The 72089-nt window shown below is 41.0% G+C and overlaps 1 protein-coding gene across 1 annotated transcript; it reads right to left on the reverse strand.

Annotated features, from left to right (window-relative positions):
* Positions 1 to 29011: 29011 nt before the first annotated feature.
* OLFM4 (olfactomedin 4) lies at positions 29012 to 53725 on the reverse strand. Its single transcript, XM_030469345.1, has 6 exons — positions 53607 to 53725; positions 51339 to 51416; positions 47020 to 47172; positions 40731 to 40943; positions 39626 to 39779; positions 29012 to 30858 (listed from the first exon to the last, which is right to left on the reverse strand). Exons 1-6 carry the CDS (start codon positions 53685 to 53687, stop codon positions 30038 to 30040), a joined length of 1500 nt encoding a protein of 499 aa, XP_030325205.1. The 5' UTR covers positions 53688 to 53725; the 3' UTR covers positions 29012 to 30037.
* Positions 53726 to 72089: the final 18364 nt, after the last annotated feature.

Here is a 72089-nt window from a genome sequence, read left to right on the forward strand (position 1 = left end):
TTAGTGAGTTGTCTCCTCACAAAACTGCCTTCAGAAGTGACACCCTTCTCAGCAGCCTCCGTGGAAGCAAAGGATTGAACCCATTCAGAGACTGAGCAGCCCATAAAACCCATTCCCTAAAGGACACAATAACAAGAAAATAATATAAAGGAGAATGAAGGCGTGAGGACAGGATGACATAGAAGAACCTGCGCTGATGCTAAATGGGCCATAATTGTCATAAGGGTGTTTTTTCGACCTCTAATCTACCAACCTGATCATTTTCTCTCAGACTAAATATACTTAGAGCTAGTTTTGGCAACAAACAATTCTCACGCCAACATCTGCAGCTTTTAGATATGAAAAAAAAAAAGAAAATAGCCTCCCTTTAAAACTTTGATTTATTCTCTACAATAAAATAAAATTATGGTGTAGCTGAAAATAACAGCAACCCACAGTTCTCAAATACCCAGTAGAAACAATCTTGCTGGCTGACCCCTCGCCTGTGTTTCCTGATTCTAGTGTCACCAAAATCTAGTTATAATGATATTTTCTTTATTAAATTATGTGCTTCTGGCAGGTATGCTCTCTTTTGTAAAGGACAAAGACTATAATGCATGATCTCAATGCAGTTAAACATCTAAGTTGTCCTTAACACACACTTTGTGAAGAAAAGAAACAATACAAAAATGAAACATGTGCATGCATCAAATCAACTAAGCTTATGTTGTTTTTTTCATTTTCTTTTTTTATTATGTTATGCTGTGTGTGGTGTTACTCCAGGCATCATCAAGGACTTCTCAAAAAATTCTGCATTTATGGAATCACTATTTTGTAACCTCCAGCTGAGAAAATGCTTGTTAGTTTCATTTAAATGTGATCATTATTTTCCTTCCCACTCTGCTTACATACTTCCCAATAAAAAGTCCCTCGCCAGAAGTAGACAGATAAGTAATTGCAATGGTGGTTTTTTTTGAAAACTTATGGCACATAATTCAAAGTTTAATTCAATCAAAAGGCAAAGCTGACCAATTTCCATTCTTCATCCTAGACATCAAATTTGTCTTCCATATGTGATCTCTATCATAGAAGCATCAAACTGAATACAAGGCAGGACTTTTTCTACAAATGTCCTGTATTCCATAACATGTCTGTGTTAGATATACAAATATAGATTTGTACATACTCACAGACAGATCCATACGTACTACAAATCCTTGGAGTGCCATTATTTTCAGCAGTTATTGGGGGTTACATCAGCTAAGATCTTGACCTATACTTCTGTGTAATGCAAATGCAATACTCTGAAATTGCAGTGATGTAGGCACTTCTAATAGGAAATAATTATGTTGGCAAGCCTGCTCTGAATGGTAATGTAATAATAGTCTCATTCTCAGCTCTGTAAGAACAGTCCTCAAGGAAAGATCAAGGATTCACAACAGCATAGGCAAAATCAAATTTCACTGTCCCAGGAACGAGGACAAAATTTTGCTGGATAAGGAAATGCAGTTTTGCAGTAGCTTTTGACACTCCATGCCTGCTACAGCTGTTTACTGAGGATGTCTCCCAGCAGCAAAGGGACCTGATGCACTGGAGGGTTGATAATAGGGATGGCCATGCAGGCAGTGCTATCATCATATCTACCTACTGGGGAGGACACAGCAATACCCCAGTTATGGCATCCTTATAGCAGGACAGATTGCTCCTATAGGTATGCCCCAGGTGAGCCAGAACACCTGCCATTCAGAAGGGCAGGAGCCACTCTGACACCAAGAATATCCTTCTCATGTTGTCCCTTGCTTTCCTGGTACGAGTTTTCTGCTGTCATCCCATTCCTGGACATGGCTGGTCATGCTGAAAAGTGCCCCAGAGCATATCTGTAGGACAGCTCTCTAGCAAACTGAAGTATCTTGATCAAGAGTAGAGTAAGCTCCATTTCACATGAGAGCAAAATGTGTATGAGGCTTTACCAGCCAAGTGAGACAACCAGACAATGTCATCTGACAGAAGTGGCCAAAACCAAAGTACACACCAACCCTACAGGGATTTATTTCTGCACTGAATCATCTCACTTTCTTATCTCCAACAATGACACAAACCAGAGCCATGAAAACAACCCTTCTCAGGCCTTCTGAAATGTTTGAATTTCAGGGTTTCAGCTCACTCTGACCTTTAGTGAAATCCTGACATCTGCAAATACAGGCCTTTCACATGCAAATAAAGGGGAGTAAATAGGGAGCACAAGCATTTTGGAAATGCTTTGACATAGTGGGCACTTAGACCAACTTGTTCTTTGGTCACTTATTTCTCTGCATTTAAGAAATGTTAAGACATATGCCATGCCACCTTGTCAGGACTTCTTCCCCTCACTACTTATGTGCCTAACAATTTAGATGAAAACATGCTTAAAAGGGTTATTCACCAATCCCCCTGCAGGCTTGAATACTTTCAACTCAGTGTCAAAGGATGCTAGAATGAGAGTGATCCTCTGCCCGGTCCTTTTCACTATACAAAACATTCAAGTAGAGGGTGTGTGAGAAAACATGGATATGACTGGTGTTATTGTAAGGCATGCAGTGTTAGCAGCCTGTGGTGGGAAAGGGTTCTGCTTAAATTCTCCCATGGTGATAAGATTTTCCTGTACAGGCAGCACATTTCCAGACCCCATGCAACTTCCCACCTTCACCACGTAACACACATTTCCCCTGCACAAAATCCTCTGGCACAGCAATCACACCTTCCTCTCTCCTCAGATGACAACCTGAGTGTCAGCGTTATCTCAGGCTCTTCATATGATGCTTTGGTCTTTACCATTTTAAAACAGAAGTTTCCAAATAGCAGGTTCCAGACAATTTTTAAGCATTGCTAAAATCTCAGGAGCAATTATGATTAGCCTAGATAACCTAGGTCACATTTAAGCAGCTTCTCCTTGGGATACTGGATGCATTACTGTTCCTCTCCCTTCCAGCTGGCTTCCTTGGTTAAATCACGGATCTTGTTCTTCAGTAACTCTTGCCATCTAGTTCATTGAATATTATTGAAATGTTGGTTTTAGCCCAGAAAACACCATGGACTCTGATTTTTTAGCTAGATTTTAATTTTCTCTTTTATGCAATTCACAGCAAGCATAATTTCAAGAGCTGAAGATCCTTAAGCAATTCAGTTTATTTTTGTGCTTTTGATACTAACAGATTCATAGTCAGGTCACTAAGGACTGAAATGACTACAAGGTCTTCTCCAGGGAAAGTCTATCAGTAAGAAATATTCTTGGAAGAGTTTTAACCTTTCCTAACCACAAAAACATTGTAAAATTCCATCTTAGGGCAATATGTGACTGACAGCTTTTTCCATTTTATTGCAATAATCTTGCAGTCCTGCTTTACTATACATCTTAATCTTCCACTTTCTTCTGCATTATTGGATTGAGATCACCACCATCAATAAAGAAGCAGAAACAGCATCTACTTATATTTATCAGAAGGAAAGAATTTTTGTTGACAGTGATGAAGAAAGATTAAATTCTTGTTCACTTTCAGCCTGGTTCCTGGGGATTTTTCTGATGTACTTTAATCTGGTGGATTTTCCAGGACCTATAAACAAACTAAACTAAAAATAAAAAATAAAAAATATATTTAAAAAAAACACCCAAAACCCTGCTCAACAATTTTTTTCATTCACTTTGCTGTGTAAATCTTCCCTATATGCTCTCTCATTTCCAGATTAGAAATCAGTGCCTACATACCAGAAACAAATGTTTCTGGACAACACCATAAAATATGAAGATGGCCAGGCCACTTATTACATGGATGTCATGATAAGTGACTGAGTCTATTATTGCTGTTTGAGTTGGCAGAGAAAGCTATAACACATCCATGTAAAGGGAATTATTTCAGGTTTGATTTAGCAGGGGAAGGAAGGAAAGAAAGAAAGGAGGAAGGGAGGAATTTGCAAAAATGCCTGTGTGTCCCAAAAGGGTTTAAATCTGGCTTATTCTTGCCATACAAACAGGTCATAAATCTGAAGAGGAACTGAGCAACATTATCTGCAGGTCCTTATGGACAAAGTTTATATTGGATGTAGTGATCATGAGTACATTTAGGGGACATATACTTCTGTTACAGCTCGGCATGTCCTGACCCTCTCTTCATCTTGCCAAGTCTACTGTGAATTTGTGTAGCTGGTGAAAACATAGACAGATTTCAGTAACACCCAAGTTCAAAAGATATCATGAAGATTTCTTAAAAACATTTTGTTTGATTGTTTTACTTCTTTCCTTCTCCATTTTACCACCTTTCGGATTTCTGTAGAAAGTTTTCCTTTTCCCTCTTGATGTACTAAGGAAAGTCTGTCAAACTCTGGATGTATTCCCAGAGGATGCTCTTTCCCTAGTGCACACAATCCCAAAAGGATTGACTGCCCAAATAATTTCATGTTCTTATGTTACAGAGTTCTTACCATTGAGCTTGAGATGGCAAAGTACATGGGAAACTTAGTTTTACCTTTTCAGTTATGGAAAAGGGGAACTTAGGCCAATATTAAAAGGCATCTTAGAATATCATACTCTTGAAATATCCTGGAAATACATGCAATACCTGGCTTCCCAGTTAAGCTCTAACAGAGACAAATACTTCTGTTGGTTTTACTGGTGCAACCCAACCGAATTCAGGAGTTAACAAAGTCAGGAAGAACTCAGTCTGGAGACTCAGTGAAAAATGGGAGCTTTTTTCACCATGATTGAGTACCTCATATAAGCACTTTCATTTCTAAAGGACACTCTGTCAATAGGAACATATGACAGTGAAATATTCTGAGCTGGAAACTTTTTGTACCCACATTATGTAAATGCCAGCCAGAGGAGAATGTGGTTCCCTTATGGCCAAATTTTTGTTTGGGATCAGAGGATCTCTCCAGCTGCCTGTGCAAGCAGTTTGGAGCAATAGAAGTGGATCTACAGACCTCAGGAGTTAGTGCAGAGACTCTAATCTCTCAATAAAAATATTTCTGAGTATTTCACTTCGTAATAATTCCCATCTGACCCTGTGGACCAAAAACATATCTGCAGCTTGTGTGCAGTAGGTGATCTCAGCCATCGCTTCCACTTCAGTTTCAACCCAAAAGATTCTGCTTCATGAATGCTGACACCATTTCATGATACAAATCAAACCAAAGCAAATGGGTAAGAGTCTGATCTTAAGGTAAGGAGGCTTGTTGAAGGTTTATAAGCAGCAGAAACACATCCAGCTTACTAATTAAAATATTTCATTTTAAGTATGCAATGCCTATCACAACAATGGCTCCTTTGGTGGTAATGTTTGTGGTTTACTGCAAGGTGTGAGATGAAGATGATGATAGAGGGCTGGACTACATCTCCTGTGAAAACAGTCTGTGAAATTTGGAGTTGGTCATCCTGGAGAAGGCTCTGGGGCCTTCCAATACCTGAAGGGGACCGACAGAAAAGCTGGAGATGGACTTTTTAGAAGGGCATGTAGTGATAGGATAAGGGGAAAAGTATAAATAACTGGAAAATTTAAACTGGAAAAGGATAGATTTAAATCAGATATTAGGAAGGAATTCTTTGCTGTGAGAGTGGTGAACTGGCACAGGTTGCCTAGGAAGGTTGTGGCTGCTCCCTCTCTGGAAGTGTTCAAGGCCAGGTTGGATGGGGCTTGGAATAACCTGGTCTGGTGGGAGGTGTCCCTGTCCACAGCAGAGGGCAGGAACTAGATGATCTTTAAGGTGCCTTCCAATCCAAATAATTCTATAATTCTATAATTACTATGCATGCATTTAATAGGTCAGTTCCTCCAAATCTGTCTGTGCTTTGCTTGATTCAACACCCAAGGATGGCTCAATTTTCCTTGCACTTTCTGGCCCCAGTATTTATAATTCAAGCCCTTGGCATAATTAGATTCCCTGTTGGAAAATACTTCATCAGAGATTGCTCAGAGCAGCAGAGATCCACCAGTGCTGCTTCCTCTAGGAAAACTTACTTTGGGGTAAGCTTGGTTCTGCACCAGCCAGAGGTTAGTCCCATCTTGAGTAACCTCACTGTAGCATGAGAATAACAGGGTCTGTTCCATAGCATATATCCAGGTTATCATACTAATATGTCATTTGCTGTTGTTCTGATTTTGTTAGTCTCTATACATCAGCATTAGTCAATAGGCTTGTGTTCATCATCCCAGATGAAATCTGATAACACTCAAAGTTCTAGCTTTCACTTTTTTCCTACAAGCTGATAAATGTCACAACTCTATGTGAGAAGCTCCCCTCCTATATTTATCTATTTGTTTGTTTGTTCATTTATTTGATATTGCACTATTCTATATGTAGGACGATTTCTATAAGACTATAAAGATTCATCTTAAAATGAAAAATTGCTTAGGAAGTTCAGAGCATCTGAAATCAGAAGATGAGAAAAGAAACCATTCTGCAGGCTTAATTAAGGCTTTTGCTAGCAGCAAAAACTATAATGCAACACGACAGTTATTTGAATGATTTTTCTTAAGATGACTATTTCTTTTCATTATCTAATTTGACATTAAGGTTGGTGCTGTGTGTCTAGCCTGCAAAACAAAAATAAAAGTTAATAAAACACATGCTAGAAATAGAATACAAGTTCAGAGGGAATGCTCTGGGGGCTAGGCCTTTCTCACGCTGTGGGGAGAAATACACTACCATACCCTTGTCCTAATTTTTTCACTGTAGTTTAGAAAAGGCCTTATGGCTAATATGTCACATCTAATATAATTTTCTATTTCTGCCTTGCATTTTATTGAACCTTACTTTTTCATATTATAACCACTCTGCTAGAAGGGTTATAGATAAAGTTGTGTCAGCATTTCATTATTAACGCTGGGTTTTCAGTGTTTTTCAAGTCAGACATTAAAATAATTCTCATCCCTGGCTTAAGACTGGTAGATATTTTCAACTTAGGTGTGAATCACTTGGAAAAGTTCTTAAAGAAACAGTCTGGCCCAATTTTTGCTTGAAAATTCTTTTTTGCTTCTGAACAGGGAAGCATAGCAGGATTTCTACTGAGTGAGGGAGCTTAAACTGCAGCCCAGGCAAACTCTGCTGGTGCTGTAACCTTCTTCTCACAGAATCTCTTATTCTGAGTCCTCCTCCAAATGATGCCAGAAGACTTATGAATAAAAGAGTCCTGCCTTTGCAGGTGCTGAGTGCTTCTACCATACACAAAATGAGAAGATAGTGGACCACTCAAAGAGAAGAGTGTGCCTTCCTTGAAGAGGCAGCTGGCTCTACAAAATTAACAGATCCGCATAACTATCAGTACAGCCCAATAAATTCAGACTTGAAATCAGAGGCCAATGGCAATGATGTCTTTGCGACAGTGCTTTTAAACAAAACTGCACTGACTCCTGAGGTCTTGACAGGGGAGGAAAAAAAAAAAAAAAAAAAAAAAAAAGAAGCAAAACAAAACAAACAAAAGGCAAATTGTTTAACTCAAGCTCTCCTGGGAGCTTCACTTACAACACAGGAATAAATAAATAAATAAATAAATAAACACCCTAATTCTCCCTTGAATTATTGAACAATAGGATTGGTTAATGCCAGCTACACAAAGAAAATAAATAAGGAAGAATATGTAATGAAAATACTCCTGTCCCAACGATGTGCCCTTCTCCTGAGCGATGCAGATGCTGAACTGGAATATTGATTGACAGGTAATTAAGAAAACATATCTAATTTATCTGATGATTAAAGATCTAAGTATCTCTTTCAAGTGGATTAAAGGAATTCAAATATAAGTATTTCGTTTGTGAAACTGTATTGCTTAAGTAATTCTGTATTAATTAATTGCAAATTAGGTATTTTTGTTTCATATGTCTTAAACCTCAACAAATACCCTTAATGAATTAACTGATAATGAGTGTCTTTTTAAAGCAGATCAGATACTAATTTGAAGAAGCTTAATAAGTTCTTACAGCTGATATTGTCATTACCTATTGCAAGCATCAACAAAATAAAATGTTTTCCTTTTTTGTGTTCCAAATAAAATGTCTTCCTTTTACTCCTTTCTGCCAATTAAAAATTTTATAGAGATGATTCATTTAGTCCACGCCTCCAGTATAAAATTTTACAGGACAATGGCAGAAAGTCTTTGTGCACTCAATAACAATTAAAAGAAATTATGCCTTTTTTTTTTTTAGATGTACAAACTGAAGAAAAATACCGTGTTTCTGCCACTGAAGTTTGGAAAAGAGGCACAGAATCACAGAATCTTGGAAGGGACCTTGAAATACTATCTAGTCTAGTCCCTAAATGACAGAGCAGCTGAGGTCAGAAGGTATCTCTGGAGTCATCTCACCTGATATTCTGCTAAAAGCAAAGTCAAGCTCAAGTTGTTCAAGGCTTTATCTAGTCAGAATCTAGGTATATCCAAAGAGAGACCTCAAGTTCACATGGAGAATTGAAAAAATTCCATCTTCTCTGTGTTTCTCCAAGCGTTCTCTCTGTCTTCCTTAGGTGGCTTTCACTACACATTCTCCAACTTCGGAAGCAGATTCAGACCTCTTGTATTCAGTGTCCATATTCTTCACATGTTCTTTTCACCAATGCTTATGTTTATCTCTTCTCTGTCATCACAGTCCCTTGTGTTACTCCCCCTAAAAATTTCACTCTTGGTCTCTTAGTTTCTATATCACTAATAAGCAGATACAAGCTACAATTTCCTTAACTAAAGTAATGGCTTTCTGATGCCTTTCCATACCATTTCATACCATCAAGGTCAGAATACTTGTACATCAAATTTCTAATTTCTCCAATTGTTGAAATTTTTCATTAGAGTTCTCTTGTGGTATTCTTTCTCATATTTATATAAATCTTTCTTGTCCTCAAAGTTACATTACAATTTACAATTAAATTTTGACATTAAATGACTGCAGTGATGTGGGGAAAACAAAAAAAACAAAACAAAACAAAACAAAACACCACAACCTTCTAGCCAAAAAGCTAACATCTGAATGTTAACCAAAAAAACCCAAATAAATATTTTGATGAAACATAGAGAGGTTGGCAAAAGGAAATTAAATATCAAATGTCTCATCTCCACAGTTCATGACCATAATCTACTTTCCATTAACTAAATGGCTACTCTAAGGAAGACATTTAGTCAGCTGTGATAATAGAAAGGTATAATTGCCTCAGAGATTCAGCCATCTCACCATAATGCCTGCCCAAAATAAGATGAACTACCTACTGCATATGCTTCTCTCTCCCTGCCTCCAAACCTGGGAATCTCCATCCTCTCTGAAACCCTACTGTCTGTGTTTTGAGTTTTATAGCCATTGACTTAAAAAGACCTTGAAAGGGTATTTCTGACAGGAAATATCTTGTATCATCAAGTCTCTAGGACCATGCTGTTGGCTATTGTTCCTAGACACAGCAAATGCAATCTGTGAAACAGGCTTGGCAGAGCAAATATGTGTGAATGAAACTGAAAAATCTTTATGCACAATCAGTGAAACACAGAAGAGACAGAAGCAAGGCCAAGACAGACGGGAAGGGAAGGAGGAATTTGCTGAAGGTCAATGCAGAGAACAAGCATGGGCTGAGCAAAGAAGGATGTGCATTCAGAGCAGACTTCTCCTGAGTGCAGTCAGTCAGGTAAGACACACAGTTTGGAGGTAAAAATATGATCACCTGCCCAAGGCCAATATTATCCAATTCATATCATTGTCCAATACGATGTGCATCCACTGCCTTTCCACAGAAAAGTGAATATAAACCTGCTGACAACAGACTGCTTCTCTTACACATCTTTCATAAATTCCTTTAAATGCAGGATACAGACTTGCAGGGATCTGTGACTCAAAGCTGCTGATTAGAAAGAACAGCACTGTTAGGTGGCCCACAGGCACCCCATGGAGAGCAGCCTCTCACTGCATGCTGCAAGAGAAAGAGAACAAGACAGACGACTGATATAACTTTCAGAGTCTCTCTTTTCCCACAGATTCACTCCAGTGGGATCAATGAGAACACCTCCCCACAGCCATGGGGTTCATGCTCTGAAGGACAGGGCTGCTCCCTGAATCCTGATACAACTCACCAAATCTACACTGAAAAAAGAAGGTGAAAGAAAGAGACTAATCCGTTTCTCCCGTATTTAATAAAAGTAATTTAATGTACATGCTCTCTCCATTAAGTGTTTACTATCTGAGACCTTCCCCCAGAGGAGAAGATTCATTTCCAAAAGCCTGTCAAGCTAAAAATGTGATACTTTTAAAGGGGAGATTTTAGCTGCACTTCTGATAATAATATATATAAGATCCCATTTTAGGTTATCTTACTATGTTTTCATGGATGCTTTGAGTGTTTTATTTTAAATGTTAGACATTCCTTAGACCGAAGTATGAGGCTTGGCTTTTAGCAAGCCAATGAAGATTTTATGCTTTTAATCACCATCTGTTGTTCAATAAATGTCAAATTGTTCCTAATGCTATTCTCTAGCATATGGGTTTTTTAATATGATTTTGTATTCTTTGTTCATTAGTGGCAATTGAAGGCTTGTCATATAAGATTTTCATTTCTTATACTGTCTTGATTGCAGTTGGAAATAAATACACATATTCACTCAGACACACACACACTATAGAGGAATACCAAAAGCACATGAAATTGTTTGGTTGATTGTTTTTTTCAGTGGCCACAGTGACTGTAGTACTCACAAAGAATATAAAAGGAACAAGATAATAGATCTCAGAAAAACTGTTGAGAAACATCAGGATTGTCAGCCTGCACCTTCCGATCAGAAAGATGGAAAGATGTTTTAACGGGAAATACTCTATGGTACAGTGAGGCTCAGGGTTTGAAGAGGACTTTGAGCCACTGAAAGAAAATAAATCAGCTGTTGACTCAGAAGGTGGTTTGGATGTCACAGGAAAGAGTCAATACACCCTGAAACACCATGTAAATCCAGACTGATTGTACTGAGATATCCGATATGAGAAGATTTTCTTCTAATCTCAGCAGAGAAAGCAGATGTGAAAATGAACTACCTTTGATGAGCTACTGCAAATGTCAGCAAGGAAGAAGAAATTCTATCCTGCTCTGTGATCCAGGATAACAGGTCATCTGCTAGCAATTAGTTAAATAGCATACTGCTTTCCTAAAGAGTTTTCCAAATACTTCAGGACTCCTTTTTCTGAAGAATTTTCTTTGCAGTCATCAAGGAGAGATGAAATACCTTTCAACTGTCAATGTGCTGTTAACAATCTGAGCTCCATGTGGCACATCTGATTGTTTGGGTCAAGTCTGAAATATTCTCCAAAGCCTTGGGAAACCATATGAGAAGCTAATTGGGAAAGATTAAAGTTTCAGTGCTAGAAATACAGAAATGCAAGGTATGTCACTACAAAAAAGCATCTTAACTAGTCAGGCTGCTACTGTTTAGACCCTCAAGAAGTATAAACTATGAAAAAAACAAAGCAAGATGCCTCATGAACATAGATAACAAGACAGTATATGGCCATAAGCAAAATTCAGGAGTGTAGCTGGAATACAAAGCCTCATTCCAGAACTTAAAGTCACAGCTGTGAGTCAGAGTAGGAAAAACTTATTTTTGAGCTAGAAAACAGGAAATAGATTCTCAAACAGGACCTGAACAAGCCCTCTGGTATCACAAGAGACTGTTCAGACTAGTCCCATCAACACAGCACCATCAGCCAAGTTTTATCATTCCTTACAGATATTTGTCCAGCTTTAAAAAACTTCAAAACATGTTAACCTCCCCACTCTCTTCCAGGCTTGACTGTTCTTCCAGTTAGAAAACCTTTCAAAATCTCAGCCATACTGGTCTCTTGCTTTAACTCAAGCTTGTCACTACTTGTTTTATGGCCTGTGGACATGCAAAAGAGTTCATTTTTTTCCCAGCTGACTCAGCCCTTTGTCTATTTACTTCTACCCTCAGTCTTTTCAGCACCATCCATCATCAGAAAAGAAAAAAAAATGGAAGAACTTAAGTTTTTTAACCCACTTTCACACCCAGGACATGTTGAAATTGGCCACGTGGGCCAGGGGAAGTAACATTTCACATGGTGAAATGGAAAGAAGCGTCCAACAAAGAGGTAAGAAAATGCTAGCAGAGAAGCTTCTCAAAGACTCAAACACCCCAGCTATTTGTTACTTCCTAAATGCCCAACAGGTCATCAGATCCAAAGAAAAGGCAGGTGACATGCCCCAAACCACAGCCAGGTGGCCATATCCACTGCACATGGCAAAAGCATCAACAAGGTGATGGGTATATTGCACACACAAAGCACCCCCGAAACAGACAGCACCCCCAATTTTTCCTGCCTTTTTAGCTAGGCCATAGCCACAAACAGATGAAGCTACATTTGGACTGCTGCAAGAGCCTGCCTCAAGGACCTTTTTGGTACATTTAAGGTATAGTGATGTCCATCTCACCTCTCTTCTCAACATCCTCAGTCTCCTGGTAGTTCCCATTAAGCTCAGTTGGTGAGGAGAAGCCACATCCCACATTTCAGTGATGCTGCCATTGGACATGTACAACAGCAAATTTGAACCATGGATAAGGTTTTGTTGAAAATTAGGACAAATTAAGCACCTATTGTACACTAAATTTTCAGAAATATTCCTGAGGTGGCTAAACACAGTGATAATTTATGAAGTGAGAGGTGATAAGGGCCTAGATGGGAAATAACTGGAAAGGAGGGGAAGAGGAAAGGACCACTGTTATTGATACTGTGTAGGAAGAAACAGAAAGTCTTTAATATGATCTGTGTATTGGGATTTGGAAATAGGATTCAGGTGAGGAAAAAAAGGTTTTGCAATGCCCCGTGGCAGAGGAAAGGAAGAGGGCTCCCAGGGGAGGTGGGGGGGAAAGGAGTACTAAGAGCTTCTTTTTGTCTGCTTTAAGCTTCTGCTGATGGTTTCAGAAGCATAATTGCTTCTAAAATAGTCAAATTAGGCATTATGAATATATTATCTCATGCATTTAGGCCTCTTTTTCTGCTGACAAATTCATAAAACAATTGTGATTCCTGCAAATATATCCACTTGAAGCTCAGAAATTGGTCTAAAACCCAATCTTTACAGCACTGAGAGAAACACCTCTGCAAGTTCAGCTACATTAGTAGGTCACACAGATCTTCCATCAGACATTTGTCCTCTCTCAGACACATGCACACACTCAGTGAGCACATACTATCCAGTGCCTATATTATGGCAGCCTCACAAACGTTTCTCAGCTTGCAAGACCAATTGCCATGGAAATGTTGTGACAGTCCCCTCGAGGCAAATGAGTGGTCTACACAACAGCATTTCTGAGCTCAAGAGGTCCCTTTTCAAGGCTATATTGAATTGAGTAAGTCACACCATTACTGTGGCAGTCTCAAGACTGGCAGTGCAAAACTATACAGTGATTTGCCAGTCTTAATCGCTTTTCAGCTCTATGCAGCAGCCCTCTGGAAGTCCTGAGACATGCTTTTCCAACACTTGTGCAGTATAACTGAAGCATCCATTGTTAAGGGGTTGTTTTCAATTTTTCTTAGCAGTCCCCTTTGTAGCAGGGTCAGCTTTTTAAGGAGGGCTAACACTCCAGTGTCAAAAGGACCCTGGTTTTTGAGAAAAAGATCCCACAAAGTAAAAAGAATTAAAAAGATTATTTAAATCAAGTAATATGGTACTATCACAGCTCAGATTATTTCTGTCCTCATTCTTCAACACAGATAACCTCTCCTATTTAATACGGCTTTCAGTTTTTTCATGTCTCTTTTAGGGCTTTCAGATTCATCCCAGTTCATAAACACCATCCTATATGGATGTATTTTATATAGGAGCTGAAAAATTAAGCTTTCAGTTACTGCTTTTAACCACCACTCCTATCAGGCCAAAGTTCAGGAGCATTTGAACCAAGGAAGGGGATCTTGATGGATCCAGCTGTATGGATATCCAACTTAGAGCAAAGTTTTTGTTTGTCCACAGTCCTACCCACCTGCCAGAATGGAGGATATTCCACATCTAAGGTCTGGTTCAATGCCATCTCTCTCTGTAAGGAGATTAACTGCTTATTAGAAGTGTGAGAATGACAATCTGGGATTTTAGGAGACTTGCTCAGGGACAGAAATGACATAGCATAAGTAGGAATATGACAAGGACTTCATTTCATGGTACATGTCAGTGCTGAGTTTGAGGGAACATGCCCATAGGAATGATGAACATTTATTCTGCCCTGACATGTTTGCTGATGCGACCAACAGCGCAGAGCACTGTGGTGACAACACTGATGTGGGGATAACAAATCCCTAAGAACAAGGCTGAAAAAGAATTCATTTCCCTTAGCCTGCCAAATGGCCATTTCCACAGTCACAGCCCATGACATCCACATGGAGACCTTCGAATTCAAAATGCACCTGCAAACAAACACCCTGCTCATCCCTGTTAGGAGATTATATAGGCTCTTCTTCTTTTAAATCAAAGAATAACACTGACAGCAAATGAGAATAACTTTCCCTAAGGGAACTCATTCTCATAATTCACTCACAGAACCTGCCTCCTACGTTGTCACCAGACAAGTCCTTCTTCACCAAGTGGCAATGATTTCCAATGCCAAGGCCCAAGCAAGCTTTGCCTCCCTCTTCCCACTCAACAGAGCTATTCCCAGACCTTCAGTCTACAAAGCCCATGCTTTGCCACCCTGAGATGAACAAACCTGAAACAGTCATAGAATTGACTGGGTTGGAAGGGACCTCAGAGATCATCAAGTCCAACCCTTGAACCACTACCGCTGCAGTTACCAGACCATGGCACTGAGTGCCACATCCAGTCTCTTTTTAAATATCTCCAGGGACGGAGAATCCACTACTTCCCAGGGCAAAGCTCTTGTCATGACAAGCTCCATGATTTTGCCCTCCACCCTCAATCACAGAGGTTGTATCAGCTTAGCACCTCCACCCTGTGCTTAGCCAGCACCAAACTCCATCCTGTTTCCTATTGTTCCAAACTTTCCTGTGCCTATTCCCAGTGTAGGCAGATTCATGAGAGAGAGGAGGAGAAGAGAGAGAGAGGAGAGGAGAGGAGAGGAGAGGAGAGGAGAGGAGAGGAGAGGAGAGGAGAGGAGAGGAGAGGAGGAGGGGAGAGGAGGAGAGGAGAGGAGAGGAGAGGAGGAGAGGAGAGGAGGAGGAGAGGACGAGGAGAGGAGAGGAGGAGAGAAGTGAGAGGAGAGTGAGAGGAGAGGAGAGGAAGAGAGGAGAGGAGAGGAGAGGAGAGGAGAGGAGAGGAGAGGAGAGGAGAGGAGAGGAGAGAGAGGAGAGAGAGGAGAGGAGAGGACGTGTCCATCTTAAAGCCATGGGCCTGCTCAGGTGTCCCTCCCTCAGAGAAATGTGTTAGCTCCACATTTAAAAACATGCAAGAGGAGGGAAGTGGAAACCAATCTGGACATTTGTGACCAGGCTTGGATCTGCACTTTTCTGATGGTTCAAATTTACCTTGCTTGCCCAAATCCAATATTGTACTTCATGAGACCACTCATTGCTTAATATTATAAATCCACCAGTGCCAAATAAATGTACACATTCTCATTGATTTACTAGAATGACTGCCAATGAAATTGCTTCTTCACGTCTTTTTGTTGTCTTTCTTAGCTCTGCACATGTAATTTTCCTCTCTATTGTACTTGCTCTGAACTCCACTTTGAAGATCTTTCCCATTTACTGAAATACTAAACAGTCACAACAATTTATTTGCACTTCTATTGTGCCTACCTCTCCCCTCAGAGAATATCAACACAAATTACAAACATCAGTGATTTTAGCCTCCATTCATTCCAGAGTTATACTCCCCAGCCTAAGATGAGAAAACTAAAGCGTGACTTGTCCAAAGCCATATAGGAAACTCACTCCAGAAATCAGTGGTGTCTTAAGGATGCTGGAGGCCATGGGTACTGTGAGCATGTCCAGGAGAGACACTCTCTGTACACACAGTGAGAGCAGCTCACTGAAGCAGGAGGTGTGGATTCACTCCATCTGAGTCTCCAGACTTGCAGAGCCACTGCCCAGGAAGTTTCAGCTATTTACCTGCAGGGCTGCTTTTGAAGGAAAAGCCCAGAACTTGAGCCTTATGGTGTCAGAATTTCAGATGGCACTGCCAAAAGTGAGAACCCAGTTCCTGCACAGGAAAATCTGCACCCGAATCCTGCAGAATTTTTAGGCTTCAGCTATGAAAGCAGTAAACACAACCACAAAATTTTTCATTTTTCTTTCTTTTCCTTCCTTCTTACTACTTGGTTGGAAACTATGTCATTAGGCTATTAGAATAGAATCCAGCTTGCTGATCTTGGCTCCCAATTAAAGCTTTAAATATTAATTTTATGATGAGGCCTTTGGAAATTAATGTTTCAGTTCCTACACAGAAAAAACAGAAAAGTGAAGGCTTCCATAGGGAGAATCTGTGTCCAACTCAAGTGACCCAGGTAGACTACATTTTGATTTAGAGTTTTTTTCAGAAACACTTAATCATTCCCAAGTAACTGCACAGAGGGCACCCATATGAAAGCTTAGGTAATTACTATAAAACTATCATTTAGGTAATTACTATAAAACCATCATTTAACAGTAGCTTAAAATTGAAGTTGAAGTTAAATACATAAAGTAGGAGGACTAGACCTTACATTTATCTTGTATGCCAAGTTCAGTTTCTTTTTGTTTTCAATTCAAGTGAAAATATAGTCCAAAATTATTTCTTTAGAAGTCAAAATTAGCTTCCATTCAGAGTCTATTCAATAAAAATCATTATATAGCAAACATTTATAATACAAATATGGGGGAGTTGATTTTTCAGTCATTCTTTTATGATGTTGAGAGTCACAGAGAATGAATTGTCATCTTCTTACAACTGAATTCACACTGTGCTAGTTTTATAAGTTGCCTGCTCACACACCAGACGTAGACCTAGCCTGAAAATATAGGTGAATAACAGATTTGATAGAATATGTTTTCACATGATAGAAACTATGTAAATTTGATTTGCATTTATTTGACATTTCATTTGAAAACACAGAAATGAAACTTTCAAAATGGCACAACATTTCATTTCAACATTTTCAAAAGGAAGCTTTTGCATTTTTTATTTTGAAATGGCTTTTTTATATCAAAATTGACCTCATTTAAAACCAAGGAGTTTCGACTGCATATGAAACACATGCTTTTACTTGACTACACATTTTTGTTGTGCCAGTATGGAACAAATCATATTATATTTGGGTCCCTGCATCCCCCAAAGAAACAGAAGAGATGTTCTAGCTCAATGTGAGTTGAACTAGGTTTTTTTTCTCAATTTCTTATCTCTGCCCTCAAATTGTACAGTCTATTACTTGTAATTTTCTTGTTAGAAACAAAACCCATGGGTCACATTCATCTCATACAATTTAACTCCCCACTAGTTGCAGCAGTGGACTTCTTACAATTCCATATAGATGTCCAGGATGCAGATTATAGAACAGAATAGCTGGGAATGGGGGGGACCTTAAAGATCACCTGGTTCCAACCCCCTGCATGGGCAGGGACACCTCCCACCAGACCAGGATGCTCAAGGCCCCATCCAGCCTGGCCTTGAACACTTCCAGGGAGGGGGCAGACACAATTTCTCTGAGCAGCTTGTTCCAGCATCTCACTACCTTCAAATTAAAGAATTTTTTCTTAATGCCTATTCTAAATATCCCTTTTTCAAGTCTGAAACCATTACGCTTTGTAACACATCCATGTAAAAAGCCCTTTCTTGTCGGCTCCCTTCAGATACTGGCAGGTTGCTATAAGGTCACCTCTGACCCTCCTCTTCTCCAGGCTGAACATCCCCATTTTCACCAGCCTGTCTTCATAGGAAGGGAGCTCCAGCCCTCTGATAATTTTAGTGGCTCACCTCTGGACATGTTGAAGGAGCTTTATGTCCTTGTCATGTTGGAGACTCCAGAACTGGACACAGAACTCCAGGTGGGGTCTCACAAGAGCAAAGGAGGAAAATCACCTCCCTCACCCGTCTGTCTCTGCTTCTTCTGATGCAGCCCAGGACCTGGTTGGCTTTCTGGCCTGCAAGAGCATATTGATGGCTCATGCTAAGCTTCTGATCCACCACCACGCCCATGTCCTCTCATCAGGGATGCCCTTAATCTTTTCTCTTCCAACCTGGGAAATGGGATTGTCCTGACCCAGGTGCAGAACTTTGCACTTGGTCTTGCTGAACTTCATGCAGTTTGCATAACCCCACTTCTCAAGCCTGTCAAGGTCCCTCTGGATGCCACCTCTCCCCTCCAGTGTGTTGAATTCACCACACAGTTCAGTGTCATCAGCAAACTTGCTGAGAATGAATTCAATTCCACTGTCCATGTTGCTGACAAAGGTGTTAAACAGCACTGGTCTGAGTACTGACCCTTGAGGAACACCACTCATCACACTTACCCATTTGGACACTGAGCCCCTGATCCCAACTGTTTGGGTACAACCAGACAGCCATTTCCTTATCCAGTGAGTGCTCCATCCATCAAATCCTCAGACAGCTCTAGACCTAAAGTACATTAAGGCTTCCTACTTTACCTCAAAAATCCCAGAAGTTCATCTTTAATTACCCATTCACACTGAAAAGGACCTCTGTTTTGAGGCTAAGCATTTACTGACTGTCTAAAGCTCTATTGCAATCCAGGATTAGGCAGACAGGTGACGTTCAGAAGACTAAATCTCTCAGAAAAGCTCAGTTTATTCTGGCCTGGCAGAAATTCCATGGGAAGTCAAACGTCCCTCTCACTGAAAAGGCTTTTTGGTGGCAGCCGAGAAAGGTAATGTAATGATTTAACGGTAATATTTGAAATTCACTTCACTGTGTTTGGACTTGTTCCTCCCACAATTGCCTCTCCCTTGTCTGGACTGAACAATCCCCCTGATGTGACTATGGAGGACCTTGAGATGTGCACCATATTTGGGACAAAATAATGCTATTATGATACAAATGATGCTGAAGAGCTGCCTCTGTTGTGCAGGCTACACTAAAAAATGAATGCAAAAAAAGATTAGATTCTGTGAGATCCTTCCTTGCAAGAACAATGTATTGTAAAGCAGATTTGCTTCATTTCCTTCAAAATCCCTCAGATAATGCAGGACAACGCTTTTCAATGGTTCCCACTATAAGCACTGCGTGTCTAAGTAAATGGGAACATGGTACACTTCAGAAATCATTGTAAAGAATTACTGTTTATCTGGGTAAGCAAGGGTAGTCTTGAGACCTGGTTATTCCCACTGATCCAAATGCATTGAAAACTCTGTTCTCATTTTCACATTCTTCAAGTAGCAAAACTTGACATCTGTGCAAAAACTGTCCCGTTGAACAAAAAATATGGCTGCTAGTGCAACTAAAAGGGCTAGAGTTTGTTGCTAATGGAACTTTCACCACATTTTTATCTGTCCTTCAGAGGAGTTTTTGGTTATTGTTTTTTTAAAGTTCCCACAGGAAATTTCAGCGGTTTTATCTGCACTTTGAGGGTCATGTAAAAGGTTGGGGCGTGTTTGAACGCTGAAGAAATTATTCAGAATGCAGATTTCTAAATGAGAGCAATTATTTACTCAGAACAATTGAGCCTGGGCATAAAAGCCAGGAAGCACATATACAGCGAGAGGGCTAGATGCCAGCTCTCTGTGCTTGCCTATCTGAGTTTCTGAGTAGCCATACCTCTTAGGCAGTGACTCTAATGAGGAGTGAGGACTTTCAGCAACGCACAAACTCCGACTGCTGCAGGGCTGTTTGCATGGACCATCCTGGGGTTTGCATGCTTGCTACAGTTCATGAAAATATGGTAGTTGGGACATGACCTTGCACCTGGACCTCTGCTCTAGCCTTAGATATCTGACACTGATTCTGACTGTTGTTATTTGCTCATCTCTTCAACACTAGAAATGCCACAGTCACAGTTATCCTGTGTAATTTGACAGTATCCTGGCAACAATTTTTGTTAAAGGATGACAACACTGAATTTTCCTAAGCATCTGTACCATCCTGTAAAACCTCACACACATGCACAGAGCACAGCTGATACCTCCCTGAAAGATTTGTATCTGTTTCATGTAAAGAAATGTTGAAGTCAATCATTGGTCATTCATGTAAGGAAATCAGTTGCCAACCATAGCAGGTAGCAGGCTGCAAACAGTGCTGATTTCATTATGCACAAAAAGCAGTTATTGAAATGATGGAGCATTCAGCTCTGCCTCCTAAAGATTCCCCACCACACAAAGCAGAGTATTATAAATGTTAAGAATGGAGGGGTACGTTTTCAGAGTGCTTTGCTCAGCAGTTTATTCTCCTGACTCTGATTAAAGTTAATGGGAGTCACGCAGCTGAAACCCCATGGATTGCACATGGCTTGATGACACAATACAGCTGCAAACGAAAGCAGGATTGTGAAGAGTCAGGTACAAAATGGCAATTTTTATTCCATTTAACCATCATCTCTTTTCCATCTCTCAGCACATTAACCACTTTTCTGCTGATTATATCCCCAGTGTCTAAAACTAAGCATTGCTCTTTGGAGCACCCTATCTCAGCAATAAAACCAAAGCCTTGTCAATAGACACTAGTACCTATGGTAATACCTATCTTGTCTTTTGTTCCCAAAAGTAGGAGGCTTTTTTTACAATGCAGGCTAATGCAGGATGGTTTTCACCGTGTTGCATGGTGAATGTTGCATGTTGCATAGACTACTAATAATGCCTCACCAAGATAAATGAAGGGTACACCATGATACCCAGAAATGCTCCACAGGTGCTACCAGTAAATCCTGTTCAGTGCGCTGTTTCAATAACATGATTTTTCACTGTATAAAATAAACTTGTGTGATTTATGGGTACAAAATAATTCTTGGGCAAAAGTGCAATGTGAATATATTTTACAAGCTGTAAACCCGTGCTATTTATTTAAAAGAAAATGTGCTAAAAATTTCCTTAGTGAAGTATTTAAGTGCTAGAACATTTTGGTCCCCCATTATTTCTCTTGAAGGCTGAGTCCAAAAACCTTGCTGTCTGTCACTCCCAAATCCTTTCAAAGCGAAGACATTCAAACCCCTTCTTTCTGTTTTACTAACATCCCTCTAGTTACAGTTTTCACTTTTATCCTGTTAATATCACCATCAGACTGCCTTGGACACACCACTTAGGACAACTTGTCCAAGACCTCACCATAGGCTGGCAGTGGAAAAACTTTTAACTCAGGTATATTTGATATGGAACTCAGTTTCTCTAGCTGCAGAAAAGTATATCCATGACCTGCCTGTGGATCATACAAATCCCCATACTGGAATCTGAAGCTATACACTACAAAAAATTCTATGCTACTAAAAAAAGGAGGATGAGGAGCCATGCTGGTCTGCTGATCACCCACATGGTGTTTCCTCATGCTCTGGCTCTGCTCTGAACCTCTCTAACTAGATTTCTTCAAGACTTAGCTATAAAAGAACTGGCAATTCTCATTAGTATGAACCAGTGTCAGTCTGTGCCACTTGGATTCAAACCTGTTTTCCTTACAGAACAGACAGTGCCAGTTATATTGCTGAGGATAGCAAAGATAAATTTTTGTGATCTGCTTTTGAATCCACAGTTCCATTTCCAGGAGGCGAATAGCTGCACTTTAAAAGCCATTGATTTATGAATCTAACTATATTAAAATGCTTTCAGGAAAGATGCTTTACGACAGAAACAGCTTCCTTGTTCATGTTTCTCCATATGGAAATATGAAGAGTTAACCCTAGATGAAACTGAAAATCAACAGAAGATCATTCTTGCATCTTGATGTTCTTATGCTGTGACTTTCACCCGAGACTCTGGACATCAATCCAGAAGATCAGAATAAGAAAAATAATTGTCAACCTCCTTGAGCCTGATTCTGTGCCTGCAGTTGCACCTCAGTCTCTGTGGACCACTTCTCTTACTGGCAATACAAAGGGGAAAACAGAAATTACTCTGAGCTATGGAAAAGAGAAAATGCTTCCCATCTGCCAGAGAGAACAGAACAAAGTTAAAGCCCCCCAGGCCCTCAATAAGAAGACATCAAAGAATCACTTCCAAAACATAATTCAGTTCCCAAAGATTTGCACTAAGAAATCCCTGCAGGAGATACCAATGCCAGAAGCAGTACATCCTGGCTCCTGTCCAGCATGGCAGGGTGTAGTGAGAGGGGGCATAGGGTGCACCCCAAAGTTTTTAAGGGAGTCGGGTTCCTGGAAGGGAAAAGACACCCCCCCCACAGTCAACACAGAGATGAATGCCCATATGTAAGCTCTTTGTTTGACTGACCAAAACCCAGCTATTACCCCATTTTGCAAAGCTGCAGATTCCTCAGGGGTAGAGGAGCTGTAAAAAGAATGCTTTGCAGAGAAAGAGATGTTTCACAACTTCCAGCTGACATTTTCTCCTTCCCCATTTATAAAGGCATGGAATTTAGCATGAATTTGAGAAGTATTATGGTATCTTCCCCTCTTCACAACAAGGTTTCCATGCTAAATTACTGTTAGAAAGAAGACTCTATGGCCCCCAGATAAAAGACACAATATGAAGAGCTAGCCATTATTATTTCCATTTAAAAAGCCAACTAATATCATCCCCCTTTAAAACATACCAAAAAGGGAGATGCAGAAAATGTTAAATAAAGATGCATTTGATCACTCCAAACTTTTCTGTGTTCCAAAGACCCAGCATCTTTAATGTCACTGTTTCTTGGGGGCATTTTTCATCACAATAAAACGATTCAGCAGGGAATGTTTCCATTCAAAATGTTTCAAATTGCTTTCCTGTCAAATGTATAAAATGCCCTGCATTATGCATAAGAAGGATTTTTACCTCAGCTTTGCTAGCATAAACAGTACTTCCAGCATAGGCAACTAATAGAACAGGTTAATGCTCTGGGGTCTGTTCATAATACAGATGGTAATGATTTGTGCAGCTTATGCATGTGCTTCCCTCATGGACGTGAAGAACCTGCCCTCTTTTATGCCAGCCTTTCAAATGTTGATCTTCCATCACACAGGCAAGGGCAGCAACCTTCCATTGCCTCAGCCTTTCCAGTCTTCTTTGGCCCACCCTGATTACATTAGGAGCTAATTAACTGAGTCACACAGGTGTACATAAAATTAACTAAGAACCCAGTGGGTAAAGAAAGCTATGACTCACTAGGTAAAGGCACAAAAAGCATTTCCATGTCCTGTTGCAGAGCTCCCAGCACTCCCAGCACTCATCCTGTCTGTGTAACCACACAGCACCACCACACAGAGGGGTTTGTCAGGTGTTTCCAGACAAGCTGGGTCATTTTTGTGGGGTTTTTCAGGTGTTTCTAAACAAGCTGGGTCATTTTTGTGACACAGAGATTGCACTCTGGAAGCACATTAGTCACATCAGCACAGCCTGCTAGCTAAGTGCTCATGTTAGCATCATGCTAGGACAGCCATCCTGTTTTTCAGCTTGAAGAAAGTGTCTATACTGCCAAGTGAAAGATGGCAAGGAGATTTCTGTCTTTGGTCCAAAAAGCACTGGCAGCTTTACATCATCTCGGCTTGGAGCCAGCACTTGAGTATCACTGTAAGGAGTTGCACTGCAGGGCACAGATGTAACCTCAGTTCCCCATGTAAGTTGGTGAGAGACTTGAGCTTCTAAGAGGAGGATGCAGAACAATTGACACACTGAGCCAAAGAGAAGAAAATGCCAAAGCTGAAGTCTACTAGTTAGTTGTCACTGGAACACTAGTAGTCAGAGCCAGACCCTACATAAATTCATATGGCTCTCAACTCTTGTTTCAGCACCAGCAAAGAATAATGCAGGGGCTGAAGTGTGGGGTTTGGGTGTAAATTCTCTATCTCTCCTATGAAAATTCCATTACTATGCAGGTAGACATGTGATATCCCTGGAGCCAGAGGCATAGCCACAGCCCAATTCTTCTGTGCCTTTCTGGTGAAGAAATCCCAGGCCTGGCTCCTGTATCTAAGACACCTTATACATCTCAAGCACAACATCTATAAACAGGTGCAGGAGGCAGACCATGGGACTGTCCGTGTTTGGGATTGCTGCTTGACCTTGGGTGCCAGCCTCCATCTTATTTCTTCTCTTCCTGTCTACTTAGTGTTTTTGTTTCAAACCAGATGGGGCCCAAACCCATCAGCAACAGAAGATGTGGTTCCAGTTCAAAGTGTTACACGCAGCATTTACAGGTAACCAGTCCATCCTCCTCAATAATGATGAAAATTAAAAAGAGATCACAACAAATTTTACAAGGTTTAGAAAACTTCAGCTAGGAGGAAGGGATGGAAATCTGGTTCTGTGTCTAGAAAAGACAAGACATTGTAGATATATGAAAAGCATTTTCCACTATGTAAGTGGTTCTCACACAGATGGGAGTTAACTGTGCTTTGAAGATGTTGCAGACAGACCAAGAAAACATTCTCAAACTTCTGACTAAAGAAGTGCAGTAGCAGGATTATCACAACATGCTTGCCCTGCTCCAATACAACTCTCTGAAGCCTCTGTTATTGGCCACTCTTATGTAGAGGCTGTTGGGGCAGCTGAGCCTTTGGTCTCAGCAACATAGTCATGCTTATCTTCTTAAATCCACTTAACTTGCAGAAGGGAAGATTTGTGAAGAAATGTCCTAGATACTAGGGTAGTTAAGTGCCCAAAGAGGCTGCCCAGAGGGACTGTGAAATCTCCATCATTATAGGTTTTAATGAACAGATTAGACAAACAGATGTCAAGGGCAGCTCAGACATACGTGATCCTGTCTCCAAGCAGAGGGGTGGACAGGGAAATCTTTTGGGATCTCTGGCTAGGATTCTTCTGCACAGTGCCAGCTAAAAGCAGGACATTCAGATGTCTTCTTCCAGTGATACCTGCTGCCACAGGTTGATCCACCAGTGGTATAGCAGTGTTGTCCATATATTTCCCTTCCAGCATAATACATATATCAAAGGCAGAGAGATGTATGTGGGATATGGCTGTGTACCACTGCTTCCAAGGAATCACAAGTAACAAGCAGAAGATAAAAAAGTTTGAGATTTGCTGAATTTGGGACTGGGTCACCACTTTCCTGCCTAATTGCCAGGGAAGAGCAATGTTTTAAAGCCAACTTTGCCCTCACCCATGGCCTAAGGCCAAGTACAACCCAACAGGCCTGGAGAATGCTGGCCAGTGGCAGGAGCCATTCCCAAAAGACTCAAAAGAACAGTTGCTCATGCAGCTTCCCTCACTTTATTTTCTTCCCTGTACGTGGCTAACAGCTTGCAAACTGGCAGCAACCCAGCAAGCAGAGGGGAAGACAAGATTCCTGATAGACACACACATTCACCCTCACACATGCTTACTTTTGCTAACAGTAGTGTTATGATTCCTTAGTTGTCATCTCTCCAAACACAGCTGAGCTACAAAACGACATTTTGTCCTATCAGAAGAACTCTTAGTCCCGCAAAATTGTAGGTTTTCTGGCAGTACAAAATAAGATCATGGCTGCAGGCTCTGTGTGTGGTGCACACTTGTGCCATTGGTGTCTGCTCGCAGGGAGCAACTGTTGTGCAGTCACAAAAGCGCAAAGAAAGAAAGGGAAGAAATCAAATATTTACAGGAGGAAAAGTGAGCCTACCCCACATGGTACAAATTTAGGGATGCATTGTAGCTATATTATACGCACATAGCTACTGAAACAGTTTCTAACAGAATGTTTACACAGTTGTCTAGAAGCATATTGTTTGCCTACTTTCCAAAGAAAATTTATATGCAGCACACGTAGCAGCATGCACGAAAATTCAGACAAAAAAAACAGATGCGTGCAACAATCCCCAGGCAGCTCTTGCTGCTCTTTATTGTTTGTTCCTCAGAGGTACCTAGGAAAGAGGAGGAAAGTAGCAGGTCCTTGTGCCAGGTTCTGTACTACCCCAAAATAAAATACAGGTATTTCCCTTGAGCCTCCGTTTAAGACAACATACAATAAATGAATGCAACAGAGAGAGAGGGGCTGACATAGGGGAATGAATACTAAGAAAGTTTATATGTACCAGCTCTATGCTCTCCTGTGTCAGATAATTGAATACATGATGCAAATAAATCTAAGTCTCCTACTGAAGGCAACAAGTCAGCTGTAGTCAGCTGGCAATTTATCAGGAGATTCACAAAGAAATTTATGAGACAGTTTGAAGGAGCACAGAGAAGCTGATAGATGTTTGGAGACGACATCTGAGAGAAAAGTGTGAGTGTGGGAGAAAGGGAAGGGTGTGGCATTTGGGAACAGGAGGGTTAAGGATGTTAGCATCACTTAGGCAGCAAAGCAGGGAGATTCAGGTAAGAGTTGCTGAGAAGAAAGGATGTGAAAGCCCTGGACCAAAGAATAAAGAGCTTGAATCTAGCTTTTTAAAGTGATGATCTGACCAAGATGAACTGCAAAAAGCATAAGAAGATGAATTTGTCACTGTATTTTGAACAGACCAGGGGGAGCAAGATCAGTGAGTGTCAGGAAAGTCTGCGTGACAAGGGTCAGAATGAAACTTACATCTCTGCAGGCAAAAGCCACACCAAGAAATGTTCTTCATGCACCAAACCAGTAACAGCCCATATCGTGAGGCATTTGGGTGAGGTCTTCTCCACATCCAAAGAGGAAGGAGAGGAGGAAACATCCCACAACCAAAGCAGAGGCAGCACTAGATAGAGGAGAGGGGGCAACAGGGACGGAGAGCACAGCCTGCCCAAGGTTGCATGCTCTGGGTTATGGTCAGTTCAAGAGCACAATTCAAAGACCCAGATCTGCTGAACCACCTTCATCCAAGGCCTGAGAGGGCAAGTCTAAGGCAAGCAGTGAAAAGACAAATTATTTCCTCTTCTTTAAGAGCTCCTTTGGAGAAGGTCCCTCTCCCACAGTCCTTGCAAGGATCAGAGCTGAGTCTCAGGTGCTTCAAGTTAGGTGGTAGTTAGGTGGTGTGAAAACTACTCATCAATGAAATTGCACCAAAGTCCCTGTACTGCAGTTCTTTCTGTCACCACACAGACAGATGTCCTCTCCTCCAGGCTCTGTGGCACATACTATTTATGTTCAATATTGTTTATATACCCCAAAAACCTCCACAGGGAGATGCCAAATCAATAGGCCAAGAGCTGAAATATAGTCATTTTCTGCCTTTATTTTTCTGGGTTTTTTATGGGCAATGGTCTTTTTAAAACTCTGCAAAGCCTCTTGTAATGTTAACAGAAGTAGTGCCAGGGCCCAGGGACACTTCTGTGCCTCACTGCTCATCCACCCTGCCCATCTCCCTGGGGCTCCCCCCACCCTGCCCACAACCCCCAGGGCTGCCAGACTCTGCCCCGTGATGCTGTAGCAGGGCTGGTCCCCAGCTCCCCGCAGCCCTCCCCAACCACGGACCTTTCTGAGCCAGGCCCACCTACAGGCCCATGTCGCATCGTGGCCATGGCCTATCCCCATTCCCAGGGAGATTCCCAATGCCCAGAGATTGAGCTTCCCTGGTGTTTCCCCAGTTGCCCCACTCCTTACAGCCCTGGCTGCCAGAACCTTGATAGACCCATGGGGATGGTCTGCTACACCCTGGCACTAGCTGCTTGAGAAACACTAGTACAGAACAAAAATCAAAGGACAAGCTCAGCCTGGTTAGGACAGAAACATTCTTGACCCAGCCCCTCCATGGAAGATATTTCAAGGTTTTATAAGTGCAGGAATGTTTCTGCTTTCCTTTTGGTACTGTGCTACCAAGGTCTACCTCAACTGTGTTTTATCTCCTCTGCAGTGACATGTTGTGATACCCTGAAGAGATGGCCACTGCCACTATCTTGCCACCTCTGGGAAGTCCACTGGAGCCCCATGCCAGGCCTCACAGGGTGTGAGCAGTGAGTAGCTATGGTATCATCACCACCACCATGGAAGCCTCCAGTCCAGGCTGACTGCTGTTCCCAAAGGGGAGAAAGTGAGACCATAAGGACCTGTTCCCAGTAAGGACTGAACGGTCACAGTCAATTCACCAGAATCCATCACATCCATGCTTACACCAGCTCCCTCCCTAAATGGTGGTGAGCTGAAGAGTCCCAAGGCCCATGCTGTCAGCACTTCTTGAGAAGTGCAGAGCTGCTCACCTTTCATGAGACATGCACACAGATGCAGAGGGAAAAAACTATATTTCGCCAGTATTTTTTTTCCTCTCTTAGACAGATCCATACTTGGGCAGTTACAGCTCATACACACGGCAGCTCTGCCTGTGTTGACCAATCAGATTGCTGCACCAGTGCCTTCATGGTTTTCAAACTCATTTTGCCATTTTCCCAGAAACTGATACCTGATAACTGGTTTCAAAATATGTCATCAGTTCATCAGCCTTTGATGCCTTCAGTAACGTCTCAGCTTTGTGGAGAAATAGCTGGTTACCCTAACCAGCTTAGATGATTCTGTCTCAGGAAATATTCTCTTATGTACTTGCTGACATACAGATTTACACCTTTGCGGTTTTCCCAGGGCTGGTTAAACACATGCAGCCCAAGTGAATGAAATGATCTGGTATCAAACATTTGGTGCCCTGGCTTCTTGTTGCAGCTCCAAAGTTATATATTTGTCACAAGCAGCTTTACATGGCTCTGTAGCACAATGGAAGTTCCTTTAAATATTGTTTTATTAAAACAAAACCAATCACTGCATATGCATTGATTTGATTATCAGAGGACATAGATATGATTGCATAGATGACGTAAGAAAATGGACTACTTGCTTTCTTCACTATTGTGGAGCTCTGAACTCAGCTTGCTGACATGACAAAGGTAAGACATTGATACAGGGAATACACTGAAAAACTATTACAAAATTCTTATTTAAAGACAAAAAAACAAACAAAAAAATCCCAAAACCAAAATAAATCCAGCTAGTATGACCAGACTTCTGTTTTCCACAAGGCCTCTTACCTTTCTGTGAGACAGAATTATCCAGGGAATAAACTGGACCCTACATTGACAAGTCTCTCAGGAATCTAATTAAAGAATGGCAAAAATGTTCAATAGAGTCACATTAAATAACATGGCTGCCATTCTACTGCAAAGCATGGTATATACCTAAAACCACCCTTGCTCAATAAAGTAAACAAGAAGATTTGCATCAACCTACCAGAACATAAAGGAAAGGAAAACAAAGTTTCTTGCACTGCACTGCCAAGATACAGGAGTCATCATAACTGCAAAACCTGGCTAGATTGCAATAAGATCCTTTGAAAAGCCAGGTCTAGGCATAGGGAGTTACTAAGAGCAGCAGAATGGTGCAAAAAGAAGGTTGGTGAAAGCCCTACTGCCAGTTTTTCTCCTGTAGTCATGCTGGAAAGCCAGCCTGGTGCTGTGGCAGCTTGAGAGAGGTGAGGTAAGGGGAGGTGGCTACAGGTGTGGTCACAGAAACCTCTGTCCCAGCTCATCAGTGACAGCAAGGGCAGCAAGCTCTGTCCCTGCCTCAGTGCCTTCTCCCCTCTACCTGTGGAAGAGTTTCGAACAGCAAGGAGCATTTCTACCCTCTTCCCTGAAGCTTTGAGCCAGAAACTGCTACCTCCATCTAACAAATGTGTTGCTGCCTTCCAACCAAGTCTACTTCCTATACTATTTTAATCCTTTGATTAATTTCTCCGAGGCCATCAATTCACTCCATTGAAGATCAGTGAAAATTCATTCACAGTTTCTGGGTGCCTTGCCAATGTTACACTGACAAATGCATATCAGTGGGTAATTAGCTTCTCGCTCAGCAAATAGGCTGTGCCTATCAATTTTTGTGAACAAAATGCACTAAATCTATGCAGTAAATCTACCCTTAGAGGCAGGATAATAGTAAAGCACCAAGCACCAATTAAACACCAATCAAAGCCTAAATGCAGTACTGCCAGACACTGCTGCCAGCAATACTACCAACCAGAGTAGGCAATTCCTTTAAAGAGTATAAGTAATATATATAGCACCCACAGATAGAGCATATGAGACCAGATGAACCTTAAACTGGCAATAACATTGTTTAAAGACCTTCTGGACTCTCATTTTAGTTCCTGCCAGCTTTATCCCATGCTTATGTCACTGAGATAAGGCTGAAAGGTAATATCATATCTGAGAAGGTAACCATCATTGTACACATACAGTTGCTGATCTGTGGGGCTATAATCAATGCTCTGGATCGTATCTAGTTTTTTATCCATAATGACACTAATCCTACCTTCTTGGCCAGTATTTGTGTCATACATGTAGAAGATTTCCTCTTGCCTAGTGTTCACTGGCCTCGTGGCATACAGAACACCACATACCATGAACGCGTTGGAAACAGATGGCTTGTACTGTCTTGTCTGCCAAGTATTTAGCACATCAAGTGTGGTGTCATTGAGTTTGCTAATCACAATGTTGCCCATGCTATTTTCTGTCGAATATATTACCCATAACCCACTTTCATCCACAGCAAAATCTATGGCTTGCCATGACACACCAGCATAAGAGAAACGGTTACCAGTAGCAGCATTTGGAAGCTCCTTTTGCAAAACCATGCTGTTTGTTTTTAAATTATGCTTCACCATATATCTTGAACTATAAGCAGCATTATAGTACAAATAATTATTATAAAGGGCACCACCACTTCCTTCCCCATATGTTACTCTGCTTTCATACAAGGGTTTAAACAGCAGCAAATCTTCAAAGGAAGCATAAATTCTGTAGTATTCCAAATATCTGGCATCTGTGTTCAGTGGTGCAACCCAATAGACCTCTTTCTCTGGGTTAGAGGGAGAGTAATCTCTACCCCAGGAACCATATTTGTAGGAAAAGCCTCTCCAGTTCAGCTTTACAATATAGGGCTGGCTAACATTCAGCAGTCCACGGTGAATGCAGCTACCTGCAGTTAAAGAGAGAAAAAAAAAACAAAAAAAAAATCAGGTTTTCCAAATGTCATCATTAGGAGAGTGGTTCTGCATACTGTAGCTTCTAGAGTGTGCTTATTAAGAATTAACTTTGTTGTAAAGTACAGACATTAATGCATAGCTTCATGTGTAAAAGTCTCATTTTTGTCCAAGGTCAACAACAGGATGTCATTAAGTATTCCTAGTTAACTCAGAAAGTCAGTTTAAAAAAAAAAACCAAACAAAAAAACCCCATATTATTATAGCAATTTGTGGGGTGTGAGGGATAGAAAAGAGGGATATCCATCCTCAGTTAAGATTAATTCTCAGAAAATAAGCGCTCACTGCTTTTTCTACCCATTTGATGCATGCCAGCCTGATACACTAGGAAATCCCTTGGAAAATACAATTTCAGGAGCATTTTAGGTTATTTTCTACCTCAGTGGAACTAAGAGCATGGGAGATGGGGGTAAAAAAAAGAGTAGCATCTCATTTCTGTGTATTTCACTGAGGAACAGAAGGAAGGAGCAGCAGCAGCTGTAATTCCAGAGTCACATTTCAGATTGGCTTTCTGCTGTCAGAATCACAGCTTTACAGCAGTGTGTCACAGCAACACGGTGCCTTCCACCTCAGGTTCTCAAAGAAATCTGCAGACAGTAACAATCACCATGTAGGAAACCTAGACAGGTATTACTTCAAGTTTCTACGTGAGGCAACTCCAAAGAGAATGTGACTTCAAGCTGAACCAGGACAGCTCTGTTTTCCACATATCAACTATGAAGCCATTTGCAGGATCATGCAAAACTCCTTTTTAGTATTTTTTTTAATTTCACTACTCTAGTCTTCAGCTTTTTGTAACTAAAGAATATTTTTCAGGACATGTTGCTGAGCTGAGTAGAGAAAATCTTACTGGATTCTCCTGCACTTACCAGAAGCAAACAACAAAGTGAAATCAGCATTCAGTTATGATGAACACTCTTTGAAACAAAGAAGTCAAAATGTATACAGATACAGTAAAAACTTCCCTTTATTCATGCTAAATGACAGTGACATTCCTGTCTCCTGATAAGATCTCATAACTTTAAGTCACCGGTGGAAAAAGTCTTCTACTCATAAATGACCTTGGGCCTCTGATGAGTCCAAATCTGCAACTGCTAAAAATCAGTATGCTTTTTTTTTTTTTCCAAATTTAAACATTAGCTTTTTTTTATTACTGTCACTACAGTGTCCCAGATTTCTCATTGTAAGGATCTGTCCACCCAAGGCAATGGAGACCGAGACATTAAGTGGCTGGCACTGGCTTACAAGATTAGTGGCCTTCCAATATTTCCCAAGTCAGTGGTGTGCCCTAGCCACTAGACAGCCTTCCTCATTAGAAATGGAGTATAGTATGTATGAACCCAAGTCTCACGTGACAATTTATGGATAAATTATGGCCACAACTTTTTGATGTTAATAATACCTCCCTCAGCATACAAACTCTGTGCGACAACAGTTATGGTATCAATTGTGGAAGTCAAACTTATCTTTTGTGGTTTCAATACGTTGCACTGGTACCATGACATAACTGCTTACTGTATGAAAAGGACAGCTGTTCAGAAGCCCAGTCACATGAAGAAATGTCTAGCATATAAATAATGTGTGTCTTAGCACAAAGAAGAGAAATAACCAAGAGAGAATTTACTTTTTGCCCTCAAGGCTGTCCATTCCTAAGCAAGGCCAAGCAGTATTTATAGAGCTGAACTGAAATTCCTAAAGCCACTGACAGCAAAAGCCTAAGAGGTGCCTTGTGTTCATAAGCACCCTGGTCTATCCCACAGATTAAGAAAATAGCAGAGACAGAAAGACCAGTGTGAAATACTAGGAAAATACTAGGGGAAAACTAGGAAACAACACATTTGGTAAAAAATGGACTGTAGCAAAAATAGAGAAGTCTTTTTCTGATCAGCTTTGCCCAAGAGGAAGTTTCTCTGCGTCAGAAACAAGTAAACCTGTGACCTTAACATTAAAAATATCCAAGCAAGAAGGCAGCATTTGTGCCAACATATAAAGTCCATTTGGTCAGTGGAGCTCTCCATGTCTCCTCCTTTCTCAAAATTCAGTGACATTAAGTTTGGGAATTCTCTGCATGGTACTCTAAGAGTAAAATTATTACCCAAGAGGTTTGGATAAAAACACATCTTAAAAGTGAATAAGATTATAAAGAATTAGAAATGATGGTACTTTCAAAACAATGGATTACAATTTAGCAAAATTTAAGGAAATTGTCAAAAAAAGACAGGTTACAACTAACAAAACTTAACAAAGCAATGGGTAGTAAAACTTAGCAAAGTTAGAAACTATGTTACCCTTAAGTGCCAAGATAAGGTTAGAGACACACACAAAGAGAGAAAGGGAGGAGAGATAAAGAAGGTATAGGAAAGGAATCACCACCCTTGGATCCAGTGATGATCTTGGTAGGAAGCTGAGGTCCTTGGGTGGCGGATGCACATCCAGCATTTCAAGTATGGCTTTTATGCCACCTGACCCCACCTTTTGGTGGGGGTTTTGGCATATTGTGCAAAGCTAGGTGTTCACTTGGACCCCTCCAGATGGGATGAATGGGCAATAACCCTTATTTCTGCACATGCTCCTTCTTCAGTGTTTTACAAGGGGCACACACAGGATGTCACTCTGCCTTCTCAGGGTACAGCTTGCCAGCCCCTGTCCCTTATCAAGTAAAGACAGTGTCCTGCCTGTCAGGGTGGCCATCAAACAGAGCTCCCCTTGAAAGGACAGAGTTCAGGTGTTCGGGATAGCCACTAAAGGAGGGGCTGCTCTTGTGAGAACAGGGCCCCGTTTATCAGGGTGGTTACACAAATGAGGGTCTCTCCTTGAGGGAACAGAGCCCAGATGCCTTACTGAATGAGGCCTCCACCCAAGTGCAATGGCCATTTTGTCAGTGTGGATGTTTTGAGACAAATATTCTTTTCGGGATTCTACACCCTGGGATTCTTCCAGCTGAAACAGGGGTTGAGCCCAGTCGAAGGCTGCTTTCATCTGTGCCACCACCAATTGCAGCAATTCAGGATTCCTGGCTCAGAGCAGATGAGCATTTAAGCATGCACTTAAGTGCTTTACCAAGGATGAGGCCCTGGAGCAGAAAGCTCATTTCCAAATATAGCACACAAAGAAGGCACTGCTGTATGGCAAACCAGGCTGCATCTCTGGAAACAGCACGTAGCATGGCTAATAACGTGGCCTCAGTGCTTGGCACAAACACCATCCTTTGGAGGTGCTTTTACTTTAGCTCATGCAAAGGAAGAAAACTAAGGCAGAGAGTGCAAAACTCCATAAATCAAACTATTTTTGGGTTGTTTTTTTTTCTTGTATCTCTATTATGTATTGTTACTTCTGGCATGAGGGTTTCTTTCAAGCTGGTGACATATTGAATATACTACTGTTCCTAAGTCACAATAAACTTATCTCAGAATTAAACTGCTATTAAATGCTCTAAACTCTTGATTTGTTTAGAAAAATATAGCACTGAAGCTTGCAGGTAGTGAGGCACTGCTAAGCTCATCTATATGCGACCTCAAATAATTTTTCATGTCATTAAGCAGAACACAATTCCAGATTTATTTTAATAATTCATACATTGTTTCATAAATAAAAAACAAACGTGTGTTCAGCAGAGAGACCTTTTTTCACACAAGAAATAATAAATTATTATTTCTTCCCTTAAAGAGATCTCGCTGCTGAACACTTGTTTGGCTTTTATTTATGAAACAATGAATTATTAAAATAAAGTTAGAAGCGTGTTCCGTTTTAATGACATCAAAAATTGTCTGAGGTTTTTATAGAGTATGTGTTTGATTTTTATTTCCTTGAAAACTCTTCCAGAATTATTATCTTTTTTTACCAAAAAAACCCTGTGGTAGACAGGGGGTGATCTGTCTTCTGCAAAGGTTCAGAAGAATTCATTGTTGTTTATTTAATCTAAACTTGCCTCCCTGTCTGACTCTTGTGGGGGAAAAAATGCACAAAGGAAACAAAGTGTCATGTAATTTTGTAAATATTAGAAGGCACTTGAAACAAATCCATATGCATTATTCAAACTTTCAAGTTTAACTTCTTTCTTCACTGTTTTGGGCCACTGATAAATGATGTCCTGGTATTTTTGCCTTCCTTTGTTTTGTGCTTAAGTAGCAAATAGAGGTGTGAGGAGGACTAACACAAGTACATGTTCACATACTTCTTCTCCTGTGTAAAGAACCAGTATCTCATCTCTGTTGTTTACTTATCCTTCTGATCCATCAGAAAAGAAGCTCACACTTAGCTGTCAGGACTGGAGGGAGCCTGACTTGCTTGGCTTATGGGTTGACAAACTGAGCAAGAGTCCCATCCCATTGGGTCTGAATTCACCCACTTCACTCCAAAGCACTCATGGTGCACATCAGTTTCTCACTCCAACAACAGAGGTGCCAAAAGAACTCCAGCAGCCTTCCCCCATCAAGCAGCTGCATCTGATCATAGGAAAAAAGAGACCACCATTTGTCTGTGTAGGTGAAGAACTGCTCTGTGGCTGTGCAGAAACCAGGAGCAGGCTGGTCCTACACTCCCATATGTGCTCCCAAGCATCAGACATGCACCCTCCCTGTTCATCCATCTGCATCCAGGGGTGTGAGCTGTTACCAGTCTTACTATGACTGGTTTTAGGTTGGACATTAGAAAGAATTTCTTTTCCGAGAGGGTGATCAGGCATTGGAATGGGCTGCCCAGGGAAGTAGTGGATTCTCCATCCCTGGAGATATTTAAAAAGAGACTGGATGTGGCACTCAGTGCCATGGCCTGGTAACTGCAGCGGTAGTGGATCAAGGATTGGACTTGATGATCTCTGAGGTCCCTTCCAACCCAGCCAATTCCATGATTCTGTGATTCTATGACTTGAGACACAGGAGTCAGAGCTGCTCAGGGAAAGACTCATCTTTGCTCCTACTGTCCCACTGACATAGACACACAGACTGACACAGACACTCCAGTCTTCACCAGTATCACAGGGCACAAAGGCTGACAGCCGCATCAGAAAAGACTTATGTTGTCAGCATCTAACAGGGGATGAGGTGGAGGGCTGGAATTCATTTTACCTACCTTTCAGCATCCAAAAAGTCAGTTGCCTCAGCCAAGCTCCCTCCATTGCCAACAGAGAAATTTGTCTCCAGGGGCCACTCAGACAGTCCTGGAGAGGAGGCACTGGCCAGTTCTTTTCAGGTACCTGAAGGCATGTCTCTCTCTTTGTGTATGGATGTATTAATTTCAAGACACATCCTAAAACACTCAAAAACCACAGATGTCTTGGCTACATAGGAGGTGAAATGTAAGGTAAAATGAAATCACTGTAAGACTCCATTAGTATTGCCCAGTTTTCAGCACTAGGCTCCACCAGGTCTTCCTCTACTGAGATCTTTTCGCCAATAACTTGAACTAAAAGTATAAAAGGCAGAAGAAATAAATAAAATAAAGTAAAGTAAAGTAAAATAAAATAAAATAAATTTTAAAACTGCTTTGCTCTTTTCTTTCTTTTTGGTTTTGTTTGGTTTTTGGTTTTTTGAGTTTCATCTGACTCGCTTCTCCATCCTTCCTCTCAAATCCTTGCAGTGAGATGCGACGAGGAATCTGCTGCAGAGTCCTCAAAGAACCATCCTAGGGTCTTTTCTCTCTACATCTGCCCTGTTTCATCCAGATGAGATCAATGCCAATAAAAAATGAATGAATGAATAAATATTTCTTCCAGCTGGGGCAGTGAGGAGAGAGATGCCAGGGACTGCTGAAGATAGGACAGCAGATGAGGAGGAGGAGAAGGATTAACTTTGTATTTACTGAGCCCCTCTCAGACACTCAGACAGCCACCTCTCCAGTCAAAGGCAAATGGAGACCAGTGATTTCTTTCTGCTATCTTGTTGGAGAACAAGCCTGCTCACTCTGAGAAATACAGCAGCAAATGCCTTGGGGGACAGTCAGAGGGCTGAATACTACAGCACTGAGAAGCAAGAAGCTTTAATTAAACTTTAGGCTCACAGTCTTAGACAGCTCAGGGATTAGCCAAGCTCTCTCTGGTTCATGTTGCCTACCCAAAATATGCAGGAGAGAAGATGATGGGGGAAAGAAAACACGGTCTGAAAACAGGACAAAGAGTCAGTTTAATACAAACATTATAAATATAATATGAACTAAAAGCAGGGCAAGGCCAAATGGTTTGGCAGGAATTCAAGGCATTCAGGCTTGCAGAGAAAACGTATGGAAATGGTGTTCAAATGCGTAAGTGAGTGCCTGAGAGCTTCAGAGGCCTAGGTGTGAGCATCCATGCAAAGCCTCCAAAATGACCATCTAGAAAAGACAACTCCCTCATGTACTTACTCCATCTCTCCAGGCAATAACATCTTCCTACTACTACTTGTTTTCAGATACAGTCTGCAGGACATGTAATTGCTCTACAAAGTTCCCTGCCCAGAGAACATTTGCTCCCTGCCAGGCACACACAGTCAGGTTATGCCAGCTCTGCATGGATTAGCAGAGATCTGAGCCTACAGAACACCTGGGTTATCTGCATAGCTGGCAGATCCCAACAGGCAGGAAACTTGCCAGCTCTTCACAGTTGCTCTGCCAGTCCTTTGTGCCAGCATCAGAGACCACCCTCACCCTAAACGTGGCCATGACAATCCACCCATAGACATCCTCCAACCTCTCCAGGATTCCACTTGCAGGGGGCAGGATATAAACTAGCAGACACCACCAGAGGATGTCCTCAGCTGAAGTCAGTGGTGGGAAGTCTGTAAAAGTAACTGAGCTATCATTGTACGACCCGGGTTTTTGGTCTTCTAGGTTATTTTCTGCTCCATGGTTCCCACACAATGCAGGGACATGTAAGGTGTCTGAGCTAGCTGGCACACCCATCAGGAATAAGACAATGCTAAAGTAATACAATTTTGTTCCTGATAAGCTCTATCCATCTCCCAGCCATGCCCAGGAAACAATGTTTAATAAGTCTATTATGGTCACAATAGAGCATAAGTTACCTCTCCCTGCATGGAGCTTCACTGCAAAGCACAGATCTCCCATTCCCTATTTCCCATTCCTTCAAAGTTCCTATGTCCCACAGATACTCACACCAACCACCCAGGCATAAAAGCAATCCCTTCCTCCATCATTCATGGAAGGGCATAATATTCTTGTTCCAAAGCTCAGTCCTTTTTCACTGAAACAAAGGCTTGCTGTAGGCTTGAAGAGAAAGAAGCTGTTTCTTTCTACACACCATCACCCTCAATAAATCAATGAGATGCCCTTCAAATACTTCTAAGCAATCCCCTTTTTCTTTTTTTTTCACTGAAACACTTTAAGCCCTTCCTTAAGGAGCAGAGAAGGGCCTTGAGATTTTGCAATGCAATTTTTTTTATTATTATTATTTTCCAGCTTTCTCTCCTGCCTGATCCCTCAGACAAAGTGTTACTTGTGCATCCTTGTCAGAGAAGTTCAGCAGATGCCCACCCTGCCATGAAGCCCTAAGGAGACAGCAGGTAGAAATGCTTGTACTTGTGCCTCTCACCTTTCCAAAGAGATGCTTGAACTACCTGACCCAAAGGTGGGGAGAGATAAATGCTGGTAGGGGAAAATCTGTGCTTCTCACAAGCAGGATGTGACTCCTCCCTTTTTATGAGCTCCTCTAGCTGACTGCTTACCAGCTTATGTGCAAAACCAAGATCTTTCCCCTGGGCATTGCATACAACAATGCATTTTCCCTGTTACAATCCTCTGTCAAAAGGAACCCCTTGTGTATAAAACACTCAGGGAATCAACACAGTTTGATAAATCCTCCTGTCTGTTAGCAAGTGGGATGCTTGACCTGGCACACCTAAATTAGTGCTTCCTAAACAGTTTGTTGCAATGTATAACTCAAAATTTCTCAGACTTCAATTCGTTCACAGGGTGATTTTTCAAACTGAAAACTGTCAAGACAGTCAAGACAAAAATTATTCTAGATGTAAACTAATTACCACAGACCCCACGACTCTTGCTCCTTTTATATGATCTGCACTCTGGGAATCGCTGATCTGAACCCCAGAACATAACCTTTCCTAGTCATAAAAAAATGGTAAAATGCTAATTCTGTTGAAATCAGTAATAAAGTTCCCACTTATTTCCCCAAGAGGAGAATTTCCCCCCAAGGTTCTTGACCTTTTGATTTAGAAGACTCTTTTGCTTGTGAAGCACAAGTGATCTTCATGCAATGCTACCTTCTTAAACTTGCATACCAACAGCTTTAGTACATCAACTTTTGCTCGTACATTTTCCACGTTTGTTCCATAAGCAATATTAGAGTAAAGTTGCCATGACAAAGATCACTTTCCTAGGAACTATATATATTTTGACAGGAACTATTAGAAATCAAAGAAGGTCAGAAAAAATGCATAGCTTCTCAAAATAAAAAAAAAATGGTAATTGTTTTGAAAAAGAGAAGAGGGGTTAGAGATTCCCTATTTGCACTGCAGGTGATGGAAAGATTACACCTTTTTTTTTCCAATTGAAAATATCCACCCTGCCTGGTACAGTTTGCCTATATTTTCCTTTTGAACATGTTGATGAAACATTAGAAGCCTTCTGCTCAATTTTTCAAGAGTTAAGTAATATTACAATTGTATTTAATTTTAAGGAGGAGAAATCAGAGCATTTACTGTTCTACCCATGTATTACTTTGTTTCTTTTCTATTATACCAGATAAATGCTTACCTGGTGGGAAATAAGGGGGTAGTGTGGTTTGGTTTTTGCTCTCTTCACACTCTTTCAATCGATTCTGCAGAGACGCAATTTGTCGACGGATTGCAAGGATGTTGTTTTTGTCCAGTGATTCTAGTTCATTTACCAGGATAGTCAGATTTGTGATCTAGATTTTAAAAAATAATAATTAAAAAAAAAAAAAACGAGAGAGAGCAAGTTTAAATTTCTTGCAACTTAATTTTGCAGGTATTTGCAGACAGGTTTGATGACACCGTAGAATGTACTACAGACTAAATTTTAAGAAACACCCCTGACAGACCTTACCCTGCCATGCTGAACTTTACATTTCCAGCAAAATTATCTCACTACAAGAAAATGCTTAGAGAAACAGCTGTGTACCATAATGCAAGAATATAGTGTTATTTTATACAGCATAAAAAAAATATATAGTAAGTTTTAGGTAAGTACTAAATATTACATATAAAATGCACTTATCCCAGCCTTAGAGAAGTATCTGGAACATTTCTTTTCAAAGATAAATAATGTTCTTAATCACCTGCTTGATGATATAGAGGACACTGGAGAAAATGATATTTCACTTTCCATCTGAAGTAATTATTCTCTCTAGGTGAGTGATTAATTACCATTTTGAGAATATGATTTATAGTCTGCTGGGAAGGTGATAGTCTTTCCCACTCCTTGATTTCATATTGATTGGGCCACTGCCCTAGCAACTAGAAGCTAATTTTTTTAATTATCTAAGTTAAAGCACAGAGGCTTTCAAGCATGTGGGGTCTATAAATTAATATTTATTATAATCATTTAATCAGATTGTATGCTTAACACCATGCAAAACTTAACTTTCAGGCAGATAGTTGGAAAAAATAAAAAGGTCCCCATCTGTTTGGGGGGTTTCTTTGGTTTTCTATACCCTTTATTAAGGAAAAAGATGCTGTTATATTTAAGGTCAGGAGTTCTTTTAATTTATGCTGACGAAATGCTAAAATAATTCCACTGGTTGTAGTAGAGACAGGCTACATTTCCTCATCCTAAACACAGAAGAGAGAACTGACTGTATATTTGAACCCTCCATGGCTAATTAAGGTTCTGCCAGTACCTCCAAATATATTTGCTCAACGATGATGCTGCTTCCAGCAAGGCTGGGTTTCAGCTGAGTGACCAGTTTGTTGAGGTCACTGATTTCCATTTTCAGCAACTCGAAGTCCAGTTCTGTGTAAGATACGCTGCCCATCTCCATATGCTCCACTCTGATGGTCAGATTAAGGATTTTCTGCTGATACAGCTCAATCCTGTTTGAGTACTCTCTGACCTTAAAGAAAACAAAAATAAAAACAAGACAGTACATATTCAAGACCAGGTTAGCAAATAAAACAGGCCTGTTTGACATCTTTATTATGTTTTTGTGAGCCCCACGCATAGCTTCCACATACTTGACATTTTTATTCTTCACATCAAATACCTAAATGGAATTCTCATCACAAACATTAAAAATGTGAAATTTAACCCTCATTTATTGTTGGCAGTTCCACAAAGGCCCCCCAGGAATGCCTGGAGATTACTAAAGGCAGAATTTTACTCACAGCCTTCCTTTTTTTAAACTCTTTGCCAATATTGTCTCTGTGAGCTAATTTTATACTCAGTATGCCAAGAACTTACATTGGCAAAAATTTTATTAGGGAATCTGCAATGTATTATCTCATAAAAGCAAACCAAGGAGGATGAAAAATGCAGTAAAGGATTCCCAAGTTTTTCAGCTTTATTTCCTATTAACTCTTAATCCAAATGGGATTTTACCCTGTGTACATTTGAATTGTGTCAAGATTTGGTAGAACTACTTTGGGATTTGTCTTTGGATGGGAGGGAATATTTAAACACAGGGTTAAAAATCAACTCTGTTTTAAGTGAAAGTGTAAAATTTACTGCAAATTTATTTTAACTAAATCCTTTAACTAAAGTTAAATCATAGCAGCCTTCTGAGCTTTTGAATCATTAAACAGTTGTCCAGATAAATATATTTTCACACATGTATCTGCTTAGGTAAAGGTCACGGCACAAGCATTGTGATGTAGAATGTTAAAAATACTGTATGGATTCAGAAGCTTTCTTGGAAAATGTTAGTTCCTTAAAATCTGACACTTTGTGAAAGATACATAAATTCTTTCCTATATGCTTCATGAAACTCATGTATGTTTTCCCTTAAATCAATGTAATCATATCACAAAAGGTAAGAAGCAGGAATAAATATAATTACTTTGTTGCACCATTAAGTCCATCTTCATACTCTCAGGTGGTTTTTGCAGTATAAGTTCCTCGCTCTATAGCACTATGATTTCCATAACCATTACTTCTTTGAATCGAAGATTTTTAGTCTGCATCATCTCAAGTGCATTATCTTAACATAAAATGAAAGTCAGTTTTTTTCCCCATTGGCTCTGGAATGGCCTCTAAAATCCTGTCATGCTGTTGACTCCTGCTGGCAGCCCCTGGGGTAGGGACCTCAACAAACACACTTATTAAATAATTCTTTTCAATTTTGATTTAAGCCCTTGTGTACCAAGGAGGAGGTATAGGAGCTCAGGGCATGGAAATTCAGGAAAGGTAGAAAAGATCCTTCCAGATCATAAGATTGGTTTAAGAAAGACAATCATGAGTGAAAAGATCCTCTTTTCAAAAGTACCATTTCCAACAGTGGTACAACTGCACTATAAATCAGGACAAACTCCTCTGCATGCACATATATAGCATACATCAAAAACAGGCTGCTCAATCCTCTACATTTAAAAAAGGGTTTGAAACATCTCATCTGTTCTAAATGTGTGTGACCAGACTTTAAGCTCTTCTGATATGTCTTCAACTGGCTTATCTCCATAACCTGCAGCAGAAGCACCCTGACTCATAACACTGGATGCTCTACATTTCCCAGGTCAAGCTTAGGAATAACTAAGGTATTTTATCAGAATTAAGACTAAATAAAATTTAAAACCAAAAAAAAAAAAAAAAGATAGCATCTAGAGATGCATCTAGAGACTTAGACCTAGCTGATTATATCTGTCTGTCAACGAAGACAGCTGGGATCCTTTGCCCCATTTGTCACTGTCATCTATGTGTTCAGGAGGGAACAGCAGGAAGAAGTGGACCACAGTCTTGGAAAATCCAGATTTGGTTGGACCCCACACTTTCAGTGATCACTAGAATCAGTTTGGAGCTGGAAGATGCCCTCAAAAAAAATCCGAAAAAAATTCTACAAAGGTCACTGTTTAAAATGTGTGCATAGATGTTTGGGCAACAAAAAAGCAAGCATATATGGCTATAGCATGAGAAATATAAAGCAAGCCCATGTCTGAATTGCACTGCTGTGTGAAACTATGTATATCACTGAGGTATTTGGAAATCTACCCAGGTATTAATAACCTTTCTCACAGTAATACTAATATTAGCTATAATAATCTTAATAATTACAACAATTATAATTAATAATTAATAGTTAATAATGATAAATTCTAAATGATAATTGATAAATGATAATTGATAATTAGTAGTTATAGTGAAATAAAGACCAAATCTTCAAAACACTGAAATAAGCAGACTGCTGGAATTAGTGGTAGGTACTCATTAATGAGAAACCTGTAAATCTGGAGTTTCCTCCAGAATCCTGAGAGCCTGGACAAAATGCCAAGGGCTGGAAAAAGGCAAATATAGTTATTTCAGCCCTCATTGCAGAACGCTGACAGGCACCAACCTGAAGTTCTCCTCCCAGATCAGAGTCAGGTTTTCACTCAGTCAACCATCTAGGTCATTTAAGGACATGTCAACACCATCCAGGGGAGTTTAGATGAGAGATCTGTAGAAGTTGAGCCTGAACTATCCCCACAATCACACAGTCTACACACTCACCAGCATTGCAATGAACTTAAGCTAATAGCTCCCCTGGCAAATTGTTGGACAAATATTTTTCTCAGTAGTGCTGCTTTATGCTGCTTTTGTAGACAAATCCAGCACATATGTCAAGCATTGCAATGTCCTGTGTGGACAGTCCTGCCTGCTCAGATCTGGCTCAGGGGTTTTTCTAGTTCAGAAATATCAGTGGAAAAAGGAACACGGTGTTGTTCTGTTGCTTGGCAGAGAGATGTAAGCATCTTGTAATCCCCGCTCTTCTACAGTAGCTGCCTGCTAGGGACTGGCTCTTGACAGAATGGCACAGAAATTCAGTGCATATTCCATATTAAGGGATACAGGGCAATAACTGGTACATATTGCCACCACATTTGTCATGAAATCCTAAAGCAGGGTATGATGAGTGCATAGAGCCTGTATTAGCACTTCACAGAAAGAGAATGGAGCCATCTGAAACATATGTAGGAGGGAAAAAATGCCCAGTTTCAGCTTTTTCTCTTTTCCAAGCATTGTCACCCTCGTGGAATGAAAAGGGCAGGAAAAATCTGCAATGCTCATTTATTGTGTCATTTACCTGCAATTGGTATTTATCAACACAGGTTTTGCAGCATGAAAACAGACACTTCTCCTGCACACATTTGGAGAGTACAGAAGAAGGAACAAAGGTGCAAGATGAAGGTGAAAAAGATAAAAAGTGGGAGGACTGAGGGAGGATGAGAAAGAAGAGACAAAAGCAGCAACTCTGTAAAGGCACTAAGCCCAGAACACTGTCTTCTGGCAAGCCTGACCTCTATAGACCCAGAAGTATGGTTGGCAAGCAGTCTGCAAGCTGATGCTAAGAAGAACTCCACTGCAGGTTAACCTATTTTGAAAACATCTGTTCCTGGTGTGCTTTTTCCTCCTGTTTTTGTTACATGACAATGCTGTGTCTGTTGTGAGCCAAGTTCTGAAAGGCACTTTCTCTCCTTGGGATGAAGTGCTGATGCATCCCTGTGACAGAGGTGTCCTCTCTCCTTTCTATTGAGAGGAGCAGCCAATTCCCACTCTGCTTTGAAAGGTTAATTTTCTTCTGTAATCATAATTATGCTGGCAAAGGCTGATGTGACAGAGGAAAAATTAGCCTGGTATTTTCAGCCTACGGTTTGTACTCATTTGGCACATGAGAGCATCTCTTTATCTCTGAGCTTCCTTGCCTGCTGATTCTATAAAAGGACCCCCTTGCTTTTTGAATTAGCCTACAATCAGGCAAAAGGTTAATGATTCAATCAGGTTGTTTACCTAGGACTTCTAGCACATGAAAAGCATTCTTAAGAGGGCCCAATCCTGCAGCCCTTACCCAGAAAAACTCCTATGAACTCCAAAGGTTGTTTCAGGTGAGCAAACCAGCAGAGATTCTCAGAGTCAAAAAATCCACATACACTCAGTAGAAATTCCCACCCCTTCAGTGAGATTTGGTTACCTTTGAGCCTAATTCCTCAGGATTTTGCCTGGGATTATTTCTAATAGTGATCACTAGGATTTCCTCCATTTCATTATTTCCTTCTTACTGTGGGTATTACCATGACGAAATTAGTGTATAGGATTATATAAGGAGGTGGAGGGATTTTTCCACAACTGGAAAGGTGAAGAAATTTTGTGGGTTGAGGAGATGCACACATCATAAAATCTGAGATTACTTAAATTCAGATATCAACAGGGCAATGCTTTACAGCTTTCCTCTTTCTACAGAAAAAAACATCATCATAACTAGGGAATCTTACAGAATTCCACTGAAATGCAATCTGTTCATTTTCATTTCTGACCCAATACATATCTTTGCTTGGATCACACCAAAGTATATGTCACACTTTATTTAACTAGATGCATTGTAACAATGCTGTCTGATTGGGCTCGACAGGATGAAATTCAGTGAAGTCTGAGTTAGGTCAAGAATTTTCACTGTCTGCATTGAGAATTGAAAGCCAAGGTCAGTGTCTACACTGTTACACTGCTGGGCACCTAAGGATGACTACACAGGTCCCATCCTAATATTAGATGTTCGTAGTAACCTACATCTTTATATGAGCAAAATGCCTGATTTAAAATGGAGATCTGAGGTTGAACACACAGAGAGGTCAAGCAAGCAAGCACATGGGCTGCTTTGCAGTTCTACATGGGAGTAGCAGATATGCCACAATCCTGAAGGAAAAATGGACCATTTAGATGAAAGTACTGGTCAGAGACTGGTTACATCAGGGCAAGTGTCTGGGACAGGTGATACACAAACACTTTGAGGAATCATGCCAACTTTCTGGCTGGGAATCATTCCCTGATCCTGCTCCAGTGGAATTAGATTAAATGCTGGTCCTGACCACAGTGGGAAGAGGATGAGGACCTGAAATCTCGGTGATTTTCATAGATCATTAACTCTGAGCAACTCCTCCATCCCGCAAGGAATCAGGTAGCTCCTGTGCTGGGAGGCAGTGGGACATCTGTCAGCTTGCCCTTCATATCCCTGCTGACAGCTGAGTGTGTTTCATTGTTAGCTCCACTCCTCTCAAAGCAAATTATTTAAACTGAAAGATCTTACCACAGGATCCTCTGCCTGTTGTTGTGTTTTTAATGCACAACTTCTTATCTGTTCTTGATTGTACCGGAGGAAGGTTATGAATATTTATGGTTAGAATTTATAATTTAATGCTGTGCCTTTTCTGCTGATTAATTCAAGGACACTTCATTCCTCAAGATGCTTTTTTCCTGAAGAAAACACTTTCTGCTGGACATCTAACTGGAATCCTGAATATTTACCCACTGTCAAAAGTCAAAAGACAGATTTCTGTCTTCACAAGCAGCTTCACCCAGTGCACTGCAGTGTGTGTGGGTTTGCTTCAGTTCCTCAAAAAATGTATCTAAATTAATGCAACAAGCAGCCAAAGTAGTGTAAGGTGTGTTTGACTTCAACAACAATGCATAATTCAGCAATCTCACTGCCACAACTTCAGATGTTGACAGAGAAAGTATTTTGTGTGTGTGTATTCTTTTTTAATCTTTGAGAGCAGAATAAGTGAAGGGACAAATATTCACCTACTTCTTCACTCTGGGCTGTGGTGACCTTTCTCCTCTTTCCCTTCATATCCCTCTCACAATATGGTTGGCTTGATACAAATAATAGCACATGAAAGAGCAGGAAGCTTGGCTTCCTATAGCTTCTCTGTAGCAATCACAAACCAATAAAACCAAGCCAAAAGATGCAAAACATAACCATTATTCCAAAAATACCATATGCCTCTAGCTGAGAAGGCCTAGAAAAGAGACCTAAGGATATTCAAATGTATGACATGCTACAATGTCAAAGATTTGAGATTTAGTCACCCTTCTGGTTCTTACAGAAACCTCTTTCCTGTTCTTTAAAAGACAGATCACAGAAAATCAGTGACTACTGGGCCTTTTCTTAGGCACCCATTTTTCAGCAAAGACATAATTGTTACATTTATGAGAAAAGAACACCTTACCTGAGAAAGCTCTCTCTCAAATTTCTCTGTGAGCTCTGCGGCGATGATTTCCAATCGCTCAGCCTTCTGGACTGGAAAGGTGGTATCTGGCAAGTATACAGAGCACTGACAAGTTCCCTCATCATCCACAGAGCCAGACACATTGGTAAAGAGCTGCAACAACAAATCAATAAAGAAAAATGGGTTAATACTAATCTCTTCAATGAGTAGCTAATGTTTGACAACAATAGGAGCAGTGGCAATTGTGATATCAACAACTGCATTGTTAGACATCTTTCACCTTATTCTTCCAAGGAGCTCAAAATACCTGGCAACTGTTATGACTTGGACTTACAAATCTTTCTGAAAACAGTTAAATGTTGCTGTAAAGATGTTACCATTGGAAAATCAGAGGCATAAAATAGTCCTTACTTTTCCAGTCTGGAGTTGATCAGATAGGTCATTCAGTCACTCCATCCATAGAGGTGAAAGCAGCAAAATAAGGCTTAGTAACAGGGAAAGATTTGAAAAGAAAAATGCTTCACTTGAATCTTCTCAGCCAGCCCCAGCAAGCAGACATATGCATTTAATTAGACACCATGGAAAGGTGATTAATTAAATGCGCGGGTTCAGCCTAAAGTAGAGATCCTTGGTTTGCTACGAAATATTGCATGTAACACCCACACATCACAGCCCACCCACCCACATTTGTGGATAGTTTGCAAAGCTTTTGCCCATGCCATTAGCATGAATTGCTTTGTCCTAGTAGTCTGCATGCTCCAAGCATCACCATTGGAGCAAAGTGTATGGTGTGTGGAAAGGTCAGGGCTAGCAATTCATGATCTCACCATAATTTACAGCCAAAGCACATAATTTCCAATAAACAGTGGGCTGAATACTGAGTGTGTTTGGACCAGTTCTTTTTTGGTTGTACACAAAACATTTCCCTCTTCATAAACCTATCACGAATTTATTAATAAATGTATTTGATGTTACTTTAAAATATTCTGGCACATACTTCAATGCAGCTGCATATTTTAAAGCTACAGACTTGCTCTTTAAAAGCACTTCTTTGTATAATCTCTCCTCCTGCCTTGCAGAAATGCCAGTGTTATTCATGTGTTTTCCCTTTCTCTCTCCCTCTTAAAAAATAAACAAGAAAACAACAAAACTATCTACTGAAAGCTGGCATTTCAACACTTCTTCCCTTGCTTTTTCACAGTGATTTCAGCCAACTTCCTCACTACCAAACCAACACAGAACAAGAGGTAATGGCCAGCAGCAAAACTGTCTTGACCTGTGAGCCCAGGAAGAGAACACCAGCAAGCAGGAATGATCACAGTTCACACTTCTAACAACCTCTTTATGGCAGCCAAAGCAAATAACATGCATCTTATATTGAAAGAAAGCACAAAAGGACATTTTATCTGTTATTTGAGAACCATGGACCTTAAAATTTCACACACAGACAGACTGCTCAAGATACTTAAAACAAAAGGAAGGATGGAAATATCTCATAGAATAGAATCATAGAATCTTTCAGGTTGGAAAAGACCTTTGGGATCATTGAGTCCAACCATCATCCCTACTCTACAAAGTTCTCCCCTAAACCATATCCCCCGACACCACATCTAAACAACCCTCAAACACATCCAGGGATGGTGACTCAACCACCTCCCTGGGCAGCCTATTTCAGTGTCTGACCACACTTTCTATGAAAATTTTTTCCCTAATGTCCAGACTAAATCTACCCTGCTGCAGCTTGAATCCATTCCCTCTGCTAATTCCCTGTGAGAAGAGACCAGCACCAAGCTCTCTACAATGTCCTTTCAAGTAGTTTTAGAGAGCTATGAAGTCTCTTCCTCAAACCAAACAGTTCCAGCTCCCTCAATTGTTCTTTGTAACCTTTTTTCTCCAGGCCCTTCACCAGCTTTGTTGCCCTCCTCTGTACTCACTACAGGACCTCAAATTCTCTCTTATATTGAGCAGCCCAAAACTGGACACAATACTCAAGGTGTGGCCTCACCAGTGCTGAGTACAGGGGAACCATCACCTCCCTACTTCTGCTGGCCACACTATTTCTAATACAAGCCAGGAGACCATTGGCTTTCTTAGCCACCCAGGCACACTGCTGGCTCATATTCAGCCAAGTGTCAATTAGAACCCCAGGTCCTTTCCTGCCTGGCAGCTTTCCAGCCACACTTCCCAAGCCTGTAGAATTATTGCATGGGGGTGTTGTGACCCAAGTGCAGGACCTGGCACTCCTGGCATTCCAGAATGTCCCAGCACACAACTTCCACTGATCTCCCCATCAGGTAGGCTGCCAACACACTTCTGAATAACCGAGAACATACTGCAAGTTTCCCACTACTTTTGAAGATATGGCTATAAATATCCAAATTACTGTGAAAAATATGTTCCTAAGTCACTTTAATGCTTCTGCACTGCTCAGTCCTCTGCATATGGGCATGACTAGGATGGCAATTTCTTCAATGATAACAAAAGTAACAGGTGGGAGGTGGGGAGTAAGGAACAAAAAAGAAACATATGTGGTTTAGTGAGTATATAGGACCTTCTATAACACTGTTGTGCATGCTGATTTTTTTTTTCTACGATATTGTATTCTATCCCTTCTGTATATAACACAAATATAGGATGTATGTGTATATGTATACCAAGAGAGAGTATCCACTATACTATATATACTATACACAGCATAATGTGTACTAAACATGGGTATACATTCCAATACACAGTATAGTATGAACTATAAATTGTGCACTCTGGTATAAACTGCAGTCTTGACAATGGAGTTTGAGCTCTTTTAAGCATTCAAGTTGCAAGTCAATGGGATCACAATGTTGACAAGACCAAGCAGCATTGTTTAGTTAAAAAGTCCCTTGTGTTAGTAAGTGCTGCAAACAAAATATAATACCAGTCAAATGGTAACTGTATAACAAAAATATTTTTCCTCATCCTGTAGAAGAATGCACAAGACAGGCTGTTACTTTTGATGGAGTTGTGTGGGTTTTAAAGTTTAATAACTTACACTGAATGCTTAAAAGAGAGCAAACTGTCCTAGCCTACAGCAAGGACTTGTCTGCAACATTTCACTCTGTAAAATTAAGCTGTTACATATACATATTTGAAGCTATGAAAAATGTTCCTTTTCCGTATCCTTTCAATTTAAGAAAGGAATAGGAGCCGGCAGGTACCTGATATTCTGAGATCTGAGAAATTTATTCAGCTGCCTAAATGTGGACTTAGGGTTACATCCTCAAAACAGCCTACCCATTTCTGTGCATAATTTCCCAGTGACAGAGGCCACCTCAGCTGGACAAGGAGATGGGTGAGGTTTGGGTAAGGCTCTGAGACTCAGACAGAGACTCCTAACTCCATTTAATATTCTAAAACCTCTACTGGAGCCAGAATCTTAACTCTGTCTCAGAAGGATGACCACACACATCACAGGTGCCTCACTGTGCCAGCCTAGACAGTGAAAATCTGCTGTCAAGCTGTCTACCAGCTCTGATCGGACCTCAGGTTGTGCTTTTGGAAACCCTATTCTTGATACCAGGCTGCAGGACCTAGAGAGTAAGTGCATCCTATTGAATCTGTCCTAAAGCAAACATGTTATCAAGCAGTCACTGACAGGGTGCTGGATAGAAACCAAACCCTGAAACCCACAGACACTGGACTGGTAGGCATGAAAACCATATTCAAGTCCTTCTATCAGCAAATAGTTGAATAATATTTGATCTAAGTAGAATGGGGAGAATCAAGATTTTCTCACCCCTGGCAAGCAACAGTGGGCACTTCTCAGAAGATAATTTCAAGGCTCTGTTCTGGTTTACATGAAAAGATATAGCTGAAAAGAAGCCTTTCCCTTCCTCCAAGAAGGCTGTAAGCACCAAACTGTTTGGTACATTGCTATCAACCCCCTCAGCCCTACCCATTTCATGTCTGGGGTCCAATTCAGTACTCACAAGAGCAATGCTAGAGCTTTGGATGTGACTTTGAGCAAACTGATTTAGTGGAAGCTCTTCCTGACCATGCAAGGCGGTTGGAAATAGATGATCTTTAAGGCTGCTTGCTACCAAAAACATTCTATGACTCAAGGAATAGAATAACATTGCTGCAGCACTGATGATTTTTTGGGAATTCGCTACTGTCTAAAATCCTGGATGTGCAACAACTAGACACATTTTCCTGGGCAGCCCAATTGATGTACCTGTATCAGAGTAAAGTCTCTGAATGACTGTGTAACACTTAACAGACAGAACACAAGTTCATAATTTTACTCTTTTCTGGACCTCACTGAAGAGCAGTAATGGTCATACTTTTGGGGGAGTGTGCAGATCACTGGTTGTCTTGATATGCTGAGTTGCATCCAGAAGTGTTGTACCGAGATGAGGGAACTAAAAAACAAAGGAAAGCCTCTTTCAATGTAAATTCCTGATTGCAGCACTGTCCCTTCCCCACCACCTATCCCCCATCCTGAAGCTCCAAAGCAATTTGATTTTATTGTGGGGACCATCCCAAGGAACTGAAATGAATTTGCTTTCCTGATCTGCTGCTTAGGCAACTAACATTTCCCCAAGCACAGTGTCACTTTATAGACATTTTTTCATGCTCTGTGTGACCATCGCAAGGCAGGGGACACTCAGCCTGCCTGGAAGGTACGAACTGGGGTTGTGTGGCAGTCTGAAATGACAGTACTGTGTCCCCCTGCCCTGAATTTGGAGGCTACTGTCATCCCAGCAGGGATGTCCACTCCTTGCTGCTCCAGCCTCTCAGCACAGAATTTGCTGCCCCTTTCATGCCAAGCTGTCAGGCTGTGAGCTGTGACAGCTGGGGCACACATCCCACTCTGCCACTAGCACCTCGGAGGGGACAACATCTCACCACGTGGAGGGAGAGCTGGGAAAAGCAGACAGACTGCCAGGGATACAGTCAGACCCACCTTGGGGGGGTTTTATGTTGAAAGACTATGCACACCCCCTTTAATTTTCATCTGTGGTTGTTGTCTGCCCTCCTGCAGCAGCAAGGAGAGTGGTTGTCACCTTGGCACTGTGCTGTGTGTCCCTAAAGGTCTGCCATGTCCTCACACAGCATGCAGAGCACAGTGTATCACAGTGGGGTTTAACCAAAACTTGCAGTGAAGTGGAACAAGAGCCCCCTCGATGTCAAACAGTCTGACAAATGGAGCATCAAATGGGCTTCCCCTGCAAGCCCATTTTCTTACTCACCACAGGGTCTTTCTGCATTTCCCAAATCCCAGCCAGAGACCCATTCCCAAGCCAGGGAATACTGGGGAAACCCAAATGGCTGGCAAAGGGCAGGTCTATCAAAGCCACAAACAAGCTTTTGTGGGACAGTTTGTCAAATAAGCCCATTTGAACAAACGTTTGCATGCTTGTGATTACACTGAACATGTGGGGCTGGGAAGGGGAGGGGAGCAGGGTGGGAGGACAGCTGGTAGCAATTAGCAGTGCTAGGGCAGAGAGCATCACAAATCGTGTAAATCACACAAACTAGGGAGTAGTTTTAAAGCTAAGCAGGATGAGGGGAAATGTATCCTATATGAAGCTTACTACTTCAGTTTATCAACATATATTTACACCTCTATCTTGACTTTTGCAATAGTATATTCCTTGAGGAGATACATGCACCTTCCCATCAGGAGATGATGACTTCACTGCCTGCATCCACAGTGCTCCCAAATATCAAAAAATCTAAACAGGGACACAGAGGATTTTTATAGTCTAAAGTAATTAGGGACTAAAACGGACAAATCAGAAAGAGTCACTGGGAGCCAAAAAGGTGTGGGTTTTTTTTTAAATTTCAACTAAAAAATACCAAACTGCAATTAGTTGGTGTCAAAAAAACCAAAAAATATTTTATTCTGTTTGTAAGAGCCTTTTAACTATTCACTATTTCTTCTGATTATTTAAGACCAGTTTTATTTTAGTTTTTTAAGTGGCAGTACAAAATCAAAACAAATCTTTCACTAATGTAATTTTTTACTTCTTAATATTTTTTTTCAAAGTTTTCTCTTCTCCCTCCCTGAAATTGTTGGTTTTGTGATTTTCTTCTGATTGATGGCTTTGATTTAAACTTCTCTCCTGCCCAACTAGATACAGGTTTCTGGGGAAGAGTGAGAGCTCCCCACAAAAGCCACCCAGTGTGGATTTCATATGCCTGGTCACAGAGTATGACAGCAATCATGCAACTGGGAAAGCCTCCACTTCCCAATTCCTTCCACATCAAAGATGTGGATCCTTTCCTGCTACAAGCCCTTGCTAATTAATTAGAAGCTACACAGAGCATTTAATATCCACTCAGATCCTCACTGGGAGTTGCACTCATCTAACCAAAGGCAGAATTTGACTCTGATTTTAAACCTGTGCCTCACTTTTACATTTATTAGCCAATCCCTATATATTAGCTGGGGGCAAGGATGGAGGAATACTTTAAACTTTCTCCATGCAGAGATGTCAGTATTTGCCTAATAATTTTTCAGTATCCTTAAAAGATTTTTCAGCAACCTAAATTACATGAAAAGAAAAGGAGGCATCAAAACTCAGGTTATGAGACCCCCACCTTACCAGTTCTGCTGTTGATGCTGTTCCAGCCAGAGCAATCATGCTTTGCATGAGGAGCAGGACAGCAGCCTGTCTGTGCTTCATCTTCTCACCCAGCAGATGTGACAGCAAAGGGATGAAAGAGGTCTTTTATAATAAAGTCTGGGGATTTCCCCAACCAAACGTTAAGGAACTTGTATGATCTTTTTTCATGTTTCTGCATAAGTGATGTCACAGGGTCACAAAATAACAGGTGTCAAATTGCTAACGTACAAAGAACATGAGTTACTCAGAATCAGAAATTAACTACCTCCAATTTCCCAACATAAAATTTTTCCCACATGGTGCAGTATCTAATCTTAATCTTGGTTCTGCAGAACATTGAGTGCTTATTTGCTAGAAGAGGTAAAGAGACATCTGTTCTTACTGTCTTTCAAGTCACAGATTTTTTTTTTTGAGATTCTTTTGAAGTTATACAGACAATGTTTGTCTAGGTGGTATTTATTACTTTGTATAGGTACAGGGAAGAGCAGATCAGGTTAGACTGTTCATACACCACACACATCATTCCCTTTTTTCCAATGGCCAACAGACCTTTGACAATCAGTAAAATGCACAGGGGTCTCTACAGCTTTTCTGTTCCCTCAGCTCTCACATGGCACAGATGGGACACACAGACTCTATCTCCTCCCATTTCCTTGCCAGTAGGCTTATGTACCCTACATTAACACCATATACCCATTAATGCTTACTTGTGCATTAACACTGTGAGCCCATTATCAGTACTTCCTCACCTGCTCTCTTTTCATGGAGCTGCATCCCACCTGACCACAATGTTTCACTGTCCTGTCTCTAGAGCACCAATCCAGAGGCATAAAAAAAAGGCCACAGGCAATGTTACTGTGCCCCCCACACTTCCCAGCTGTGCCACATTATTGTATTATGAGCTGTGAATTGCCTGCAGTGATTAAGGCATCCAGCCCACAGTGGGAACTCCACTTCCAACAAGCTGTCACCTTGGTGGAGTCAGCTGCAGGCCTCCACATGGCACAGGAGAAATCAGAATTTCTATACAGCATTCTGTGGAAGATGAGCTCAGTGTTCCAAAGGCTCCAAATTCTGGAATCTTTGGAAGACAGGTTCCAGATGGGAAGAGGGGGATGGCCATGTCTTGCAAAAGAAGTCAAGAACTCGCTAGGCAAAAGCATCTCATCTTTTGTCCCTTCCTGTGCTTACATAGTCAGTACAGCATTTGTCCTTTCATTCTTCATTTTGTAGTTCTAGCAGGTCAGCAACAAAAGGCTGCAGTTTTGTCTAAGCGGGGAAAGTGGTGTGGGGACCTTTATTCACTTCCAGCTTTGGAGGGCAGAGGTAAGGGCAGGAGCAGCATTACTTCTGAGCATTGCTGTACTGCCTCATAGGGAACCCTTCTCCTGAGAAGATGTTACCACAGCACTATCAGCTCCAGGTGTCAAAGAGGAAAGCTGAGGCTCAGGGCAGATCAGTACTAAACTCTTTAGAGCTGTCAAATTCATTGGGGTAACATGTTTTTACCACAGCTTTGCATAAGAATAAGCCTCCTGACAGATTCACTAGGCTGGCAGCAGAATTTTTTTGAGGAGTAGCTAATTTTGTAGGGAATGGATATGTTCTTGTGAAAACACTTTTTCACAGGAGGAACTGCATCTCCATGAGAGGATTTAATGGCTAATAGTTCAACTTAAGACAGACAAGACCTGGAAAGCATGTGATAATGTTTAAGCAAAAAGAACTAGAGCCATGGTTGTGGATCAGGAAAACCAATCCCGACCTCTTCCTTGCAGGTTATAGTGGTCTACTGTTCTGGTGGGGTACATCACAGAACTTTCAAAGGAATGGAGAGACTGGAACTGTAATTACAGCATCTTTGTAGGGGCTCAGACCCTGAGCTCCAGCACAAGAATAGCTGCCTGGCCCATATCAGAACAGCAATAGGCTATGAACTATTTTCTACACCATAAGAAAAACACTTTGGCCACTCCAGAGCAGAGTTAAGGTGCAAACCAGCACAAGGGTATTGCAGATAATGGGTAAGACTACACTGCCCACCAAGTTAACTCCCAGTTTACTGCCAGGTTGTGATATCCTGATATTGCACAACTGACACTTGCTTCCCAGTCTCCTTTTTGGAGTGAATCACCTGATTTTCTCCATACAAAACTGAGGGAAATCCTGGAAAGAGATCCCTTCCAAAAGGTGGTATTGCTAAGGGGTTTTTCTTTCTCAACCTTGCCTCGTGCTAACCAGCCATTCCACAATATCCCACCAGATCATGTACTCAAAAATTCAAGCCAGAAGCCTTCCTGGTACATCCCTTGTTGCAGAAATACTATTCCAGTTGGCTGCATCCCCTGCCTCAGGCTTTTTGTGATGGTCCAAAAAAAAGGGGGGAAAAAAAACCCAACAAAACCAAACCAACCCTAAAAAGAACAAAACAAAAACAAAAAAACAAGCAAACAAACAACCAAAAAATAACACAAAACCACCAACACAGAGAAGCATTAATCACATCTTTAAAAACAAAGGGCCCAGAAGACACTTCATCTTGTGACTACCAGGGAAATCATGGGGCTGCTGTAGAGCAACCAGCTCTGAGCTGAGTGCACACAGAAACAGGCCCCTTTTCCTGTGGACCAGACATCATTCCCAAAGGTGGATGCATTAATCAGGATAGAAGCCCAGTACAGAGAAACTGGGAAAACAACTGACAGTGCAGATGCATCTGTATGTATGCAAACTCCAAATGACCACCATGCTCCATGCCCCATTCAGGCAGCTCTGCCTTGGAAGCCTGCAAAATATCTGAAGGCAGCTGACTAGGGCATGTACAAGCCCACTGGCCCTGCTAGGGCACCAGGAGACCTTCCAGCTAGAGAGAGGGAAACCTTGCAGGACACATGGATGCACTTGTAGCAACCAAGTGCAGTTTTCAACACAGCTTTGGGCAGTACATGTAGGCAGCCTGTGATTTGGGAGCCTGTGTCTCTAATCAGGAGAACAACCTGTTTTCTGAGCATAACAATGAGGCTTTGTTCCTCCCAGAGGCTGGTGCTGCAACTCACCCACAAAGTACAGTAGTTTCTCACCAGTTTTTTCTTTTAAGCTCAAAAGACAGTTCCAAGATAGGAAGTAAATATTAGCTAAGTTATGATGGTTAATCAGTTGCTTTGGCAGTTTCTCCTGTATTTCTGTTTGCACACGACCTCGCAGAGACACTTTAGACCTACATTTTTATTCCCAGTCAAAGCATAATAATTATTAAATAAAAATATCTTCTTAGGACCTATGTGGATACCTTCATCTGAAAGACTCATTGTCTGCATTTTAGAGGAAAGAGGAAACTTTCTTGTATATCGTTCAGGAAGATTGCTCTTATTTAGGAATTTCTACTTAGAAAAACAGAAAAGTACAAGAATTTTCTCTTTGTAGATCTGCATCCACCAATACTTCCTTGTTGTGCAACAGACCTACTGGGCAACCTAGGGCTAAGTCCACAAGGCACAGACCTTCTCTTTGATTTCAGTTGGAGTCATACATCAAAACGTCTTTTAAAAAAAAAAACCCTTTGTGTCTCAGTGGTCTGTTCAGCTGAACCTTCCTCATACGTAGTCAAACGTAGGCATTGTGTTTATTACAGCAGAGATTTTTGTGATTATTATTCCACTGGGATCTGATTCAGATCATTTGCTCTCTAAAACTGCTGGTCCAAAGTCATTGGAGTCAAATATGACTCCATCCTTCTTGATGGTATGAACATAACCCTTTACATTTCAATTTCCTATCCACATTTGGAAAAGACAGTATTTCCCTGCTTCAGAGTCATGTTTTGAGATTAGATGCATTAAGAAGAATCAGAAGCACTCTGACATTGATCATGTAAAAATAAAGGCAAAAGGATAAAAAGAAAGGATATAACTATAGGCCAACGACAGGATGAAGAACTGAATGTAGGTTATGTATTTTAGTTTTATCTAGCAAATAGTCATCAACTAATATATTTATTCTAGCTGATGTGACAATTTCAGATTCTCTCTGAACTTCTTGGGACGATGCCAGGACAGGCATATGACTTACCCTTTTTTCAAAAGAAAAACAAAACACAAAAGAAGAAAATTCAAATTGAGGTGTAGTATCTAATCATGCTAACTTGACAGAACTGTTCAGACAGAAAGTACTGCACTGCACGTTACATTCTGCAAGTCTAATGCAAAAGCATTTCCACTCTTTGCCTGCAGACACGATAACACTCTGAGCCTCGTGGAATCAGCATTCCAGTGCATGTCGTCCAGGACCCTGTATACTATGGATTTAGCAAAGCTTGCCTAAAGCTTGTTAAATCTCCCTCCCACCAAACTATGTATTTCTGAAGTAATGCCAAGAAGAGGGAGAAAATATTAATTCAAATTCATCCTGTGATAGAAGAACATAGCAGCTACTGTCTTTTTCTTTTTTTTCTGAAGGTATCTCTAAAATGGTTCTGTCTGAAGCTAACCAGTCTGGGCTTCTTTGGTTGTAGAATCATCCTGTGGTGAAACAAGGAAGTTAAAGTGGGCAGCTCTCTTCAGGAAGGTGCCATGTAACAAATGAAGTAATGAAATCCTACTATTTCTCAATATCAATGTCCTACATAGGCCTCTTTCACTCCACTAATCTCTTTACAAATTATTTGCACTTTTTTCCTCTCCAGGTGATTCACATTCTTATACAATATATTTTGGTGTCATCTATCATGAAGCCCATCTTTTTGGAAGACATTATGCAAATAGTTTCATTTAATCCCTTTATCAGTAGAATGTCAGGTTAATGTTTTAAAAACCATCCCTCTGGGCCATGTCCAAACTAAGAGAGTGTATGAGAAATATTAACACCTACTTTAAAAAATTATGTTCGTAAGGGTGACCCTCAGTTTTCTGAAACTGTAGGAAAGGGGAGTCTTCCTGCAGCAGAATGAGAAATTGAGTACTAATTTGCAGAGAGGCTGAAATATCCTTAGAACCTTTTAAAAACACCACTGACACAAGCTGAGCTGATTGAGCTGCCAAAACTGAAAGAAAAAAAAAATTATCTATAATGTCAAAAAAGAAAGTCCTTCAATAAGAAAGATATAAAACAGCAGGTGAGATATATACCAGACAGAAGGATGAGGCATGATTAGCCACAGATACTGGGGCTTGGCAGAAGAGCTTGTTACACTGAAACAAAGCAACCTAGATATTCTTGGATAAATTAATTGTGTCTAGACACAATCTGCCTGTGAGTTCAAAGCCAAAAGAAATCAGGGAAGCATAGACCTGGTCCATAAGAATGAGGAGACCACAGGCAGGGGAGAGAGAGGATGTCAAAAAGTAGAGAGCATAGATGAGAACTCTCACAGTTTGTTAGAGAATACCAAAATGCATTAAAAGCAAAACCTAGAGGGTGGGTTAAGTGTGTATATACTGCTTGAAAGAGTCCAGAACAAAGCCACAAAGATGATTAAGAGAGTGGATCATCTCCCTATGAGGAAAGGATGAGGGAGCTGGGTTTCTTTAGCTTGTAAAAGAGACGACTGAGGAGCGACCTCATTAATGTTTCTAAATTTGTAAAGAGCAAGTGTCAGGAGGATGGAGCCAGGCTCTTCTCAGTGATGTCCAATGACGGGACAAGTGGCAACAGGTGCAAGCTGGAGCATAGGAGATTCCACATAAACACAAGGAAAAGCTTTTTCACTGTGAGGGTGGCAGAGCACTGGCACAGGCTACCCAGGGAGGTTCTGGAGTCTCCTTCCCTGAACACATTCAAAACCCACCTGGACGTGTTCCTGTGTGACCCACATTAGGTGATCCTGCTCTGGCAGGGGGATTGGACTCGATGATCTTTAGAGGTCCCTCCAACCCCTGACTTTCTGTGATTCTGTGATATTTGACACACGAACAGTGGTATCAAAATTTACTAGGTTGGTGAATAAAAATGAAATCCCATTACAAGGACACTCAAGAAAAAGCAATAACTACTTCATCAAAAGAAACAAGAACAAAACCAGAGAGCACAGTATATTCATTCAGAATGGCAAGGAAAGGTACAAGAAAACATCTGGGAGAAGGAAGGTCATAGGACAATCAGGCTAGGAAAGAAGTGTACCATTGCATTGGGATTATGACAGATTTGCATGCATGGCTGGCCACTTGTATAAAGGCAGGAGAAACCTGCATGTGAATGCTTTTGAAGAAGAATAATTGCTCAACAATAACCTGGGGCAATGACAAGGCAGGGGGCCTGTTATTGCTGACAACAGATAACTGCTCCTGCAAAAGGCACTTCAGAAACAGAGCCAGCATAATGTTGAAAGGAATTATTTACTTTGGTATTATGTTACTCATAAATCAATATTCAAAGTAAAAGTTGACAGACAATTAGGAGAGACCACAGCCTAACAAGGATTCTCTTCTCAATTGATCAGCTCTTTGGTTAGGATTTCAGCACACTGCAGCTGAAACTCTCAGAGTCTTGCATTTAGATCCTGTCCCTTCCCCTAAATGCACAACCAATGATGAGGGTACCTACTCCTTCAGAAAGGTTTCTCCTTCCTACATATGTCCCCAGTCTCAACTAACTGAGGTTTCCCATGGTCTGAAAATGGTCTGAGTCATTAACACCAACCCCAGCACTTACAGGCACCAATATAATAAAGACTTTATACAGAAATGCTGTTGAAACATCTGCTCCACATTTCACCACATCGCAGGTCCCAACAACAATAAGACCTTTATTAAAAAAAACAAAACAAAACAAAACAAAAAGCAAAAGCCATTTCTCTAATGCCTGCACATGGCTCCAGTTGGTGAATATAAATATAGTCATTTAGTCAGAGGGAAAAAACTTCCAGTTGCTTTTATGGCTCTGCATGTTGCAGGCAAACTGCTGCTTCTGTCAACTCACAGAGCAGCACCAAAGTCATGCACCAACAGCCCCAGCTGCTCCATGAACAAGAATCATGGATATCCCAACCAAGAGGTGGCAAGCATTTAGTGACCACTAAACTTGCAAATACCATGCTGTGCAGACTTAAGGGGTGAGGAACAAAATATCTTCTCCCTCAAAATAAACCCACGTCTAAATGATGTGTTCCTCTGCTCCTGAAAGAAGGTAATAGTGAGCTGGGGGACGGTCTCTTCTCCCAGGTGCCTCATGATAGGACAAGAGAAAATAAACTCAAGTTGAACCAGGGGAGGTTTAGAGTGGATATTAGGAAAAAAATCTTTACTGAAAGAGCTGTCAGGCATTGTCAGGAAGTGGTGTTCCCTGGAGGTGTTCAAAGAAAGTGTGGACGTGGCATTTTAGGACATTGTTTAGTTGGCATGGTGGTGTTGGATTGATAGTTGAATTTGATGATCTTGGAGATCTTTTCCAACCTTAATGTTCCTATTAATTCTATTCACTCTTCTTTCTACCCATTTAGAATATCTGCCCAAGATTGCTTTTACCAGCCTGAAGGTAATGAGAAATGGGTTTTCACAGCAGTTTTACTGATACTTTTCTTCTCACAGATACAAAGAGGACCTCTTCACTCTTTATCAGCCAGGCAATGTAAAGTGTGATATATGCAATTGTACCAAAAATATTAGTGACTGACCACTTGCTCTTCAAAAGACAAAATATTCTGGGCTTGACATGGTAGCAAAAATGTGCTCCTTCAGATCTTCATCTTCAGCCAGATATCACAATGAAGAGGACACAGAAAATATCTGAGCTGGAATAAGAGATCACAAAACTTGTAGACTACTAGCTGGATACAGCTGCAGCTTCATTTAGCCATTAGCATTGTGAAATTTTCACATTAATATTAGATATCCCTAAGGAGGCCCATAACATGTATTTCAAAGGCCTCATTGGCTCCCAGACAAGAAGAATATTCTAATTCTTTTCCTGTGGCATGCACACAGAGTTAAGCTGACCCTACACCTACTCAGCCTCCTTGAAGCATTTCATCACCACAGAATTAATATATCCAGGATCGAGGTGTAGCCATTGTGTCTTCAAACAGCCCCACATTCTATGGAAAATATGGAAATTTGTGAAAATGGCCAGGCAGGGGCTTGACTATGATCAAACAGAGGAGATGAGCAGTTATTCACATGCATAGTGCCTTCTTTTCAGCTACATTCATCACTCAAGGAACAATGAAAAGAAAATTCATACCAAGGTAAGGCTTGACCCTAGAAAAGAAAGGCCTCTTTTGTTTTTATAAACTGTTTTATAAAATGTTGTGTTTTGCTATACCTGTAGACATGGACCTGTGTGGCAATGGGCACCATAATCCATTCTGACCAGGCACACACTTTGTGCAATGGTAACTGCAAGCAATGCTGAAGCAGCCCTGCTCCCCCTAGAAATAAATAGATGGACCACAGGAGAATGTGCATGGTGTGAAGCACAAAGGAGTCATACTCAGAGATGTTCCCTGCAGCTGATTGACCTGAATTGGAACTGCACTGGCAAGCTACATTTCTGCAAATTTCAGGATGGGATAGGCTCTGTATCACATGGAGTTGCTATTATGCAACTCAGTTTGCTTCTCTGGACAAATTAACATAGCTGCTTACAGCTTTTGAGACCCCTGAAACAAGAGAGTGTGAAGAAAACAGTGGCCCCAGCAGCACGCCCTGCCCCTGACCTTGAGATGGACCCTAGAGCAAAAAAACCTTTCCTACAATAATGCTCCCCCTATAACATGCATGCTGATTGCTTTCCCTGCTGTTAACTACTGCGGCCCTTCTGTGGGCTCCGGAGTTTATTACTCCAATCTATCCTGAGTTGCAGTGGGCTTAATCCAGTAGTAGAGAGAGCACAGGTAATGACCCCTCTACTAAAGCATTTACCAGGGCAAATGCCTCATTTCCAGTCCTTTGTAATACATCCAAATTTCAAGTGTCTGAGCTCTGTGCTTGCCTTAATGCTTTTTTATGACTCAGGAGGACCAGAACTATTTTTTGTTGCCATTGCTTTGAGAGCAAGGTTAAAGGAGAACAGACAGTTCTGAATGCTGTTTTTTTGGCAGAATTCTGAACAGCCTCACTAGCTTTCAGAGGAACCTGGCTTTGAAATGAACCTAGTGCAGAAGCTGAAAAATATTCCTAGTTGATCTCAAAAAAAAAAAAAAATCTGATCCAATTTGGCTAGGTCATAAATTCAGCTTTTATAGAAAAATATAAAAGACATTATGCAAGGTCACTCATACAATGATGAAAGAGAGAACACAAGTCTGTAATGCCCAGACCCCATGGTGAGCTACTGAGCCACACCACTTCTCTGGCACATCACTTGGGATAAATCTCTGCACCGTGTTTATCTGCACCCAGGTGCACCCTGCAACAGCGCAGCACCCCCAAAACAGAGTCAAAGGAACAGAACATGTGCTCTCATCAGCATTCCAGCTCATAATCCAGTTTAACTCCCTAGTAAAACCAGGTTTGTGCTAAAACGGGGCCCTTTGAAGTGGAGCAAAAGACTTGAAGGAGTGATCCAGTCTGCTATCAGCCACCCTGGAAGGAACTTCTGACAGAGCCGCTGTGATAAATAGCAGAGAAGGTGGGGAAAAGATAACATCTTGAATTGCTGTAGGTCGAATTGCACGTGAACATGAGTTGGAGTACTCAGAAAACCTCACAAAGGTAATTCAGAACGCCTGGCATACTCCCTAGGGCTTGTTTACACACACACACAAAAGCTTATTTAAAGGGAGATAGTGTCAGCTTTATAGAAAAATAAATCTTGAGCAGTTTTTGGATAGCCTCTTCTATTTCAAAATAGGAATGTCTTAGTTTGAATTAGTTTAAATCCACTCTGACTTGAGGTAAGCTAATTCAAAAAGAAGAGACACTATCGATGGAATTAGAGCACCTGCCTAGAGAATGAATAGCTATTAATAGAGCTCTATGTAGGCAAGTCTGGAGCGATTTCTCAAAACACATATCAAAACCAGGTAAGAATTTAGTACCGGAGGAAATTATGGTAAAAAAGAAAGAGAATTAGAGAGAAAATCCAGGTTGAAAAAAACCCTAGAATTATGTTTACTTACCCAGCCATAAATTGCTGTAAATGCACTTCTTCACATGCCTTTCTGAATAGTCTAGAGCAATATCTGAAAAAAACCCAAAAAACAAAACAAAATCCTACCACACTTTTTCACAGATCCTGCCTGTGGATCCTGTTTTTAATTTACAGTTTGGATTTCAGCTTCTCCCTGAAGGTAAATGACTGTCCCACCATAAACAAGGACCCATCTGCACATCTATATACTAAAAACTCAGTCTTCTTCCCATATGACATACCTCAAATCACTGTTTTAGTGGAACAGCAGTTAATTCCCAATAGCCTATGGAAGTTTGCCATTGGGTTTGGAATTTCCTGCCAGGTTGGTTTCTGCCAGTTTCTGACAGCATTTGTGCTTCTTTGTCATAATGATATCACTAGGAGTCTGAAAAAATGCTAAAATGTATTTACATGTATTTACACAGAAATAGATCTTGTTACCTCACAAATACATTATATGACATCAGAATAGTTCATTTTGCCAACTATTAAGTCCACCATCAGCAATCATTCTTTGCATTTCTCTATAATACTCATAAATTAATCCTCTAGATTTTCTGCTTCAGTAGCAGTTTACAAAGAACAGCATTAACATCCTATTTCAGTTCTCATCCCTTCAATTTAACTTAAAGTAGATCTTCAGTCTCCTTGCATATCGTAGGATAATAGAGTGGTTTGGGTTGGAAGGGACCCTACAGATTATCTAATTCCAAGGCCCCCTGTCATAAGCAGGGACATCTCCCGTCAGACCAGGTTGCTCAAAGCTCCATCCAACCTGGGCAACCTGTGCCAGTGTCTCACCACCCTCACAATGAAGCATTCCTTCCTAATGTCTAACCTAAATCTACCATTTTTCAGTTTAAATACATTAACCCTTGTCCTACCTCTACACACCCTTGTAAAAAGTCCCTTCCCAGCTTTCCTGTAGCCCCCTGGAAGGCTGCTATAAGGTCTCACCAGAGCCTTCTCTTTTCCAGGCTGGACAACCCCATCTCTCTCAACTTGTCTTCGTAGAAGAGGTGCTCCATCCCTCTGATCATATTCGTGAGCCTCCTCTGAACTTGCTCCAACAGCTCCATGTCCATCTTGTCTTCAGAGCTCCAGAACTGTACCCAGTATTTCAGGTGACATCTGCCAGGAGAGGAGTAGAGGGGAAGGATAATCTCCCTCGATCTGTTGGCCACTCTTCTTTTGATGTAGCCCAGGATACAGTTGGCTTTCAGAGCTGCAAGTTTGTTTTAGGCTATAATCTCAAAATGAAATCAGAAAATCAGCCCCTCCTTTGTAATGCAGTGAAAGTTTCTCAGCTCGTTAGTTTTTCTTTTAATTGAAGCAACATTGCTCCCTGGGTTGCTTAAAAACAGGGATGAAACCTCCATCTTCTTATACCACTTGTTCAGTATCTGCCCACTTGGATTCTGTTCTCATCAAAAGTACATCAGAGGGATGCCAATAGAACTTCACCAGGAGAAAGAATAACCTTCACTGTCTGTAGATACCAAGACAATCTGAATTTCTTGATAAGCAAATTTTGGCTGTTCTTGTCATGACACTTTTAGAGGTTTCTGCTTTCAGCCGTCCACCACACCAGCTCATTGGTAAAACAGCAGAAAGTGTGGCACTCCACAAGCCTTCTCTGCTTTCATCTCAGCATCTCAACTTCAACAGCTGGAGGATGCAACCTCTGCATGTAGAATGTGCTACTCTTTGCTTGCTGCCCTTTTAGAGGCACAGAGGGTGAAGCAGAGTGTGCAGCAGGACCAGCGGTGGAGAATTTGCAAGGACTATGATACCTCCCACATGGGTGATAGCAATGGAGCCAAGACTACATGAAATAGGGTGTGCAGGAGAGGCAACAGGAGCACCCAAGGCAGCACAGCTCCCAGAAGAAGAAGGCACAGGGTTAAATGAGTCTCAAATGGTGATTCAGACTTGCTTCTCCAGCTGGTTCAGCTGAACTCAGCTGTGTTACCTGAGCCAGGGTGAAGCCATCTGGCCAAGCCCATATGACTGCTATCCAACAACACAGCACATGGCAGGTGTCAGACTAGACAGGAGAAAAGCATGGCTGAGAGGTGCTTGCCATTTCCCTGCTGCTCTCACACCAAATGCTGTATAGATATACAGCCTCCCTTCTGTTGGATTTGCTTGCACCTGCTATAATCTAATTAGGGGGAAGTTGGACTTATTTTGCTCACGTCACGAACAGAGACAACATAAAAATATAAATCTTTCTCTTAAATTCATTTTTCTTCTTTCTGAAATGCCAGCAGACTGCCCTGTGAACCCAATGTGCAATTCTCCTTTGCATAGCATGATGAATAATGGATCAAGCTTGTATCTACCACAGATGAAAATCACGCTTTTGTGAAATCCATTCGCCGCTTCCTGGACCCCAAATCCTCTAGGTGCTATACTTTTCAGCTGTCATAAATCCATGTAATGTTCCTGTGCACGACACTATTCATTTAGACCACCAATTTAGTTAAAATGACAGATGTGAAAAAAACCCACACGTAACCAAACAACTCCTCAGCGACTGCACAGCTGCTGATGCCGAGGGGACCGTGTGCTTTATTCAGCAATAGTCAGGCACTTCCATCCACATTTACCACCTGCTGTCAATAAAACATCAGGTGGAGATCTGTGGCTCTCACTCAGCTTACTTGCACTGAAGATGTTCTCCTTAAGGATTTTGCAAACAAATGAAGTGGAGGAGGTGGGATCATAGGAATCTCCCAAGTGTTGTAGCAGGGCCCAGAGAGACCAACTCTTATAAATGAGGAAAGCTAGCAGCTGGTCCTCATTTCATCTCATTCTTTGCAAAAAGCCCTTGGGCATATCAAGAATAATTCAATGTAAAACCAGAGAATAACAAAACACACTAAGAAAAGGGTATAAACAACTCTTACCTTTAAAGTCTAGGAGTGGGAATTCACACTAGGGTTTAAGAGTCCTTATTTTCTAAATAATCCTGGACATCCTGAAAGGAGTTTAGGGACCTTCTCCAACTCAGCTAGAGAAGGTATAACAAATCAGGCTATTAGGCCCCTATTCAGCAATGCCCTTAAGCAAATGCTGATGACCCATTAATGTAAGTAGTCAAATGGTTTGATGAATTGGGTCTTTAAAAAACAAGCAAGCCATGTTTCGCCGGATGTCTCTAAAATGAACATATGGCTCTTAATGTTTTCTGAAAGGCTTTTGGTTTACAATATGAGTCAATTTATTGTGCAGTATCCAGTTTTTCTCAATTTGGAACGTAATGAAAGTCATCAGGAAAAAAACTAAGTTTGCTTTTCTGAAAAAATGAGTAAAATGCCTTCAGATTATATTCCTCTTTGGCACTGGACAAAGAACAACCAGAGGATGTGCTTTCTTCACACAGAATTCACCATTGTCTTGATATGAAATGTGAGAAATATGGGCTTTTCTGTTCAAATCACTATAATTCAGCTTTCATTGTGGACTTTGTGCATAAAATTACCCTGCCCAACCACGTAAACAAATAAATGAATCAATGTAACATTGTTTTTATATGGCATATTGTCATCAGTCATTAGCAAGTTAATTCTGCATGTGTTCCGCAGTTTGATGGACAAGTTGTGCACAGAAAAAAAATAACATTCTTAAGACTTTGGCACCTACAGCTAAGCTATTAAATTCATATTAATGCATCAAAATAAGTAATCAGCAACTCTGAAAATCAGGTCATCCGTTTTTGTGTCTAAATATAGATCTAGATGACTAACTTTAGGCATTCACAGTTGAAAAATGTTCATCCAAATGTGTCATCAGGGACGACTGAATAGATTTCTGGAAGAAACACTTGAGAGAAAAATTCTAAACGATAACAATTTAGATGATAAAGAGTATTATAATTTATTATTCATATTATTCTATTGGTGTGCCTGGCATTCTACAGGCATGAGAAGAAATACAGCTAAATATGCTATTCTAAATATACTTTAAAGACTAGATCTGAGGCTATAAAGATTTAGAACACATTTACTGGTGTTCAGCTGATTGTAGTATTTTTCTGAGGAAAGGATTTATATAGATATTTTTCTCCTCTGCCCTTTGAAAATAAAAGGTAAGATGATACTTGTGAACTTTGAAGCAGACAGAAACTTCATCAAACAAAATCTTTCAGCTTAGATCTCGCCCCATAAAGATTTTTAGATTCTTAATTTCAGTATCAGCTTCCAACTTCACCCTGACATCCAGGAGAAAACAATGGAAAGCAGGTCTGGTATTCATCTCTAAAACCAGTAGAGAGAAAGGTAATTCCAAAGTGGGACTCACATGACATTAAGGTAAGTGTCAGAGAAAGATTTGTCATATGACTCTCTCTTAACTAGAGAAGAAGAAAGTCAACTCGTTTCAAGTGGGCATCTGACTTTCAGAGGTGAAATAAATCCTGCTCATGGTGCCTACATTTAAATTGTGTTTTCAAATTTCTTTTGGATTAAAACAGTCAAAAATTCCAATATCAGTAGATGCTGAAATCTAGGAATACTCAGCACCCAAAAGTCTCATGACTTAGTGTAAAAATGCATGCATTCTCCTGACCAAGGATATATTATTTTAGTAGAGACTCTCACAGAGCCAAGAAACTTTTGGAAAGGGAGCAGTCACACCCCTGACAAAGTGAAAAGGTAGTGTTTATTTCAAGAGATGGGAACAGGTATGACCACTAAGAAAAGATGTGCTGCTCTTTAAAGATGTGTTAAGCAACTCATGTGTTTCTGGTGAACCAGGAAGCTGTGTAGTAAGCAGATAGTGACCATCTGAGTTCCACTTCATACCAGCTTCCGTATCTGGCAAACCAGCCAGTTAGTACAATGGATTGCTCTTCCTAAGCATCTAGCAGCACTAATGAAGAGCTACTGATCAAGTTTAAATGCAGAAGAAAATACATTATAGCAGGAACATTTAAAGAAAGAACTTAATATTAACTGCCCATTTTGCAAAAAGGAAGATGGATGTTGTTTAACTGGGTCTTTTTTTTTTCAGTGAGACACTCATTTATGTCCTGCTAGTGAAATGTGTCATCATAGGTTACAAAGAACCCATTCTTTTTGTCTTCATTTCCCATGAAGATAGCAATGAGTCCAAAATCTGGAAAGCACTTGAAATGTGCACACTTGCGTTACATTTAAGCAAAAATGTTTGCAGATTAAATTCCATCTGTGCAACAACTCTCTGACATGGTAGCCAACCACCTCTGAGTCCATCTTCAGCAGTGACACTTGGATCTCTGTGGAGTGTTTCAACATTGGACAGGACAGGTTTTTTTAAGTCTGGTCAACCCAGATGGCAAAGCTGAGGCTCAGGCTCCAGTAACTATAAATGATGACTCCAGTAAGTCCTTCGTAAATAATAGAAGCACATGATTCAGAGGTGGTCAAGTGTCTCTGTGCAAACACAGGCTGGATGGATCAATTCTCTCTGTCCCCACTGGCAGTATAGTTTAGAGGCAAGTCATCTAACTTGTTCAGGCTGGACATATAACATTTAGACAGTTACATTTAAGTAAGACCAATGCAGGAAATATCCTACAGCAGGGAATAGCCCCAAAGCACAAAAGTCTACAAGATCATAGAATGATAGAGTGGTTAGGGTTGGAAGGGACCTTAAAGATCATCAAGATCCAACCCCTCTGCATGAGCAGGGACACCTCCCACTAGACCAGATTGCACCAATCTAGTGCAAACATAGCCCAACCTGGCCTAGAACACTTCCAGGGATGGGACATCAACAACCTCCTTAGGCAACCTATTCCAGTATCTTACTATCCTCATGGTGAGTAGTTTTTTTCTTAATATCTAACCTAAATCTACCATTTTTCAGTTACCATTACCCCTTGTCCTGTAACTGTCCTCTCTGATGAAAAGTCCCACCTCAGCTTTCCTGTAGGCTCCCTTCATGTATTGGAAGGCTGAGTATTCTCTTCTCCAAGTTGAATAGCCCCAGCTCTCTCAGCCTGTCTTCAAAGCAAAGGTACTCCAGCCCTTTGATTATCTTTGTGGCTCTTCTCTGGACCCTCTCCAGCAGGTCTGTACATTTCCTGTGCTGGGGGTTCCAAAGCTGTACACAGTATTCCAGCTGCCACCTCCCAAGAGCAGAGCAGAGGAGCAGAACCACCTCCCTTGCAGTACTTTGCAGTACTGGCAGTACTTTGGTTGATGCAGCCCAGGATGTGGTTGGACTCCTGGTCTGCAAGCCCACACTGGTGGCTCATGTTGAGCTTCTCATCTACTACCATCCCCAAGTCCTTTTCCTCAGGGCTGCTCTCTATCCATTCTCTCCCCAGACTGTATTTGTGCCCCAGGTTGCACCAACCCAGGTGCAGGACCTGTTCTTAACCATGTTGAATTTCATTAGGTTGTCATGGACCCACCTCTTCAGCCTGTCAAGGCCCCTCTGGATGGCATCTCTGCTCTCTAAGGTGTCAACCATATCACACAGCTTGGACACTCTATCCCACTGCCCATGTCTCCAATAAAGATGTTTAACAGCACTGGTCCCAGTACTGACCCCTGAGGAACACCACTTGTCACTCGCCTCCACTTGGACACTGAGCCATTGACCACAATTCTCTGAGTGCAGACATCCAAGCAATTACTTATCCACCAAGTGGGCCACCTGTCAAATCCATGTCTTGTCAGTTTGGAGAACAGGATGTTGTGTGGGACAGTGTCAAATGCCTTGCACAAATCCAGGTAGGTGACATCAGTTGCTCATCTACCATCTCTGCAGCCTTGTTGCAGGAAGCCACCAAACTGGTCAGGCCTGATCTGCCCTTAGTGATGTGCTGAAATGTGCTGGCTATGTGAATGTAACATAGGTCCTTGCTACCTCATCTGTAGAGGTCTTCTCTTGGCCCTGCTGTAGACTTCTTTCTTTATCCTTACTTCACAAAAACAGATAAGGTTCCCCAAGTGGTAGTCAACCAGAAACATATGTGATTTTCACCTGGATCTGAGGGTGAGCCAGGTAAAAAAGTAACGTCTTAATAACAACAAAGTAAAATTTTTACAGCCAGGTAAAAATAGCATCTTTAAGTTCAAGAGAGGTGTGTTCTGCTGAAATAGGAAAATGAAATGAAATCTTACCCCTCTGCTTCCTGAAACAGGAAGAGTAATAAAAACACTCCCAAATTTCAGCAGTAGTGAGTATACCAATATATGAGAAGCATACATTTAGCTTCACCCCTACAAAACAGCACAGTAAGGCCTGATACCATGATAGCACAGCTAAACAATCCATGCATCAGCTGGCTACCAAATCTGAAAAAGCTCAGGCTGTCAGTGCATTCCTGACATCTCTAAGCTCGTGCAGGACTCCTGCCATGCCAATAGTTCCTCTGCCTTTGTACAGTGTGTTTCCCACCAGCAGGTCATAGAGAAGTACAGTTAGGGGAGGGTGAGATGGATACAATGCCAGCTCCTGAACGCATTCATCACCAATAAAATTGACTACCTTTCCACTGCTCCCAAGCAGTCCCTGATGAGGAACTCCTACCAAGAGTTGTTATTTTGACAGAAGGCATCAATGACCTGCTTTCTCCCCCTGACATCTCTGGGCAGAGGTCCCACTTCTCCTTCTATTGTCTCTGCACATCCTTAAAGGAGAAATATTAAACTCTCAGATTCTCAGAGTTCTCTCCACTCAGGCCCTCCTAGAGTAAAGTGAAATAGCAAAAATGAGGCTGAATAAATCTCTGATGCAGTGAATGTTGCTTTCCTTAGGACTGCTCAAGAGAAAGGACTAAAAGAGCTTTGTATCCTGCAACATCCACCATCCTCATGATTTGGGTCCAGCTAATCTAGGCCCAGAAAAAACATCATGTGTCAAATTTGGCAATCCACCCTCTCCCCATGATAAAATCAATCAGATAAGCAACTGATCTCACAAACAGAAAACACTGTTTGAAAACTGTAATGATATGTTTACAGTAAGCCTAATAGGGAGAGCATAGAGAAGTCATATTTAATCATATTGTATGTTTTTACACTATTTTTATTAAATTTTCTAATTTTATGGACTGGACAATTTTTTTGACCAGTTAAAAAGGCAAATAGTCTTCCTTAACCTACTCGTTGTTGATGGGGAAACAGAAAAGAGATAGAGGATATTTGCAGTTTATGGGTACATCTGGTGACGAGGCAGCTCACGAGCCAAATTCATATTTTTTAATTGAGTGCCATCTACCACCAGTTAAATAAAATCCCCAGAGTTCCAATGATAAAGAGCTTGAAAATGTGCATATTTGAACCAGGGTTTTAAATTTAGCACTTCTTGTCTTTCCATCCATATGAAAAGAAAACTGCAATTTAAAACCATAATGACTTACTCTGCTACCAAGCTGCTAGATGAAAAGGAAGAAGTCTT

The sequence above is a fragment of the Calypte anna genome, chromosome 1 (assembly GCF_003957555.1).
Source record: "Calypte anna isolate BGI_N300 chromosome 1, bCalAnn1_v1.p, whole genome shotgun sequence".
NCBI classification, from domain to species: domain Eukaryota; kingdom Metazoa; phylum Chordata; class Aves; order Apodiformes; family Trochilidae; genus Calypte; species Calypte anna.

Coding starts and splice junctions, on each gene's coding strand:
- OLFM4 (XM_030469345.1), bottom strand. CDS start 53,687: ATGAAGCACAGACAGGCTGCTGTCCTGCTCCTCATGCAAAGCATGATT. Junction 51,417..53,606: donor CAGCATCAACAGCAGAACTG/GTAAGGTGGGGG, acceptor TTTGTTTTTTAG/TTCCCTCATCTCGGTACAAC. Junction 39,780..40,730: donor TTGAGCAAATATATTTGGAG/GTACTGGCAGAA, acceptor TTTAAAATCTAG/ATCACAAATCTGACTATCCT.